Source organism: Callorhinus ursinus, unplaced genomic scaffold, assembly GCF_003265705.2.
Source record: "Callorhinus ursinus isolate GAN/ISIS: 27379988/994484 unplaced genomic scaffold, GSC_fseal_2.0 scaffold56, whole genome shotgun sequence".
NCBI lineage: Eukaryota > Metazoa > Chordata > Mammalia > Carnivora > Otariidae > Callorhinus > Callorhinus ursinus.
This window is the reverse complement of record NW_027397118.1, coordinates 8,781,501-8,852,211: the sequence shown is the minus strand read 5'-3', so window position 1 is coordinate 8,852,211 and position 70,711 is coordinate 8,781,501. Positions and strand designations below refer to the sequence as shown.

Sequence of the window (70,711 nt, the reverse complement as noted above, 5' to 3'; positions counted from 1 at the left end):
AGGAGTATGCTTTTCACTGGCTTTTGATTCTCTCTCCAGTTTTGCTCAAGATCTTTTATGCATGCTACTAAAGTGGCTGTAGGTGCTCTAGTCTCACAATTAGCAATTAGACCAGGCAGGAGCTTCTTTAATAATAGCTATTAAGTACTTCATGAACCAGAATGGCTATTCAAAGCCACTCTTTGTTCTCTGTAATAATTAGGACGTGAGCTCAGGGAGAGAAGGAGAATTGAGATGCAGCAACCCCCACCTCTATTCCTGTCATTGCTTTAGCATTCAGAACACAGAGTCTCTACCAATGAGTCTTTTAAAGCTTTTACATTTTTGGTGGGAGAACAGAAGAAGAGCAGTACGAAGCTCAGCAGATTTTTAAAATATAAAATTTCCAATTTCTCTCAGAAAACTGAAAATAGCTCTTGAGTTATAAATTAGAAGTCTTTGTTCTTTCTTGTTTTGCTTTGGGTTTTTTTTTTTCCCAAAAGCTTTGGAATTATCACAATGCTACAAATGTAGTCGTGTTTATTCTTTTTATTTTGTTATAAACTTTTACAAAGGAAGAGTTTGCAAACAACAATAACAAATATAAATTCAAAGAACTGTCCAGGCAAAGAAAAAGAGGATGAGAATCCTCATCTTTGGCCAGAAAGAAGACTTTTTTTTCCTCCTACATGGACAATAATGCACTGGGTCGGGGAGCACTCACTGCAGAAATCCACAGGCTCACAGTGGCTCAAGAGGCCTGTCCTTCTTTACGGCTGGATACCTCTGGACACTCCAAGCCAGGTACCAGCCTTTGCTGAGCCCTGAACTCAGCCCACTGGACTGCCCTGGACACAGAGGGGCCTCCAGAGATGTCCATTCCCATTCCTTGCTTTGCCACCTTTGCTTTTTCCTCTCATAATATTAAATACTATTTATGGGCATCTACTCTGTGCCTATGTTTTACATTAATTGTCCCTCTTCCTTCTCAAACGCTGCAAGGTGTGTCATGAATCTCATTGTACAGTTAAGTAAAGTGAAGCTCAGGGAGTGTATTAATCAGGAATCTTTCTTTTGCTGAAACAGCCCAAACTCAAAATGACTTAAGCAAAGAGTATTTATTAGTTCATGTAACCAAAAAAAGCCAAACATATGTTGGGCCTCAGACACAGCTGGATCTATGTGCTCATATGAGCCACCAGGGCCACGTTTCTCTCTCTGACCCTTGTTCCTATACTCTTTGCAAGCAGGCTCTTCCTCCTTGGTGTTAGGGAGATGGCTGAGGCAACCAAATATGCTCCATTTATTAAGTGTGGCAGCTATGGGAGTGCTTGGATCTCCCTTCTAAAAGAAGTTGCTGGGGCGCCTGGGGGGCTCAGTTAAGCAACTGCCTTCAGCTCGGGTCATGATCCTGGAGTCCCGGGATCGAGTCCCGCATCGGGCTCCCTGCTCAGGGGGAGTCTGCTTCTCCTTGTGACCCTCCCCCTACCCCATGCTCTCTCTCTCTCTCTCTCTCTCATTCTCTCTCTCGCAAATAAAATCTTAAAAAAAAAAAAAAAGTTGCTATTCAGCTGCAAGGAGCACCATTAGCTGACAGCCTCCAGTTGTACCACCTTCAGGACCCATGCCCCTCCTCATCAACTAGTAGCCCACAGCTGGACATGGCAAGGGGTACTAGGGCCTGGTCATTTCTGCCCGGTGCATGACTCCTCTCGTGGTATTTGCTCCAGAGCTCCCTTTGGATGGGCTGAGAATGTCAGATCTGATTGTGCCTTGAGGCTCCCCCTTTACCTTTCACATGCATTATCTTCTGCCTTAAACAAACCCATTGCACTTCAAAACCATCTCACCATCTTCCTCCTTATCTCCCTGGCTCCCATCCCCACATGAGGCAGATGTCCTTCCTTCACCAAGATCCCTTTGGATCCCTTTGAACTTTCAGTGTGCTCGTCTAACACTCAGCACCCACAGCTGTGCTGAGGCAGTGTTCTCAGAGCCTCAGGGTTAGCCCTTCACCCTTCCTGAACATTCAGAAGGTCCAGGGCCTAGGTTACCCCCATGCTTCCTCTCCTTGCCTCCCACCTGACTGGTGACTGGCAGGTCGAGAGTTTCAATGCTAAGGCTCTCTGCTTCTAGGCAGACCTCTGGAACATAACCTACCCTCCAGAGCTCCTCTGCAGCATCAGGCCAAAGCAGCCCTCTACAGGACTTTGCCTGGGATCACACCTTGCCTGGCTTTCTCACCTACACTACCCTCCTTCTCCCACTTCACTTCCCATCTGCCCTGGGAGTACTTCCTTAATAAATTACCCACACATGAATCCTCTTCTTAGCGTGCTTTCCAAGAACCCAACCAAGAACCAGCAGCTGGGACCACAGCACCTGTCACGTGGCCTCTTCCACAGAACAGCTCCTACTGGGTCCTCTCCCTATTTTTGTTCCATCAGGCCTATGGGTTGTAGCTGCTTCCTACTGCCATTGACTTTAGCATGCTTCCTCAGGTCTTGATTGCTTCCCGGGGCTCCTTACCACTCCTTTGTAAGTAGCCCTTTCATTAAACTCTCCCCAGTTACTGCTTTGGAGTGTGCTACCTGTTTCTTGCCAGAACCCTGAATCATTAATATGACCATTACGGTATTTATTTTTTTAGTTATCTCTCTATCTCTCATCTATCTGTCTAGTCTATCTGTAAAATTCATAGTACCCTAGAGGTTTGAAATGAGATGGAAGTTTAACATTGTGGAATGATTGCCCTTTTCCCCTAGCCAATCAATTAGGCTTTGGGACTGCATCTATAATAAGCTAAATTAGAGATAATATTGAAAATCTGATTTTGAAGTTCTTCCTGACGTAAAGACAGAGGTAATGACCTCCTCCTTCCAGCTGGCCCTCAAAAGCCTTCCAGCTGGAAATAACCAGTAAACAACTTGCAAAAGGTGACTTCGGGCACTAGATGGCAGCCGTGACCCACCACTGCTGTTGCTCACGGAGGCCATGGACCTTCCCAGCTTGCCTGGCTAAGCAAGTCCAGCAAAAACCAGTTTGCCTGCCGACACTCTCTCTTCAATCAAGGTTGTTACTCATTCCTTCCACACCGAGGCAGTTTGTGGTTTTCCAGCACCTTGGGTACCTGGGCCTCCCTGCCCTGCCGGAGCCTGAGAAAGTTTCTATTTGTTATGTCCCTTTACCAGCCCTCCCTCAGTGCCTCTGTTACTAGACACTCAAACCCCCATACAGACCCAAGGCTCTGGATCTCTGGGGATGAGGCTGTAGAATATAAAGGCTCAATACAGGAAATATGAGTGTGTTTAGGCTGCCTCTCCTGGCTGACCTCCACAATTGCTTAGGCTGGCCTCCCCCACCCACTTTGGCTTTATTATTATTATTTTTTTAAGATTTATTTATTTTTAAAGTGAGAGAGCATAAGAGCATCCTCTGGGGGGTAAGGGGCAGAGGGAGAGGAAGAGAATCTCAAGCAGATGCCACACTGAGCACGGACCCTGATGCAGGGCTCGATTCCACAACCCTGAGATCATGACCTGAGCCACAACCAAGCGTCAGATGCTCAACCAAGCGAGACTCCTAGGTGCCCCCACCCTTTGGCTTTAGCAAATGAGTAATATCAGTTAAAATCATTGTATTAATAAAGACACTTTTAGGGCACCTGGGTGGCTCAGTTGGTTAGGCAACTGCCTTCGGCTCAGGTCATGATCCTGGAGTCCCTGGATCGAGTCCCACATCGGGCTCCCTGCTCGGCGGGGAGTCTGCTTCTCCCTCTGACCCCCCCCCTCTCATGTGCTTTCTCTCTCTCTCATTCTCTCTTAAATAAATAAATAAAATTTTTTTAAAAAACACACTTTTAGTTGCAAGTGACCAAGGCCCTGTGAAAATGAGGTCAAGCCCATCTGGCTATGAGCCTTTTTACTTAAAAGATGGGAGAATTGTTTAGCCAATAGCTTTTAGAGCCATACATATGTGAATTTTATTTATTTATTTATTTATTTATTTATTTATTTAAGAAAGAGGGCATGAGAGGGGAAGAGGCAGAGGGAGAGGGAATCTCAGGCACACTGCCCCCCTGACACAAGGCTTGATCTCACGACCCTGAGATCATGACCTGAGCTGAAATCAAGAGTCAGACACTCAACTGTCTGAGCCACCAAGGCACCCCTATACATATGTGAATTTATTTTATTATTATTTTTTTAAAGATTTCATTTATTTATTTGACAGAGAGAGAGACAGCGAGAGAGGGAACACAAGCAGGGGGAATGGGAGAGGGAGAAGCAGGCTCTCCGTGGAACAGGGAGCCCGACGTGGGACTCGACCCCAGGACCCTGGGATCATGACCTGAGCCGAAGGCAGATGCTTAATGACTGAGCCACCCAAGCACCCTACATATGTGAATTTAGACACAATTACATCCACCTGAGTTTTAGGCATGGCTGGATCCAGGTGCTGAAAAAAAAATCAGGAATCTATTTGTCTCCATCTATCTTTTCCCCTTTCTTTTGAACACAAACTCCTAAGTGAAATAAATACTTGTCTTTCTTCATAGTTTTGCTGAGACTCCCAGACTTGACTTAGATCCATATTCATCCCTAGACTAATCACACCATCACTAGTCAAATGCCCATTACTAGAAAAAGGCATAGATCAGGATGGAAATGAGGAAGGCTTGGATTCCCAAGAAGAAAACTCAGGGCACTATTACCTGGAGAAGGACACAGGACAAGCCATGTCAACAGATGCCCATGATAACCAAGCAGGCTAATCCCCTTTCCCCTCTCCCCCACTCACTCACATATCCACTGACTCATTCAGTACACCTACAAGTCTCCTGCCAGAAAGCCCTTCCACCTTTCCCTCTACACTCCCACCCAGGCAAAAGTCCTGTTTATCCAACCTCTGTGTCCTCCTACCACACAGCCTCCTAACATCCTGTTGTTTTCCTTCATTCAAGATTGTATAGTGACATGCAATTATTAACCTAGTGTGTATCTTTCCACTAGATTATCATCTTTAAGGAAACAAGATTTTGGTGTCCCAAAAGCCTAGCACAGTATAGTGACTGGTACAGTAGGTACTCAGTAAATATGTGTTCATTCATTCACTTGATACTTACCTGTAAGACACTGGGGATAGTAAGTGCAGTCAGACATGGTCTCTGCCTGGCTTCTACACTAGTGAGGGAGACAGTTAAATCAGTGCTTACTATCGAACTGCGATACTTTCTCCAAGAATGGCGGACTCAAGGAACCCAAGGGGAGGAATATATAAATCAGAAAGATCCAGGAAAGTTTTCCTAAAAAGTTATGAGGTTGACATAACTTTAGAAAAATGAGAAAAATATAACATAGCCTGAAATTTTCCTTGGAGAACTGATGGCCTCAGTCTCATTTCATTAACTGCCTAGAATAGGGATAACTATATAAGAATTAGGCCTTTAGCCAAAACTATGCCTTTAATAATAAAAAAAAGAATGAAAGAAAGAAAAGGGGGCAGTGTCTAAAGCAGAATTTTTTTGGAAAAAAAAATGAAGTAGAATTTTTTGGACTTTTAAAAAACTAGCTTAAAAGGATAGGGAGAAGCTCTCTGATTACATCAGCAACTGGCAAGGCAATGGCCGCATAGTAGGCCCTCAGTAAATGTGTCAATACCTGGATGAAAGTCATTGGAATCAATATGTTCTGCTTAAAAGCAAGAGCAAAGCCAGCCAAAGATAATGGCCCATTAAGAATCCAAGCAGACTCCTAAAGGCACACAAAAGAGATAAAGGGCAAAAGAAATTACTTTAAAGCAGGAAGATTTATATAATGCTGTGTGTGTAGAATAAAAATGTGTCCAGCTTCACATGCCATTTGCTGCCAGGATCTGAGATTGTTACTAAGAAAAGGGTGGGAGGAGGCTGTTGGGGGGAATCAGATGCCAGGCCAAGACACAGGCACAGAAAATTCAACATTTGGGGTTTGAAAAGAGGGCCAGGAACACAAGCCTCTTTTGTTTTTCAGGCTTCTCTTAATTACCATGTTTGAGACCTGGGATTTATGAAAAAAGCACTATTCAAAAGGACAATTTACACTCTGTTATAGAGAAAGCTCAGTCACAGTCCCCAGTTTCCCCTCTGGTTACAACCTGAGTCATTTGTGGAATGGCTGTGTTAAGTGTGGAGGAGAGCTATAAATGGTTTATAAATCAGCGTGTTGCATCACAAACCAAAGTGGTTGCTGCTCCGGAGGCTGGCAGCAAAATCATGAATCAAAGTCTAAAGTTCTAGAACAATGTTTGTGAATCAAATCTCACAATGGGTTGTCCTTAATGGCATTCTACAGCTATGCCCTCATCCCCAGATCACCTCGGTGCAAACCACACCCGTCACGCACATGCATGGAACCTGGAAGCTCTTCTTTCCATTCTAAGATGGATGAGCTAATGAAAGGGATCACTTCCCATCACTTTATCTCATAGCCTTTGGTCAAAGGAACCCTACCCTTTATTCAATGCTTACTATGAGGAACACTTCCTCTACTTTGTCCTCAGGATCATTAAATCTGTCTCGATAATGGCAAAGACTTTAGATCTTATCCCATGCCAGTCTCTGTTCTAAGTGTTTCATGCGTGTATAATCAAATTTATGTCACAACAATCTTAGGGGGGATCTTGCTATCATCCCCCACTTTTCAGATGAGGAAGCTTTGGCCCAAAGAGGTTTGGTGACTTGCCTAAGGTCACATAGCCCTAAGGTCACATGGCCCTTAAATGGTTATGCCAATATTGCAACCAAGGTCATTAGGCTCCATAGTCAACACTCTCAACTATGATAATATGCTGCCTTGTAAGGGGGGGTGCCATCTAAGCCAGATGAAGATATCCCTTGTCACAGCCCCACTCTGTTAACCATGCCTGGTCCCAGCTACCCACCCCCCCCACACCGCCACTCACAAAGTTCTGAAGAACCTGCCAACCTCGACCAGGCATGAGCCAATCAGCACATCAGTGTTCCCCTGACCTTAGTTATTGGCTCAGGGCTGGGCCTGTGACTCAGTCAGAGCCAGTGAATCATGATGGGACTTTTCCTGGGGCTTATGGGAGAAGGTAGTCCTCTTCTTCTCTCCTGCTACTGGTGAGGGGAGGATGTGGAGAGAGGAGCTACTACAGCACTTTTACTGCTATAAAGGGAGGCCCCTAAGAGGGAGTCAACAAACAGAGAATATAGAACAAAGAGAAGAACTCCCCAGCACAAGACTACCAGGACATTGCCAAGAGTACATAGTGTTGGGCTCATGCCATGCAGTATAATGAGGGCCCCTGAAGTTGGGTAAGGCATATTGCCATGACCTGATTGGAGCCCTGAATCCAGCAACTCTTGAAGTGCCAAATACCTCCACACTGTTTGGTTCCATGAACCAGTGTATCCCTTTTAAAAGCCAATATGAGTAGGGTTTTTTGCAACTTGAATCATAATGTATTATAATCAAAACGATTTCAACAAACCTTGTGATAGCAGAGCCAAAAAGCCCACTAGTTACTGTAGTGAAACAGTAAGATTACTGATAAGATGAAACCATGACTCCAGGCCCTCACCAGGCTAAAGAACAGAGAAAGAGCCAAATTTCTTAAATTCTCAACCATTCTCAAGATTCACATTTTTGGGGGCACCTGGGTGGCTCATTTGGTTAAGTGACTGCCTTTGGCTCAGGTCATGATACTGGAGTCCTGGGATCGAGTCCCACATCGGGCTCCCTGCTCAGCAGGGAGTCTGCTTTCTTCCTCTGACCCTCTTCTCTCTCGTGCTCTCTATCTCTCATTCTCTCTCTCTCAAATAAAATAAAAAAATTTAAAAATTTAAAAAAATCTTTAAAAAAAAAAGATTCACATTTTTGTACAAATGGACAACAGCACAGATAATCCTCCCTAAATGGCTATTAGTGGATTCACTTTCATAATTACATTTAACTTTAGTTAATGTTAAAATGACTTTAAATGCTCCCAGCAGGGCAGAAGGTTGTGGATCAGAAGTCTGTTGAAGATGAGGCAAAGTCAGCCAGGCATCAAAAAATAGCCAGGGGATTTGGGTTGGTGAGGTGGTCAAAGAGGACTTTAGCCTTATGTATATGTTAATCTCTTATAAAGGAATGTATTTGTAAATCATTCATATAATTAAAAGTTAACTTTAAAGTAGGGTTAGGGCACCTAGGTGGCTCAGATGGTTAAGTGTCTGCCTTCGGCTCAGGTCATGGGATCCCAGGGTCCTGGCATCGCGTCCCGCATTGGGCTCCCTGCTTGGCGAGGAGCCTGCTTCTCCCTCTGCCTCTCTCTCTCTCTCTCTGTCTCTCATGAATAAATAAATAAAATCTTTTAAAAAAATAAAAAATAAAATAATAAATAAAATAGGGTTAAAAGGGCAAGTCATGTAATTGCATTATCATACTTTTTTTGGTAGTTTTATGGTTTTATTAACACAAATATGACATACACATATGCTCGCTGTCTATTCACTTTCCTCACTGTGCAACCTGGCATTGGGCTTGATGACTCTGATGGCCAGGTGGGCTGCTCTTTCCATAGTGGCTTTGAGGTTCTTGGAGGAGTCAATGTGAGCAATTTCTACACAGTAAGATTTGTTGCACTTCAAGCTCCTTGATATGTACTGGGAACTTCCAGAAGGCACTGGGCAGCATGTGCTTTGTTTTCTTGTTGCTCCCATAACTAATGTTGGGCATCAAGATCTGGTCCTTGATTCTTCTGTGTACCATATTGTCAATGCCTCTGGGTTTCTGCCAGTTGTGCTTAATTTTGACATAATGGGTCTGGCTGGTGCTGGATGAACTTCTTGGTCCTCTTTCGAATGATCTTGGGCTTTACCAGGATGGCCATGATGCCAAGTAGGAGATGGCCTCCACCTCCGCAGGCAATGCCAAGGAAGAGCTATCATGCTTCTTTTTTTAAATAGTGGAATCCCCCAAATGAAATGTTTTATAAAACACTATAGTGAACATCTGTTGTGTTTCCCTTCTTTGGTATAGAATTCAAAAATATGATAGCTTGCTTCCTGGGAACCACCTTCGCCTATTCACATTCAACTTTGGTTCAGACACATGGTCTTGATGAAAATATAATAAATTGATTCCTGAGCTCTCCTGGCTCTTTTTTCCTCCATGACAATTCTGGACAGAGACAGCAGTGGCATAGTTTTTTAATCTCCCTGAATCCTCACCCCATCCAAAAACAAACAAACAAACAAAAAAAAGCAGAATAACTAGGTGGTAAAACCAAAAACAACTATGGACAACATCAACAACAAGGTCAGTTGATAGGTATCCCCACAAAATTCAAAAATACAAGAGAGTGAGGACAACCAGCACCACCACTATGAGATCTACATTATATTCACATTTATACAGGAGAAAGCAGACGGAAGAAACAGCGCAACTGATGGGCCAGCAAAATTGTATTCACTGAAGGCACAGTGGGCTGATTTGAACAAAGCAGCTGAAGTGATAGACAGTTTGCCTGCTCCAATATTAGATGAGTACAAGGGGTCTCTGATAAGATCTGAAGAGGCTGGAGCAGTTTAAGCAACATGGATTCATAAATCTAATTAACCAAGTTTCCTTCCACAAAACTGATGCAAAGTATAAACTAGTATTTCAAAACTAGCTAAAAGATATCTCAAAAGATACAAGATATCAAAGATTAACATGAATTAGAACTAGAAAAATATTGCAATTAAGCGACAAACCTTAGGGAAAATTAAGAATAAATAATTTATTTCAGAAATAAAGCTAAGCCAGAAAAAAACAAGAGTGAATACATACTACAGATATTGTCTTTTGAGAAATAGAAGGTGAAAAAAGAAAGGCTTTTAAATTCAGAATAAAGAAAAGAATTTGAAAGAAAGTGATACATATTGAAGTCATGTAAATAAGATATAACATGCTATATTAGGAGTAACTGCAAATGAAAACAAAACCAATGAGACAACATGACATATACTAAAAATTATAATTCAAGAAAATTTTCCTAAATAAAGATTTGAAACAAGGTGCCTGGGTGGCTCAGTTGGTTAAGTGTGCAAGTCTTGATTTCTGCTCAGGTCATATCTCAGGGTCATGACATCAAGCCCCTCTAGGGCTCCATGCTGGGCACAGTGTTTGCTTAAGATTCTCTCTCTTCCTCTCCCTCTGCCCCTCCACTCCCTGTAAAAAAAAAAAAAAAAAAAAAAGATTTGAAACTACATTTTGAAAAGGCACACCTTAAAACTGAAAATATTGACCCAGAAAGACAAATACTAAGATATATTCTAAACTTTAAAGAAAAGACTAAAATTGGCCCTTTTTGTAACTAGGCCAAAAATCCAAGTGAATTATAATGGAAAAAAATTAGATTTTCATTAGACTTTCAACAGCAATTGTTTATGCTGGTAGAAAATAGAGTCACATATTTAAGATATCTAGGAAAGAAAATATGAGCCAAAGATTTTGTATCCAACTGAGTATAAAGGGCACAGAAACAAAGAACCTGCTACCGACATGCTGAAACTCAGGGAATCTTGCTCAGAATTGTGGTCACTTTGAAAAAGAGTTGATTGTGGGGTGCCTGGGTGGCTCAGTCGTTAAGGGTCAGCCTTTGGCTCAGGTCATGATCCCAGAGTCCTGGGACCGAGTTCCTCATCAGGCTCCCTGGTCAGCGGGGAGTTGGCTTCTCCCTCTGACCCTAGCCCCTCTTGTGCTCTCTCTCTCTCTCACACAAATAAATAAAATTAAAATAAAATAAAATAAAATAGACTGGGGCGCCTGGGTGGCTCAGTTGGTTAAGCGACTGCCTTCAGCTCAGGTCATGATCCTGGAGTCCCGGGATTGAGTCCCACATCAGGCTCCCTGCTTAGCAGGGAGACTGCTTCTCCCTCTGACCCTCGCCCCTCTCATGCTCTCTCTCTATCTCATTCTCTCTCTCAAATAAATAAATAAAATCTTTCAAAAATAAAAAATAAAAAATAAATAAAATAGACTGTTATGCTGTGCCTGGGTGACTGTCATTAGAGTGTGCAAGTCTTGATCTCAAGGTTGTGAGTTCAAGCCCCACATTGGGTGTAGAGATTATTTAAAATAGACTGTTTTAGGGGTGCCTGGGTGGCTCAGTCGTTAAGCGTCTGCCTTCGGCTCAGGTCATGATCCCAGAGTCCTGGGATCGAGCCCCGCATCGGGCTCCCTGCTCAGCGGAAAGCCTGCTTCTCTTTCTCCCACTCCCCCTGCTTGTGTACCCCCTCTCGCTGTATCTCTGTCAAATAAATAAAATCTTTTAATTAAAAAATAAATAAATAAAGACTGTTTTAACATTAGGTTGTTATATGTAATCCCCATGGAAACCACAAAGAAACTATCTCTAGAATATACACAAAAGTAAATAAGGAGGCAATCAAACCATGTCACTACAAAAATTGATGTAACACAAGGGAAGGCAGTAATAGTGGAAGTGAGGGACAAAAATAATCTGTAAGACAAACAGAAAACAGATAACAAAATGCCAATAGTAAGTCCTTTCTTATCAGTAATTACTATCATTGTAAATGGGCCAAATGCTCAGTCAAAAGTCATAGACTGACCTGAAACTAATATAACACTGTATGTTAATTATACTTGAATTAAAAAAAAAAACCCACATAGATTGGCAGAATGGCTTTAAAAAAAAAACAGGATTCAACAATATGCTATTGTGATATAATAAAGAACGTATTTGGTGCAACATCCATTCATGATAAAAACCCTCTGCAAAATAGGTCTAGAGGGAATATACCTCAACATAATAAAGGCCTTATCTGAAAAACCCACAGCCAGCATCCTACTCAATGGTGAAAAACTGAGAGCTTTTCCCCTAAGGTCAGAAACAAGACAAAGATGTCCACTCTCACCACTTTTATTCAACACAATACTAGAAATCCTAGCCACAGCATTAGGAAACATAAAGAAAAAAAAGACATCCAAATTGGTAAGGAAGAAGTAAAACCCTCACTATTTGCAGATGACATGATACTCTATACAGAAAATCCAAGACTCCACCAGAAAACTACTAGAACTGATAAATGAATTCAGTAAAGTTGAAGGATACAAAAATTAATACACAGAAATCTGTTGCATTCCTATACACTACTAATGAAGCAGCAGAAGGTGAAATTAAGAAAACAATCCCATTTACAAAAACAATAAAGTATCTAGGAATAAACTTAACCAACGAGTGAAAGACCTATACTCTGAAAATTATGAAACATTGATGAAAGAAATTCAAGATGATGCCAAGAAATGGAAAGATATTCCATGCTCATGGGTTGAAAGAACAAATATTGTTAAAATGTCTATACTACCCAAACCAATCTACACATGTAATGCAATCCTATCAAAATACCAATAGCATTTTTCACAGAACTAGAACAAACAATCCTAAAATATGTATAGAACCACAAAAGAGATCAAATAACCAAAGCAATCTTGAAAAAGAAAAACAAAACTGGAGGGGCGCCTGGGTGGCTCAGTCGTTAAGCGTCTGCCTTCAGCTCAGGTCATGATTTCAGGGTCCTGGGATCGAGCCCTGCTTCGGGCTCCCTGCTCAGCGGGAAGCCTGCTTCTCCCTCTCTTACTCCTGCTGCTTCTGTTCCCTGTCACGCTGTGTCTCTCTCTGTCAAATAAATAAATAAAATATAAAAAAAAAAAGAAAAACAAAACTGGAGGTATCATAATTCCAGATTTCAAGTTATATTACCAACTGGTAGTAATTAAAACAGTATGGTACTGGCATAAAAATAGACACATTAGATCAATGGAATAGAACAGAAAACCCAGGTGTTGAGAAAACTGGACAGCCATATGCAAAAGTATGAAACTGGACCACTTTCTCTCACCATACACAAAAATAAACTGAAAATATATTAAAGGCCTAAATGTGAGACCTGAAACCATAAAAACCCTAGAAGAGAGCACAGGCAGTAATTTCTCTGACATTGGCCATAGCAACATTTTTCTAGAATGTCTCCTGAGGCAAGGGAAATAAAAGCAAAAATAAACCAGTGGGACTAAATTAAAATAAAAAGCTTCTGCACAGCAAAGGAAACAATCAACAAAATCAAAAGGCAACATACAGAATGGGAGAACATATTTGCAAATAACATACCTGATAAAGGGTTATATCCAAAATATATAAAGAACTGATACAACTCAATACCCCCCAAAATAATCCAATTTAAAATGGGCAGAAGACATAAACAGAACATTTCTCCAAAGAAGATATATAGATAGGCAATTGACACATGAAAATATGCTCAACATCACACATCATCGGGGAAATGCAAACCATAACTACAATGACATCACCTCACACCTGTCAGAATGGCTAAAATCAAAAACGCAAGAAACAACATATTGGTGAAAATGTGGAGAAAAAAAGGAACCCCCTTGTTGGTGGGAATGTAAAGTAGTGCAGCCACTGGAAAACAGTATGAAAGCTCCTCAAAAAGCTAAAAATAGAACTACCCTACAATCCAACAATAGAACTGCTAGATATTTACCCAAAAAAATACAAAAACACTAATTCAAAGGGATACATGCACCCCTATGTTTATTTCTTCTTCTTTTTTTTTTTAAGATTTTATTTATTTGACAGAGACAGAGAGAGAGGGAACACAAGCAGGGGGAGTGGGAGAGGAAGAAGCAGGTTTCCTGCTAAGCAGGGAGCCCCATGTGGGGCTCGATCCCAGGACCCTGAGATCATGACCTGAGCCAAAGGCAGACGCTTAACAACTGAGCCACCCAGGGGCCCCAAGTTCTTCTAACTTTTTAAGAAAATATTTCTCACTGGCAATATCTACTTTATTTTTTTTTTAATTCTTATTTATTTGAGGGAGAGAGAGCAAGAGCAAGGAGGAGCAGCGGAGGGAGAGGGAGAAGGAGACTCCCCACTGAGCAGGGAGCCCGATGTGGGCTCGATCCCAGGACCCTAGGATCATGACCTAAGCTGAAGGCAGATGCCTAACGACTGAGCCACCCAGGTGCCCCTCACCCCTATGTTTATTGCACTATTATTTACAATAGCCAAACTGTGGAAGCAGCCCAAGTGTCCATTGAGAGATGAATGGATAAAGAAGATGTGGTATATATATATAATGGAATATTATTCAGCCATAAAAAATGAAATCTTGCCATTTACAATGACATGGATAGAGCTAGAGAGTATAATGCTAAATGAAATAAGCCAGTCAGAGAAAGACAAATACCACATGATTTCACTCATGTGTGGAATTTAAGAAACAAAACAAATGAGCAAAGAAAATAAAAGGAGAGATAAACCAGGGAACAGACTCTTAACTACAGAGAACAAACTGATGGTTACCAAAGGGGAGATGGGTGTGGGTGAAATAGGTTATGGGATTAAAGAGACACTTATGATGAAAAAAAGTGAAATAAAAGGATAAAACAAAACATATTTGATCTTTGTTCTCAGTTCTTGGCACAGAGCTTCAAAAACCCTTGGAATATCCTGAGTATTAGGAGTGTGTTTAGTTATTCATAACAAGTCCCTTTTAACCATATCCGAGTTTATACTAACAAGGTGGCTCAAGGTGAGCCCTTGATGGTTTCAAGGGAAGGGCTGGCCATGCCCTTGCTTAGAGGGCTGGAACTTTCAGCCCCACATGGCAAACTCCAGGGAACTGAATGAGTCTAGAGATTGAGTTCAATGGTCAATGATATAAGCAATCATGCCTACCTAATGAAGCCTTGATAAAAACAAGGAGGCTTGGAGAGATTATGGGTTGGTGAGCATACCAATATGCTGGGAGGATGCTCACCCAGAGAAGGCACGGAAACTTTGTGCCATTGCCTCCCATCCCCCATAGCTTGCCTTATGCATCTCTTCCGTTTAGCTGCTCCTGAGTTCTTTTTTTTTTTTAAGGTTTTATTTATTTATTTGAGAGAGAGAGAAAGAGAGATAGAAAGCACGAGAGGGAAGAGGGTCAGAGGGAGAAGCAGACTCCCTGCTGAGCAGGGAGCCCGATGTGGGACTCGATCCCAGGACTCCAGTATCATGACCTGAGCCGAAGGCAGTCGCTTAACCGACCGAGCCACCCAGGTGCCCCTGAGTTCTTTTTCTTTCTTTTTTTTGAGTTCTTTTTCTTTCTTTGTTTTTTTTTTTTTTAAGATTTTATTTATTTATTTATTTGACAGAGAGAGAACACACAAGCAGGGGGAGTGGGAGAGGGAGAAGCAGACTTCCCACGGAGCAGGGAGCCCGATGCTGGGCTCCATCCCAGGACCCTGGGATCATGACCTGAGCCGAAAGCAGATAACCGACTGAGCCACCCAGGCACCCCTGAGTTGTATTCTTTATAATGAAATTGTAATCATAAGGACAGTGCTTTCCTGAGTTCTGTGAGTCATTCTAGAGAATTACTGAGCCTGAGCGAGGTGTCATGGGACCCTTGAGTTTGTAGTTGTCTGGGCAGAAGTGCAGATAGCTTGGGGACTCTACCTGTGACTAGTGTCAAAGTGGGGGTGGTTTTGTGGGACTGAGCCTTTAACCTTTTAGGTCCTAAGTTCAAATTCAGCTCTGACACTTATTAGCTATGTGATCTTCACAAGTAGCCCATATCTCTGAACGTCAGTATTCCTATCTATGTAATGAAGATCACAGTGATAAGTATGTCATAGGGTTGTTCTGAGCTTGTATGAGACAACGCAGTAAAGTACTTAGCACAGTGTCTGGACACATTAAAAATGCTTAATAAATATCAGCTATAATTTTAAAAATATTTTTATTAATAAAGAAAGCTTTGTACCAGGCCACCCTGGTGCTAAACCCACATCACAGATAATGTTCTAGGTAAATATCTATGCCTATTTCCCCAGGCATAAAATAAGAAACACATTGGGGCGCCTGGGTGGCTGAGCTGGTTAAGCGTCTGCCTTCAGCTCAGGTCATGATCCCAGGGTCCTGGGATAGAGCTCCGCGTCGGGCTCCCTGCTCAGCGGGAAGCCTGCTTCTCCCTCTCCCACTCTCCCTGCTTGTGTTCCCTCTCTCGCTGTCTCTCTCCATCAAATAAATAAAATCTTAAAAAAAAAAAAAGAAGAGACACATTTCCTTTCTTAAAACACAGAGGGGTCTGAAGAATGAACAAGAACTAGAATTTAAAAGCCAAAAGAATAGGGACGCCTGGGTGGCTCAGTCGTTAAGCATCTGCCTCCAGCTCAGGTCATGATCCCAGGGTCCTGGGATCCAGTCCCACATTGGGCTCCCCGCTGAGTGGGGAGTCTGTTTCTCTCTCTGCCTGCCACTTCCCCTGCTTGTGCTCTCTCTCTGACAAATAAATAAAATATAAATAAATAAAAGCTAAAAGAATAAATGAGAGCTACAAAGCATAAGGCCTTGCATAAATATTTTTTCTCTTGAGTTCCTAGGTCCTGAAAATATTTTGCAAGCCTCTCTAGGTGAAAGATTCTTTTTTTTTTTTTAAAGATTTTATTTATTTATTTGAGAGAGAGAGAGTGAGAGACAGCACGAGAGGGAAGAGGGTCAGAGGGAGAAGCAGACTCCCCGCTGAGCAGGGAGCCCGATGTGGGACTCGATCCCGGGACTCCAGGATCATGACCTGAGCCGAAAGCAGTCGCTTAACCAACTGAGCCACCCAGGCGCCCTAGGTGAAAGATTCTGTGGCTTCATGAAGAAAATATCTGGGGAAAGGTAGAGAGGGAACCAGCTGGAAATATTGATTCGAGCCATTGCTTAATATTTTGTCTGCGCTTTAAGGCACTGAACGGCTAAAGTCACTGAATTTGCTGCTCAGGATTCTCTTTATGTTGGTCCCTTGGACTGTTTCTCAAATCTTTCCCAACTGTCTTTGACTAAAGAAGTAAAGTCAAAGAGTTCATATCCCTGCAGGATCAGGAAGCAAGCAATCAAGGAATGTGGAACAACAAACACACTCTGAATGAAAGAGGTTGTATTTGCTCCTGAAGCTTATACAATTGCTCTTTCTCATTCGCTCCTCTACCCTTTCCTCTGCTCATGCTCCAATACCTCCTGGATTTCCTTGAGTCGGTTGCTAAGACCACAACATGCTGCCTCTGCTTTGAAATGTTATCAGTGCAATACTGAACTCTAAAGACTGCTTTTGTGAAATGTGTTTATTCTGTCTCCATCTCTAAATTACACTTATGCTGAACATGTTAGTTGCCTTGTCTAGCTTGACTTTGTATCTTTACAAGTTTATCTTTAACCCACTTTGCTCCTCATTTTGAAAGCTTTACTGATATGTGTGTTCTGGCTATTAGCTCAACTCAACTAATATTTGCTTGTTAGGGAGGCAATAGTTTGACACAAATTGACTCAGAGCAGATGGGATCTCAACAAAATACCCCCGGGCGCCTGGGTGGCTCAGTCGTTAAGCGTCTGCCTTTGGCTCAGGTCATGATCTCAGGGTCCTGGAATCAAGTCCCACATCGGGATCCCTGCTCCGCGGGAGGCCTGCTTCTCCCTCTCCCACTCCCCCTGCTTGTGTTCCTGCTCTCGCTATCTCTGTCTCTGTCAAATAAATAAATAAAATCTTAAAAAAAAAAATACCCCCTAATTTTCTAAAATTTCAAGCCTTTGACTTAAAAAAAAAAATGAGGCCTTCCTTTCGAAAGGGAATCATTGAAGAGCAAGGATGGGTGCTGTCTGGTATGTGGCAGAGAGAGATGGAGAAGCCTGGCCAAACGCCTCCCAGAAACGCTCAGTAGCCATCTCTGAAACAGGCCATAAGCATTCTAAGATTTACATTGTTTCCCTTTTATAATTTTCTTGCAATATACAGGAAATCCTTGTGATTATTTTTTATTATGGTAAAATATACATAATAAACACTTTGCTATTTTGAGCATTTCTAAGTGTACAGTCAGTGGCATTGAGCACATTTACATTCTTCTTTTTTTTTTTTTAAGATTTTATTTATTTGACAGAGACACAGCAAGAGAGGAAACACAAGCAGGGAGAGTGGGAGAGGGAGAAACAGGCTTCCCAAGGAGCAGGGAGCCCGATGCGGGGCTCAATCCCAGGACCCTGGGATCATGACCTGAGCTGAAGGCAGACACTTAACAACTGAGCCACCTAGGCGCCCCACATTTACATTCTTCTGTAACCATCACCACCATCCATCTCCAGAACATTTTCATCATCTCAAACTGACACTCTGTACCCATTAAACAACTTCCCATTCCACCTTTCCCCCAGCCCTTGGTAATCTAATTTCTGTTTCTATAAATTTGCCTATTCTGGGTGCCCTTTATAGAAGCGGAATCACAATAATTGTTCTTTTGTGCCTGCGTAATGTGCCTCTGTCCTTTCTACTTAGCATAGAGCGTCTTTACGTTTCATTTATGTTGCAGCATGTGTCAGAATTTCCTTCCTTTTAAAGATCGAATAACATTCCATTACATTTTGTTTACCCAATCTTCTGTCAAGGGACAGTTGGATTGTTTCCACCTTTTGGCAATTGTGAATAATGCTTTTATGAACATAAGTGTACAAATAACTGTTCAAGTCCCTGCCTTCAGTTTCTTTGTGAATGCAGTTTACCCAGTAGGTGGAATTCTATGTTTGTGTTTTTAAAACTTATTTTTATTTTTATCATTATTTTTTAAAACACTGATAATACATTAAGCAAAAAAAAAATTAGTCACCAATAAACCCACCACTCAAGGTGGTAGAGTGTCACCATTAACAGTAGAGTGTTTATTCTTTCAGACTTTCTAATCTACCCTAATATCCACAGGGAAAAGAAACTTTAAAAATATCATTTTAGGGCACCTGGGTGGCTCAGTTGGTTAAGCGACTGCCTTCGGCTCAGGTCATGTGATCCTGGAGTTCCAGGATGAGTCCCGCATCAGGCTCCCTGCTCAGCAGGGAGTCTGCTTCTCCCTCTGACCCTCCTCCCTCTCATGCTCTCTGTCTCTCATTCTCTCCCTCTCAAATAAATAAATAAAATCTTTAAAAAAATAAAATAAAATAAAAATATCATTTTAGGGGCACCTGGCTGGCTCAGTCTGTAGAGCAGGCAATTCTTGATCTTGGGGTCGTGAATTCAAGTCCCATGTTGGGAGTAGAGTCTCCTGAAAGAAAGAAAGAAAGAAAGAAAGAAAGAAAGAAAGAAAGAAAGAAAGAACGAAAGAACGAAAGAAAGAAAAAAGAGGGGAGGGAGGGAAGAAGGAAGAAAGAGGGATCATTTTATTAGTCTTTCTAGCTCCAGGCCATCTTGGGCTGCTCTGGGTGGGGGCCATCCAACTCCAATGGCAGGAAGGTGGTGGCCACAAAGAAGATGAAAAAGTCACTGGAGTCATCAACTTTAGGCTCTAACTCATTAAGAAAAGTGAAAAGTACATGCTGGGGTACAAACAGACTGTGATGATCAGACATGGTAAAGCAAAACTGTTCATCCTCGCCAACAACTGCCTGGTCTTGAGGAAATCTGAAATACAATACTGCACATGTTGGCCAAAACTGGTGTCCATCACTAAAGTGGCAATAATACTGAATTGGGCACAACATGTGGGAAATATTACAGAGTATGCATTCTGGCTATCATCAACCCAGGTGACTCTAATATCATTAGAAGCATGCCAGAACAGACTGGTGAAAAGTAAATTGTGCAAAATCTTTCTTTCTTTCTTTCTTTTTTTTAAATTTTTTATTGTTATGTTAATCACCATATATTACATCATTAGTTTTTGGTGCAGTGTTCCATGATTCATTGTTTGTTCATAACACCCAGTGCTCCATGCAGAACGTGCCCTCCTCAATACCCATCACCAGGATAACCCATCCCCCTCCCCCCTCCCCTCTAGAACCCTCAGTTTGTTTTTCAGAGTCCATCATCTCTCATGGTTTGTCTCCCCCTCTGACATACTCCCCTTTTCTTCCTCTCCTGTTATCTTCTTCTTTTTCTTTTTTCTTAAAATATGTTGCGTTATTTGTTTCAGAAGTACAGATCTGTGATTCAACAGTCTTGCACAATTCACAGCGCTCACCGTAGCACATACCCTCCCCAATGTCTATCACCCAGCCACCCCATCCCTCCCACCCCCAACCACTCCAGTAACACTCAGTTTGTTTCCTGAGATTAAGAATTCCTCATATCAGTGAGGTCATGTGATACATGTCTTTCTCTGATTGACTTATTTCACTCAGCATAACACCCTCCAGTTTGTGCAAAATCTTTCTTTAATAAAACTGGCCTGAGCTTGTTTTAAAACTGTTAAATATATAAATATATATTTATAATTAAAATATATAAGTATATATATTTAAATATATAATTTTAATTCTCTCAGCAACCCTCTGAGGAAGACACTGTCTTCACCTCACTGACAGGTAAGGACACTGAGGCTCAGTGAGCAGAGTTTTGCAGCTGTGACTCAGGAAGTCAGTTGGGTTGGAAGGGGAGGCTGGAATGTCTTCAAGCTAGAGCCAGTAACCCAGAAATCAGGAAGAAATGCAGGTCGTTCTGCAGATGAGGAGGCTAAGGCCAAAGAAGAGGACAGCGCTGGCTCAAGGTCACACAACAGATAGTGACAGATTGGGAACCGGAATTCAGAACTCTCTGATCAGTGCTTTTCCCACTATGATACTGCCTAGCCTTGCATTGTACCTGTGGTTCTCAAAATTTGGTGCACACCAAAATCCTGATGATAGGAGGGGTGCTCAGCTGGCTCAGTCAGTTAAGAGCTGGACTCTTGATTTTGGCTCAGGGTCATGAGATTGTCCAGCTCTGAGCTGAGCACGGAGCCTGATTAAGATTCTCTCTCTTCCTCTGCCCCACCCCCGCTCATGCTTTCTCCAAAAAAAAAAAAAAAAATTTTTTTTTTTTAATTAAAATTCCCGATTATATGGCGCCTGGGTGGCTCAGTTGGTTAAGCGACTGCCTTCAGCTCAGGTCATGATCCTGGAGTCCCGGGATCGAGTCCCACATCAGGCTCCCTGCTTAGCAGGGAGTCTGCTTCTCCCTCTGACCCTCTTCCCTCTCGTGCTCTGTCTCTCATTCTCTCTCTCTCTCAAATAAATAAATAAATAAAATCTTTAAAAAAAAAATAAATAAAATTCCTGATTATAGGAAAATCCCTGGGCAAACCCACCCCTAGAGTTTCAGAACCAATAAGTCTGGAATTGGCACTTCAGGCAAACATTCAGGAGCTCCTTAGATAATACTTTAGAATCATTGTCCTGGGCCAAGACATTTGTTTATTGGGGGCATCAACTTTCACCCAGCTCCCCAAGTGTTCTTGGGAGCAAGAGATCAAGAGTTTCCTCTAGGGTGCCTGGGTGGCTCAGTTGGTTAAGTGACTGCCTTCGGCTCAGGTCATGATCCTGGAGTCCTGGGATTGAGTCCCACATCAGGCTCCCCCTTCTCTGTAGGGAGTCTGCTTCTCCCTCTGCCTCTGCCTGCCACTCCCCCTGCTTGTGCTCACTCTGTCTCTCTCTCTCTCTATGTCAAATAAATAAATAAAATCTTAAAAAAAAAAAAAAGAGTTTCCTCTAAGTCACCCAAGCACCCAGCTTGAGCACGATCTGACATTCTGGAAGGTCTTCCATCCCCCCTGTAGCCCCATAATGCCCATCTGTTTTTCTTGGAAGACCCTCTTACTTTCTGTTTCGCAGAGTGGAACATCCCTCACTGACTCCAAGAACTGGCCACTCTGCCTTGGTGGGGGCTACCTTTCCCGTACTTACTATGCACTGCCCTTCTGCTGGACTGCAACCACCTCCAGAGCACAGACCTTATAGAGTCTACTTCATTCATTCATTTATTCATTCAACAAAAATTTACTGAGAACTTCTGTGTGACAGGTGATATACTAGATTCTGGGGATGCAGAAGAACCTGGCCGTTTCTCATCATTCCCTAGTCCAGGCCAACACTGGACTTTGTTGGTGCCACAGTTCATCCTCCTGCACCCTCAACTGCCCCTCTCCAATCCATCCTCATGCCACAGAATTTTAAACATGAATATGATCATGTGACTCCCCTACCCTAAGCCCTCCAGAGGCTTCTAATTGTTCTTAGGATGAAAACTGAAATTCTCACATTTAGGACTTAGGCTGCCTGTTCTAAATCACTCACCTCTGACCCTTGTCTTCCAGCCCTGCTTCTCTCCCTCACTGTCTGCCCTGCAGTCACCCTAGCCTTCTTGGAGCTCCTTGGCGGTCCCTGGGTTGGGACATTTTATGCCTCTTCACTCACACTGAGGTGGAGTGTGAGGTGCAAGATGGATATTAGGGATCTACTTCTGTAAGAGGAAGTGGGAGGCAGCAAGATTGAGCAAAAAAAGAAAAACCGTGAAGCAGGCCTGCCAAAGCCTCAGCCAACCTCCTGGGGAAGCCTTGGAGCAAATACTGCTCCAGCACTTGCTGAGTCTTGCCCAGTCGCTGAGCCTAGGTTCTCCTGTTAGGGTGTGATGGCAACCTTAGGCCAGGCAGTTCTGTGCAAGTGAGGCAGACCCTGATGGCACTGGCAGGCGGAGGCTGGCTATGGACCACACCCCTTGGTTGAAGGCAAATTCTCCCCTGCCTTTTTTTTTCAGGCAAGGTTTCCCTTGATGAGTGAGGGCATATCCCTGTGTCTACCACACCCATCAGTACCGCTACCCCTTATCATCCTGCCAGGCTTCTCTGGGCAGTTCTTTTTTTTTTTTTTTTAAGATTTTATTTATTGGGCGCCTGGGTGGCTCAGTTGGTTAAGCGACTGCCTTCGGCTCAGGTCATGATCCTGGAGTCCCGGGATCGAGTCCCGCATCGGGCTCCCTGCTCAGCAGGGAGTCTGCTTCTCCCTCTGACCTTCCCCCCATCTCATGTGCTTTCTCTCTCATTCTCTCTGTCTCTCAAATAAATAAATAAAATCTTTAAAAAAAAAGATTTTATTTATTTATTTGATAGAGAGAGAGAGCAAGAGCAGGAACACAGGCTGGGGGAGTGGGAGAAGGAGAAGCAGGCTTCCTGCAGAGCAGGGAGCCCGATGCGGGGCTCGATCCCAGGACCCTGGAACCATGACCTGAGCCGAAGGCAGACGCTTAATGACTGAGCCACCCAGGCGCCCCTCTGGGCAGTTCTCATAGGCTACTTCCTCTGGGAAAACTTCAGTCAGACTTCTGGGCTATAAGTACTCATAACTGTCCTTTTTCTCCCCAGCAGTTATCACAGTTTGCAATCACACGCTTGTGTGTGTGCTTATCTAATGGGTGCCTGCCTTTCCTAAGAAATTGTATGTCTGTGTAGGCAAGGACCATCTGTGTGACTCACTATAGTCCTGGAACTCAGTTCAGCACCTGGCACACGGGAGGTGCTCAGTGAAAACTTGTTGAGGAATGACGACTAGTACCATGTCTTGCAAACAAATGACTCTCCCAACTGTGTGGGTCGTCAAGGACTTGTGTATTTGGAGCTCTCACCCAGCTCATAGGGAGGACTTTCATGACTGTTTCTTTCTTTTTTTTTTTTTAAGATTTTATTTATTTATTTGAGAGAGAGAGTGAGAGAGAGAGAGAGAGAGCCGAAGAGGGGTAGGGTCAGAGGGAGAAGCAGACTCCCCGCTCAGCAGGGAGCCCGATGTGGGACTCGATCCCGGGACTCCGGGATCATGACCCGAGCCGAAGGCAGTCGCTTAACCAACTGAGCCACCCAGGTGCCCCCTCATGACTGTTTCAATCAGGTTTTATCTTTAATATTTAGAAACCTGCTCCTGCCCCACCCCAATCTGGTGTAGGGGCAAAATTAAGGCAAAGTTCACTCTATTGCCACCATCATTATCACAACCACCACCCAAAAGCCTTTCTAGGGTTCAGTGCATTGCAATGGCAGTGCAAATTTCCAAACCCAGAGAGCTACACAAGCCTGGTCCCTGCATGTATGGACTGAAGCGCTGGGTTAGAAATCACAGTCCGTGCTCTGCATTTGACTGTGCCACCTGAATAAGTCACCTAATCTCTCTGAGCTTCATCTGCAAGATGGGGATAATGCCTGCCTTTTTCACTTCACTGATGTCTATCAGGTTCAAATGCAGTGATAAGTATGAAAGTACTCTATAAATTGTAAAGTGTGGTTCACAAGAAAGAAAGGGAGCTTTCTTCTCGTGCAGGCTGGCAAAGGACATGATTGGGACATTAATTTGTTTTCTACAATGATGACGTGTGAGCCCATGTCGATGGACTGTGTGCTAGGCATTGTTTTTCCCAGTTTTGCAAATGGATTTGTGCTCACCTTTCTATGCCCACCCACCCTCCCCGCTCCCCTGCCCTTTCTGATCTGGGGTGGAGACAACAGGAAGTACACCGACCCTTGGGTGAACAGTGAGGGACTGTGTTTACATCATATGCGGGTCAAGGTTAAATGTGTTTTAGAGGAAGACGAGTGTGTGGGTGTGTTTCTCCACAACTGGGCAGCGCAGGTGAGAACGTGATGTTGAAGGCAGTGGAATCCTTAGAGAAGCCAAGCTCCCTGGGGGGAATGTCTTACCTGGAGGCTGAATACCTGGCCACTGGGACAGAGGCCGGGAAGGAGGCAGTATCCGCGTAGGTGCTAGGGGTGGAACCATTGATCAGAAGTCCAAATAACTGTCCTTGGTGGGCAAGCCAGTTTGCTAACATAGGAATATTCAGAGAGATTTTCATTTCTGCTGCTCCCTCAATTCCCTTTTCCCCTTTATTGGTAATCAACTTATTTAATCCAAGTATATGGCATTCTCTTGACAAGGATGAGTAAGACTGACCCACAGCACTAGGTTCCAAACTCTTGGCTTTTTCAGAGTTACCTCACTGAACTATCTTCGCAGTCCCAAGAGGTCCCCCCATTTTACAGATGGGGAAACTAGGCTTACAAATGCTAAGTAACAGCCAAGAGGTAAGTGATTATATGTATCTATGTTCAAACCCAGATTTTCTAGTACCTTTTCCCCTACACTGCTGTGTTTACGTGTCCCTTGCCCCCTACTTCCATAAATCTAATATTGAGTGTGTGTGTTTGTTGGGGTGAGGGAGCTTTGGGGTCTTTTTCTGCAGGAAAACACCTAGACACAGAATTTCCAAGAGGGGAAGGGACCTTAGGGGTCATTTAATCCAATTTACTTTGCCAATAGAGAATCTGAGGCCCAGAGAGGGAAAGTGACTTCTCCCACATGACCTCTGGATTTTGGTGTCTCAGACCTGGTGTCTTCCATTCTGGCTCTTGCCCTGCACTCACTCTGGGGGTGCCAAGGTGCCTTTTCCTGGTAATACCTTTGCCAAAAAAAAAAAAAAAAAAAGCTACCCTATGCTGAGCATTCATTCTTCAACAAATATTTACTAGTTCCTACCTATCGGCCAGGAACGCTTACAGGTGCTATGAATAGAATGAATAGGAAAAACTGCCCTTCTGGAGCTTACATGGTGAATGCAGGAGGTAGACCATAAGCCGGTAAGAGGTATCTAAACAAGATAACTTCAGATACTTGCAAGAAAATAAAGAGGTAATGAAGGTAGGGAAGTGCTACAGATGAAGTCAGGAAAAGCCTGACCACCTGGTACATGCCTGGTGCTGGTCCTTTAATTCTCACAATCCTTAGAGGCTAGGGTCAGACCTCCGCTTTGCTGACAAGGAAACTGACGTTCAGAAGGGTAAGAAGTGGCAATCAAGTCCCGAACTCCTAAGCTCCACTTCCTACCAGCCCCCGTTGAGCTGCCACTGCCACCTTCGGGCCCTGGATGATGAAACCCGAGGCGAGGACTGCACCATCTCTCAGCCTGTCTCCTCGCAGGTGTTGGATAGTGCGGGGGGGGGGGGGGGGGGGCGTGAGGGGGTGGGATGCGGCTCCAAGGAGACACGGCAAATAGCTCTAAATTCGTAGAAGGCTGAAAGAACAGCCCCTGGCCCTGCCCCAGCCCAACTCTCCAGCCCCTCAGCGGGGACAAAGGAGCCCGCCCAGCCCCCGGCGAAGTCTGAAGACCGTTCCCGCCTCTGGCCCGGCCCCCTATCAGGCCAGCGCGGAGCACTATGGGACTTGTAGTTCAGCCAGCTCTCTACATCGGCTCTGGAAGAAGACTGGGGAACTACAAGGCCCAGGAGCCAGTGGGCAGGTCCGGGGCGGACCCGCCGGCTGTGGGTGTGCGAGCGCAGGGGGCCGGGCGGTGCGGGCGCTGGGCGCTGAAATGCGGCTGCGGGTGCCGAAGCCCCGGGCCAGTTTTAGGCGCGCGCGGTAGCTGGGCGCAGCGAGGGTTGGCCAGGCGGCGGCGACAGGCACGTTGCATGCGTGCATTGGGCGCAGCTTTTGCAGAAATTGCTTTGGCTCTGCAGTAGCGCGGTGGAGGGTCCGAGTCACCGGGGGATGGGCACCCGGCCCCGGAGCCAGGCTGGCACCGCTCGCTGAAAGGGCCCTTGGCTGGGCTTGGGGGTGGGGGCACTGGTGCCCGCCGTGGACTGTGCGCGACGTGTTTATTCTTTTTCTTGTAGTGTCAAGGTTTCCCTGGACGGGCGCGCGATGCAGCGGGCAGCGGCACTGGTCCGGCGGGGCTGCTGCCCCCGGACCCCGGGCCCGTGGGGCCGTAGTCAGAGCAGCGCAGCCGCCGAGGCCTCGGCAGTGCTCAAGGTGCGGCCCGAGCGGAGCCGGCGCGAGCGCATCCTTACGCTTGAGTCCATGAACCCGCAGGTGAAGGCTGTGGAGTATGCGGTGCGGGGACCCATCGTGCTCAAGGCCGTCGAGATCGAGCTCGAGCTGCAGCGGGTGAGCGCGGGCGCCGCGGCCCGCCGAGCGGGAGGGCCTAGGGAGGCTACCGTCGCCGAATCGCGCGGGGGTCGGGGGGAGGGAGAGCAGTAGCTATCCGCGGCTGGGGTCCACCCGCTGGGGCTTCCTCCCACCCGGGTGGCCAGCTTCTTCATTCAGCCAAGGTTGGCTAAAACAAGAATGCCCTCCTCCCATCCCTTCACCCACTGGTTCCCGGCACCTGGCACAAAGTAAGGCCCTCAGATACGGTTCACTTGTTGAACTGAATTCTTCAATTATAATTGAGCGACCGGTAGTGCCAGGCACTGCACGTTATGTGGCTGTCCTACCCGCGGTGGAACCAAGATCCATGGGGGGAGGGCTACAACCAGCAGGAAATAAATAAGAGAATTTCAGATAGTGAATAAGTGCTTTGAAGAAAGTAAAATGGAGGAATGGTGTAAGGCGGTGCTGGATGGGAGTGTTGGGAAGGATACCATGTTAGGTAGGGGAGGGAGGAAGGCTCTAAGACTTGGGTTTGTTCCCAAAGCTTTTTTCTTTCTGAGGCCTTTTGGGTCATTCTGCCAGTAGTGGTTCCATGACAAGAGTGGAGGTGTGGAGGAGGGTCCTGACAATTCCTGCCTTTAGGCCCCTCACTGAAACCTTGATTGGCCGCCACAGTTTGTTCTCTGGGGATGCACTCATCCCCAGTGGGTAGTCAAAATCTTGAGCCTTTGGGGCCTTGGTAGGAAAACTGTGGTGCTTTCTTTCTGGCTGGCTGGGATCTTGGCTTTAGTTTGTAGTTGCATGTAAAAGTGCCCGCATCCCCAGGAGTGATTTCTCTCTTCCTACAACCAGGGTGACTGGGTGTGTTTAAGAGCTACCTCTGTAAGACACCAGTTCTAACCTGAGTGGAATTGAGGAGGCCGAGTCAAGAGTGGCAATGTAAAAAAAAAGAAAAAAAAAAGGCAAATACTCCTAAGATTTGTAATATCTTTTTTTTTTTTTAAAGATTTTATTTGTTTATTAGAGAGTGAGCGAGAGAAGCAGCATGAGAGGGGAGAGGGTCAGAGGGAGAAGCAGGCTCCCAGCTGAGCTGGGAGCCCAATGTGGGACTCGATCCCAGGACTCCGGGACCATGACCTGAGCTGAAGGCAGTTGCTTAAACAACTGAGCCACCCAGGCGCCCAGATTTGTAATATCTGATGAAACAACTGCTTGCTTAAGATAGTTCTAGCCCAGAATGCGGGTGGGGGAGGGTTCCTTGATCTTGTTCTCAGAGGCTCTAGACTGGGTGACTCTGGGGCAAGTTGATCACTTAGTGTCCCTTGAACGCATGGGAGGAAGCAGTGGTGGGATGCCCAGTTCTCCAGGCTGAAAATAGTGAGCTGAACAAGTCAGAGTCCAGGGTCTCCCTCTGACTCCTTGCAGGGCTAAGTTTAAGGTTTGGCCCACAGAAGTCTGGCTCGGTTTCTGTGCTTCGCTGGCCTGAGGTGGGCCAGGCACCGAAAACATGAGTTTTGCCACTCTGCTCCTTGTGGCTCTCTGGCCGACTGGAGTTGCCTGTCCTTGAGACAATAGTCTCCCTGTTAAAACAAAGCTGAGATTAAATTGTTCTCGGCTTATCACTTTACAGCTAATTCCTCTGGTTTCAGAGCTGGTAAGGGCTCCAGGAATTGTCTCTATCTACCTTTTGCTAAATAGCGGCTTGGGTGTGGGCTCCATGAAGTATGAGGATGATTAGGACAGAAAGGTGTCCGTCTTTGTCTTCAGGAGGCTGACTGCCCTCCTGTTCTCTGGGTCTGAGCCTCTCCCCCACCAGTTCTTCAAGGACTGGTGGGATTTTTTAGCAGGCAGAGAAAAATGTGAGAGAATTCCACGTGGGAGCTGTGAGCAAAGATGGAAGGTTGGGAAGTTCTGGGCATTTGGGGCATGGATTGGTGCTATTTGAAGAGCACCATGGCAGGGGGATAGGGATGATAAATGAGACAGAAAAGGTGGGCTGGAGTCTTGGGTGCCGGGCTCAGGACTTTTCTGGTGCAGAGTGCGGGTTTTGGTGTGAAGTGGGGAACCATGAAGGTTTTCCAGCCCAGGGTATGGTTCCATGATTGAGGTGGACAAATTTCTTGGTCATTTAAGCTGGAAACACCCTGTGATTTCTGGGACAGACACCCCACATTCCCGTGGCTTACTCTGGAGTAAGTTGAGTTTTCTGTGCACCTGCTTTCTGGTGCTTTCATTCAAGCTCCTCCCTTCTCGTTTTATTCTCACTTTCCCCCGTCTAGGTGCTGGAGACATAGCTCAGCCAAGCCAGCATAGCCTCACTTAAACCTTTCATTTTGGGAGACAGCCTCTCTCTACTTTGCTAGCTTACACAGTGCCCCTTCTGAGAGAGCCATATTTTCCCAGTCATTTTTTTTTCTTTTTTTGGCTTGGCTGTGCACAGCGTCATTTTTTTTCTACCTTTGTTTTTTTTTTTTTTTTTTATAAAGATTTTATTTATTTATTTGACAGAGAGAGAGAGAGAGCACGAGAGCAGGAACACAAGTAGGGGGAGTGGAAGAGGGAGAAGCAGGCTTCCTGCCGAGCAGGGAGCCCGATATGGGACTCGATCCCAGGACCCTGGGATCATGACCTGAGCTGAAGGCAGACGCTTAACGACTGAGCCACCCAGGCACCCTCTACCTCTGTTTTGAAATGCAATGATCAAAACTGGACTGATGTTATAAAGGGTTTGATTGGGTAGAGATGGGATGGGTAAGGATTTGTAGGGTGACTTGGGGTGAATCTCATCCTCTCTGGACTTGGGTTTCCCTAGTCTATAAAAGGAGAGAGGTGGCTTGGTGGGCCTAGAGATTCCCCACCCCCCCCAACCCCTGCCCTGACTTTTGTACTGTCTTGTCCATCTGAAGGTGTCCTGGCCTTTGTGTTGCCTTTTGGTTCTGGTGTTTGACTTTGAGGTGGCTTGCTGGGTGAGCCCCATCCTTCCTTCTGTGATAGGAGTGGAAAATGCTCAGGAAAGCCTGAAGGAGGGAGGAGTAGTTGGCTAAGTGGGTGTGAACGGGTCCATTCTCCTCCCGTGCAGTCTGTGTGCTCTCAGGGAGGCCCTATTTCTCGCTGACAGCAGCTCCAAGCTCCAAGGGGGAGAAATGATTAGCTTTTCAGATCCTGGTGTTCACTGGGAGCAGCACTTAAAAATAAGCTGCAATTAGGAGTTTTGAAAAGATCTGTCAGTTCTTCCTCAACCTACTTCTTTTTTTCTTTATTGCAGGAGGGGAGGAAGTTGACACAAGTAGAGACACAGGAGTGGCTTTACTTCTATTTGTAAAGTACACACAGTTGGGGCAAAACATTCATAAATAGAGGGAAAAACTGATGATGACTGTTAACATCAGTTTGTACTGCATCTACACCAGTAAAAATGGAAGGTGCTAGATAGAACCTGGTTATAGTTAGCTGAGAACTAAGATCGGCAACCCTGGCTGTTCCAAGCACAGGTGGTGAAATCTCACTGGTCATTTTCTTTATAGAGTTTAGATGCTACTTTAAAATGAATTTGTAGTGTGGGCTTCTAATAGAAGAAACCCTCCACCACCCACCCCTGCCCAGGTCACCATGGACCTGCATCCTGGGCTTTGCTTTACGTGCTGTGGGCCTCAGAGAAGTCTCAGAGCACCTTGGCCTCAGTTTATGCCTCTGCAAAATGGGGCCAACTTATTTCTTCTAAAGACTAGTTTGTTTTTTTGTTAGTAATGATGCTTTGAAAACAGCTAGAAACCAGTTAGAACTCTTAAAGAGTCCTTTTCTCAAACTAATGAGAGTTGCTTGAGGAGAAGCGCCACGGGATGCCCTTTCCCTGCCTTCATGCTGAGCCTCTCTGGGTCTGGGAATGCATTCTGCAGGGTTGGCTCTGTCTTGCCTGGGCCTTAGCCTTGCCGTCATGAATTATCCTATTTGGAGCTCATCAGCTTTACTTCCTGCTTCTGCCCTGTGAGTCTCAGTTTCTACGGGTGACCCTCCCACAGACCCTCGGAGTTCAGGGTATTTCCCATCCCATGTGGACCTTGGTGGGACCTTGGGTACCCAGACCCAAGAAAAGAGATGCACAGTGTTACCAGACTTCTTGTCAGCAGGCCCTGAATTGGTTGAGCAGTGCAGTGGGCGGGCATGGGAAAGGAACCTCTAGAGCTCTGTTCCAGGATATAACTGCCCTACCAACCCCCCGCCACCACCACGTCACATGAAATGACAGGAGCCATCCCTTGCTCACGAAAGCCTTGAGCCTGTTAGAATCATCCTTGGGCCCTCAACCCTCCTAGTGATGTTGGACCTGTGAACTGGGAAGGACAATGATAGTCTTTTTCCTTCTCCTTGGTAACACCCTCAGAAATATGCCATCCTTGAACCTGAGGGCCTATTCCCTGATCCCTACTTAAGCTGAATGGTGTGGAAGGAGTTCCCCTGGGTAGGATCTTATCTCACTGCCCCAGAGGGAAGTAGCTCTGGGTGGAATGTATGCAAGTGGATTATCTAGATGTGCTCTAGGATACTGTGGGAGGAAACTGGGATGCTACCTGCTGACCTGACAGGCTCCTGGGGGCTGGGCTGAGGCAAGGTCACCATTGGGTGTGCCTACCAGGCCTGGATGAGTCACTCTGGGCAGGAGTCTGTCCCTGGCTCCTTGGTATTTCCCATCTCGTGTGGACCTTGAGTACCTAGAGATAGGAATCTGCCCAGAACAGTCTCCTCTATATGGGGGCCTGTGGCTGGGCAGGCTGGTCTGCTGCCCACAAGGGAGCAAGTCCTCCCCGCACCCCCAAGCTCATCCATCACAGCAAAATGTCAGGAGTCTGTGGGCACCCAGACTCAAGAAAGGAGATGCTCAGTGTTCCCAGGCTTCTTGTCAGCAGGCCTTGAATTTGGTTGAGCAGTGCAGGGGTCGGGCATGGGAAAGGAACATCCAGGGCTCTGTTCCAGGCATTTTCTCTCCCTGCATTGGGCTGGCTGAGGGCCCGCAGCTGTGTGTTGGTTCCTGGCCCTCGACTGTGACAGATTTTATCCCTCCCAAAGAATGGACTGTGCCCATACCATAGAAATTACCTGTATTCCGCTGGCCAGGCCTAGGGGGCTGTGGCAGTTCACAGGCTGACAGAGGGACCTGTGCGCGGAGCCCAGTCCGGGGCCAAGGGGTGGGTGGGTCCTGCCCCTTTGCACACTGTGGCCTGGCCCCTCCTCCACAACCCCCCTCCTGCCTCCTGCCCCTGGGGTGAGCCCTGGGGCCACATGCCTCACAGTCTGTCTCCAGGGCCCTGCTCTCACCCCTGTCCTAGCCCTGGAGCAGAGGGTGGTACCACCCATATGCCTTGGCCCTCAGGACACTTAAGCTGCTTTTCCCATGCACCCTGGGACCTCTTTTCATACTGACCAGCCCTGAAGAGCTCTGCAGAAGGGACACAGGGAATTAAAAGGCCTCTTCCCCCCATAAGCTTTTGGAGACTTATCAAGCCCTATTTATGAAGGTCCAGGGCCATTTCTGAGACACCCTCAGCCCGCTCTGTCCCCAACTCCATGCCTTCTTGCTCCAGAGCAGCCAGATATATGGGAGGGTCTTACGGGTGGCAGGGAAGGGTCAGGAAAACTGGTTTGCCGGCTACTTTCGGCCCTTAAGGTCACTGTGTTTTACTTAAGGTGTATATTACTGATTTTGAAAAGGGAAAGTTTTCTAAAGGTGCTTTTATTCCCACATTGTGGGAAATGGAGAAAAGACAAGGGTCAAAACCATAGAAAACAGGGAGGCAAGCCCTAAGAGACACTTAACTCTAGGAAACAAACTGAGGGTTGCTGGAGGGGAATGAGGTAACTGGGGGATGGGCATGAAGGAGGGCACTTGATGGAATGTGCACTGGGTGTTATATGCAACTGATGAATCACTAAATTCTACCCTTGAAACTAATAGTACACTATATGTTAACTAAACTGAATTTAAATAAAAAATTAAAAAAAAACATAGAATAGTATTTTTAAAACTTGAATTTAGCATGCCCTTGAGGAAAGGGCAGCTGGAGATGGGAAGCTGGCCAGGCCCTGTACCCAGGCCACCCCTCGGTCCCGCCACCTCCTTGCCCCAACAGCCTTCTTAACTCTACCCATGACCCTCTTGACCTTGTCCTTGGTCGGGCTTTGTAAGATGATGATGTGCGTTCCTAGTGTTTGTCTTGGGGAATCCTCCAGCCACCCTGGGAGGTCCTTGAACCTGCTGCTGATTGTTACTCTTCTGGTGGCAAATTATGGACTTATCAGGGAGCTCTGTGGAATCCCCACATTTCCAGATCCCCACAAACCTCCATCGAAAGTGCGTTTTCTCCACGGCAGCAGGGAGTCCCTTAGTCACTCCCCCACCCCCCAACACCCCCACTCCCCAGCGTTGAGGTTGGCAGGTGTCTTGAGTCCCTCTGGGACCTCCTCCCGGTGCTGAACACATTGCTCAGGCAGTGGCCACGAATTTGTTCTGCAGCCACTCTTTTTCCATCTCCGGTGACTTTTTTTTTTTTTTTTTAAGTGAAAATCAGCCCACATTCTTTATTCTGCAAAGCCAGGTTGCAAGGGAACAAGCCTAGAGGTCCCCACTGATGGGGGTCTTCTGGAGGGGCAGGGGGCCGTGGTGCCCCTGCCGTTTATTTAGGCTGTTGAGGCGTAACCGTGCTTGGGGGCGAGTTGTGGGAGCCTCTCCTTGAGGTTTGGGGGCCTCTGCTACTGACCCCTGCCTCCCACCACTTTTGCCACAAGGTCCTCTTTTTAGGCATCCCCCCCACGCCCCGGTTGACTGGTGACCATGGACCTGCAGCTGCTTCAGGGTGCTGTGGTAGCCCAGGAGAGCTCTTTAGCCTTCTCAGAAAGTGGGGGACGCTGAGCATAGTGGCTGAGAAGTCATCTTGGAGTCTGGCTTCAAATCCCTGTACTTGTATTTATCAATTATGTGATCTCTCTTAGCCTTTTGAAACCTCATTTTCCTCATTTGTAAAATGAAATTAATACTAGTTCTTCATGGGGTAGTGGTTAAGGTTAAATGGGGCAAGCCATGTCAAGGGCTTGACACTATGCCTGACACCTGGTAAGGCTCAAAATAGGAGTGTTTATTAATATCCTGTGGGGGCATTGCTTGGCCTCTGGAATCCAGGATCTGAGAGTCTCCAAGTAACTAACCACCTGTTGCCTTCTCTCTGCCCAGGGTATCAAAAAACCATTCACTGAGGTCATCCGTGCCAACATCGGGGACGCCCAGGCCATGGGCCAGCAGCCAATAACCTTCCTCCGACAGGTAAGCTGGCCCTCAGGAGCAGAGCCTGCCGGGAGAGCAGGAACTGGAGGCTGCTAGGGCCAGCCAGCTCCTCTCATCCCTGCTTCCTCCCCTGTCCAGCGCCCTCGGGACACAGCAGGCACCAGAACCTCACAGGGAGGTGCCATTAAAGTAGCAGCCCCCTCCAGTGCCTGACGTCGCCCAGGTCTCTCCCTCAGCCTCCTGCCCTTCCAAAGCTGTCTAGAATGCCTAGATTTATTGTGGGGTTACTCTTGTGTCCGAGGCTCCCAGGGATGCCCTTCCCTAGTCATGGTCTCTGATACCGAGTTTGGAGCTTGGGTCGATAAGCACATCAGAGGCAGCCTGAAGAGGTAGAGGCCCAGTGGGCTGGGAGGTGGTATGTGGGGGTGCGGGTACTTTGATCCCAGGTGAGACACCCCGAGTTTGAGTGTTGACTGCCACTTACCATCTGGGTGGCTTTGAGCAAGTACAGATCACCAGAGCCTGCCTTGGAGGACAGCTGGGGGCCCCAGAGCAACGCTGAGCATGAAGTGCCCACCCCTGGCCCAGCAGGAGAGTGTGGGGTTGGAGGCCACTGTCAGCTGCTCCTCTCCTGGCCGCCTCGCTGCTGTGACCCATCCTGCTCCGGGGGTCTGCAGGAGGCGGGTTTTATGCTCCAGCGTGAGCACCAGCCACAAGGATGCTGCATGGGCTGAAACTGGGGCATTGGTGGGCTGGAGGGGAAAAAACAGGGTGGGAAAATGCCATAGGGCCCCCTGAACAGAGGCTAGGACCAGCTGTGGCGAAAGCTGTTTTGCAGAGAATTGGAGCAAAATACGGCGCTTACGTGGTTAAGGTTCGCAGGCTTGGGCAAGCAGGGCAGCTGAGCACCAAAGGCCCCGGACCCTGCCCTACTCTCTGGGTGGAGGGGTGTGGGGACCTTACTTAGCTCAGGGAGTTCACACGGGGTCTGGGGGAAAGAACCAAGGCTGGCACTGACCTGAGGAACGTCCATTGGGCCTCCCCTCCCGTGGCCGCTGCTGCTGACCTCAGGCGCTCACCAGCTGCCTGGGCCCAGGATGGGGAAATGGATCAGACCAAACAGAGCAGCTTTGCCAGCGAGGCGGAGGCAGCAGGAGGCTGGAGGGCCCTGGCTATCCTAGAATCACGCAGCTCTGGAGGAAAGAGGCCAGAGCTGTTCCCCACACATGCCTGGGGCTCTGGGCAGGAATGTTGCCTCAGCCTTCCCTGGCTGGCTGACATGTTCCCAAATCCAATTCTGCCTCTGGCTGTGGCAAACCCAGCTTCTACCTGGTGCTGGCATCCTGCAGCCTTCACACTTGTTGCATCTTCACAAGTGCCTGTGGGAGGAGAGCAGAGGGTAGGCTGGGTCACTACCCATTGCACCAGTGAAGAAAAGCGAGGCTCCAAGAAGCCAGCTCCCACCTGAAGTCACCCAGCCGGTGTCAAGAGCCACGAGCCCTTATGTCCCCTCAGTGCTCTTGGCACAGTTCCTAAGCTACCAGCTTAGACTTGCCCTGTGAGCTGGGGTTTACCGGCACTTCTGCAAACATTTCCTTGCTTAATCCTCTTAATTTGTGAGGTTAGGGTGATTTTCTCTGTTACAGAGATGGGAAAGCTGACCGGGCTTTCAGTTCTGGCCAGGAAAGGAGATGATGGTGAGAAAAGGGGCAGGGGGTTGAGGGCATGCAGGAGGACACGCAGTCTGTGAGTTAGGGGTCTGTGCTTTCAGTTGGGGTTCACCTGCTTGCTCAGCCCTGGCCCCGGCTCAGGAGCCCCCTGGATCTTGTGGCCTTGGGTGTGTGAACTGCTGTCCTCTTTGGAAGAGTTGGGGCCAAGGACTGAGGGGCAGGCTCCTTCTGTTCCCTGCTCCTCTTCTGGCAGACCCCCTTTGGGTCCCAAGCCCAGGTCATGATGTAGTCCACCTTTCAGCATCTCTCCTGCTGCAAAGAGGCCAGCATGCTCCTCCCCATGCACCTCCAAGCTCCCCCAGGCTGGAGCCCTTGTACAGAGGCATGCACGTCCCAAAGTTGTCATCTTCACAGGGTCAATGCTTAGGGTCCTTGTGCCCGCCCCTCCTGGCGCTCTGGGGTGGGGGGTGCTGGGAGCCCAGCTTGCGCCTCTGTTCCCCCAGGTGATGGCACTCTGCACCTACCCAAACCTGTTGGACAGCCCCAGCTTCCCAGAAGATGCGAAGAAACGAGCCCGGCGGATCCTACAGGCTTGTGGCGGGAACAGCCTGGGTGAGGCCCCCCAACTAGCCAGGTCCCAGAGGGCATGAAGTGGGTTTCGAGGGCATGTGTTCTGAGCATGGGCCTGGGCCCTGGCCCCGAATGGAGAGTTATTCATGTGAGTGAGTGTGTGAATGTGTATGGCATGGTGACACACAGAGTAATGAAAAGTAGTCTTCCTCTTCCTGTCTGCCCTGTTCAGCTGCTGTTAGCTGGGCAGTGAGGTAAATGCCATCTTTTTGAGGACCAGGGCACTTGAGTTGCGAGAGCCTACATTGGCCTGGAGTTTGACTTTACACCTGGGAGCCAGCTTGAGTAACTGACCCTCTGTCAGAGCAGAGGGTTGGTTTGTTGTTTTTTTTTTTTTTAAAGATTTACTTATTTTAGAGAGAGAGCAGGAGGAGGGAGAGAATCCTCAAGCCAACTCCCTGCTAAGTGCAGAGCCTGATGAGGGGCTCGATCCCAGGACCCCGAGATCATGACCTGAGCTGAAATTAAGAGTCAGATGCTGGGGCGCCTGGGTAGCTCAGTTGTTAAGAGTCTGCCTTCGGCTCAGGTCATGATCCCGGGGTCCTGCGATCAAGCCCCGCATCGGGCTCGTTTCTCCGCGGGAAGCCTGCTTCTCCCTCTCCCACTCCCCCTGCTTGTGTTCCCTCTCTCGCTGTGTCTCTGTCAAATAAATAAAATCTTAAAAAAAAAAAAAATCAGAGGCTTACCTTGAGTCACCCAGGCGCCCCTCAGAGCAGAGGGTTTAACCCAGGGATGGGCCTCAGTGACGGGCCAGGTGAAGTGCGGTGCGAGGCTTTGTCCAGCCGTCTTGCCTGTCTGTCACCCCCACGGCAAGAAGTGGCAGGCAGTTCCTGGGGAAGGGGAGTGCTGTGAGATGCTTGTGAACCCCAGTTGGTGGCTTCCTTCCTTCTGACCGTGCTGTCCGCCCTCATCCCTTGTGTTCCCACCACCCCGGCCTTTGGCCTCTTTGCTGGAAGCCCACGCCCAGCCATCTGCCTCCTTATGGAGGGAGCACTCCATGGAGGGAGGCCCTGGAATTTGGCCCCCGTAGATGTGAAAATGATATTCTCTCTCCCTTTGCTGCTGAGATGTCTCTGGGCCTCTGGCTCTTTTCTCATCTCCTGTTCTTTGTTCTGTTTACTTTTGCCCCATTCCTTTGCCCCACGCCTACACAGGGGATCCAGCTTTCCTCACCCCAGGAAAAATAGTTGTCTTAGAGTTTTTTAGGACACGTGCCTGAATGTTCTGGAACGTGGGAGAGTGATTCTTGCGGCTTCTCAGCAGAGGATCAGCTACCTTTGGCCTCTCTGCTATCCCCCAGCCCCTCCCCTTCCTTTTTCTGCTGTTTCCCTTTAATGAGAGCCCTGTGCTTACTACCTTCCTTGCTGTGGTTGCTCCACCAGCCCTCTGTCCGAGTCTGGTCACTGTCCTTCAGGGTGTCCCTCTCAGGAAGGGGCCAGCTCCCCCTTGCTTTCCTGCCCGCCAGACTGGGGAAGGTGTGGGCCAGCACCTTGTGTGGCAAGGCCGAAACCACAAGCTGGCAGAGAACAACCTGACAGCCCAAACGCCCATGCTGCAGGCTCCTCTGTTCCTGCGCCCTCTGCCCAGCTCACAGGACAAACGCGCTTCTCAAAGACCCCGTGGCCATGGGCCTAAGATTCCTAGAAGCTGCAAGGAGAGGTGGGGGAGGGAGTATTGGCCTTCTGCATACCTGATGTGAATGTCTGGGGAAGTGGGAGGGGTTTTTTGTTCCCCGTAGGAAGTTTTCACCAAGTTTTTGCAACTCTTGTCAGCCAGGGCTGTGGGGAAGAGTTTGGGAGGCCACGTTCATGTGAGTCCCCTCTTGCGGTGTTGTAGCAAGAGGAAAGTTGGCCTGCGGGGTTTTGGGGACCTGCACTGAGTTCTCTCTGAGGACCCTATGAGGATAGATTAGGTGGGTACTCCCTGAGCCTCTCTCCTCCTTGAACTAGGAAGTACTCTACTCACCTCCTGGGCTTTTGAAGGAGGTTGACGTATGTGCTAAAGCCCCTTGTCAGGTGTGGAGAAGTGCTGTCCCTGGGGATCACCACCAGTCCCTGCCCATGGCAGGGGGTAGGGCAGTGTCATCCTGGGGGTGGTGCTCTGTTAACTAAGCCTACCAGCCCATAGAAGTAAGGGGAATGGAAAATGTCAGTATGCTCAGGGCGACCCCGACCCAGGTCGGGATTATTAAGTATGTAAACAAGGTCTTAGAGCTCATCTGGATGTGTTTTTTTTATCGCGCCCTTTAAAATTACTTTTTTTAAAAAAAGATTTATTTATTTATATGAGAAAGAGCATGCACAAGTAGGGGGAGGGGCAAGGGAGAGAGAGACTCTCATGCAGACTCCCTGCTGAGCGCAGAGCCTTCAGACTTGGGCCTCAGTTGAGATCATGACCTGAGCCAAAATCAGGAGTTGGATGCTCAACCAACTGAGCCACCCAGGTGCCCCTAAAATTATTTCTTACTGGAGTTTCCTTATTTTCTGTTTGATGAGTAATTCAGTTCTCAGGTTGTATCTTGGATCTTACATAAGATTAAGGTGGAATCTGGACATCCAGGGAGGTGCAGGTCCTTATGTAGCCCTCCCGGAGTGCTGCTCCAGGCTCTGAGGGACACTGGTGAACGAGGCAGCTGGAATTTCCATGCTCAAAAAGTTCACGGTCAGATTTGGGAGAAACAAACATTAAAAAGAACTCACACAAAAAATAATCTCTAGTTTTCATGAGTTCTTGGAGAAAAAGCAGAGAGCTATGGGGCTTTAAGTAACCAGGAATTCTAAGGTAGAGGAGGGGTTTAAGGAGCAAATATGATTCAAATTCAATTGGACGGTGAGTAATAGAGAACCTACAAATGCATGCCAAACAGAAGAAATGGTGTGTGCAAATGCCCTGAGGTTTGAGAACTGAGTGTGATCAAGTGAAGAGGTCTGGATGGGGTGGTATGTGATGGGGCTGGGAAGTTTGGCAGTGGTGATGATGCTGGTTTGTAGGCCATGGGAGGCAGGTTGCCATCAGTCTGAAGGCAGTGGGTCCTAAGCAGGGCTGTAGTGGGGTGGGGCCAGGCAGGAGGATAGGTTGCTCTAGCAGAGATGCACAGAAGAAATAGGTAATGGCCCCTGCTCTCAAGGAACTTATAGTTAACATGGGGAGGCAGGGGCACCTGGGTGGCTCAGTTGGTTAAGCGACTGCCTTCGGCTCAGGTCATGATCGTGGAGTCCCGGGATCGAGTCCCACATTGGGCTCCTTGCTCAGCAGGGGGTCTGCTTCTCCCTCTGACCCTCTTCCCTCTTGTGCTCTCTCTCTCTCATTCTCTCCCTCTCAAATAAATAAAATATTAAAAAAAAAACATGAGGAGGCAGGCTTCATGTGTATACAATAAATAACTGGAGAAATTGCATGTCATGGGAGAGGCTGGGCGTGGGGCAGTAGCTTTATGACAGCCCCCCTAGAGAGAGATGATTTGAACTTTGAAAGACCAGTGTGGTTTGGAGCATAACAGAAAAGCTGAAGGAAAGGGTGGAAAGTCAGTGGCCTGCAGGGGCGGGGAGCTTGCCAAGGGGTGAAGACCTGGGAACTCAGGAAGTGGCTGAGCTAGAGGCAGGAGAAAGGGGAGGCTTGGCTGGTGTGGGAATGGACAGGCCCCATGGAGTGGAGGGGCAGGCATTGAGAGAAGGCACAGGGAAAGGTTTCTGAGATTGGGAGCTCAGAAATAATCAGGTCAGTCACTCCATAGAGGAAGGATTCTCTAATACCAGCATTTGTACCTCCCCACTGTTACAATTTATAAAATATTTCAAATGCATTAGAATACCCCAAGTAATGTAACAAAAGACCTGGAACCCACCACCTGGATTTGATACATGTTCATGTTTGCCACTGGAACCTTAAGAGAACTGGCCTAGGCTCCCCTTGCTTCCCTCCCCATCCTATGGCTGGCCAGAGGGGAAAGGTGAGTCCAGTGATGCACAGACACTGAGGCAGAGCCTGGCTGGCCACTTGAGTAGAGCCTCACGCGAAGTGCCTCCAGGGTGCAGGACCTGGACTGACTGATACGCACTGACGCCCAGAGAAGCCCCATCCTGCCTCCTGGTGGTGGGTTTGCAGTAGTCTTAGAAGGAATAGGCTGTTTCTCTTTAAATGTGGTCTAAAAATCAAACGGTGTAAAAGGACATAGAGTGAAAAGTCCGCCTCCCACTTCTGAGCCCCAGCCTCCCCTTCACTTCTCCAGGGAATTCAATTCACCAGTTTGGGACTCCTACCAGATTCTGTGCATGTCCAAGTACCTATTCTCAAATTCTTTATAAGAAACAGTGGCCTGACGTTAAAAAACTTCTGTTCTTTATTGAGGCATTAACAAACCTATGATAAAATGAACAAATATTAATGTACAGCTCGAATAGTTTTTGCACATGCACACACCTGCGTAACCCTCACCCGGATCAAGACATGGAACATTTCCAGGGCTGCAGAAGGCTCTTGCCATTCCTCTGTGGTACCATGTGTAGGCAGTGGTGATAAAGACATAGCAAGCCTAGCAGTAGTGATTTATACGTTGTAGAATGTGTACGAATCCCAGGAGGGTGGATAAACGAGGTATGGGCACATTTGCCTGATTGGAAGCCAGGGCCTGGAATAATGCTTGACATCTAACTTCTCTGTGAATATTGAAAGCATGAATGGATTGGTGGGTGGATGGGCAGGTGGACGGATGGAGAGATAGCAGATGAGTGGACGGATGGATGAGCGGGTGGGTGGATGAAGCCCGGATAGGTGGTTAAGCAGCTTGCCACGATTCCACAGCCTAGAGTAGTGGGAGTTGGGTCCTGTCTAAGAACTCCCTCACACACCCCCCCCCACCCCAGGTAATTCTGTGGCTGTCACCAACCCCATAGAGCCAGTCATCCTGCCTCCAGTCACTTGTCTTTCTTGCTGTCTTACAGGGTCTTACAGCGCTAGCCAGGGCGTCAATTGCATCCGTGAAGATGTGGCTGCCTACATCACCAGGAGAGACGGCGGCGTGCCTGCAGACCCCGACAACATTTATCTGACCACAGGAGCCAGTGACGGCATTTCTGTACGTGGGAGGGTGGCTTGTTAGGCAGTGCTTACCCACATGAAGAATAGCCTTGCACATTAGGGCCAAGGATGTGAGCCTGCCAGCAGGGAGACAGGCCTGCTAGGAGGGGCTGGCTCTCTGCGGGTCCCCGCTATCTCCCGCAGCCTTGGTTTCCCCCCAGAGTGCACACCTGTGGGTCCAGCTGGAGAGGAGTCATGGGCACTCGAGGCTGCCTGTCTTTCTCCTGGCATTGGCCTTTCTCTCACTTAGTTCATACTGGTGTTCCTCCTCTGCCAGGTGCTGTACCAGGTGCTGGGGAGACTGTGGGAACCAAACAAGCCTGGCCCCTGCTTACACCCTAGTGCTGGACCAGACAAGCATTAATATCACATAAATAAATGTCCTACCACTAGCACTCAGTTTCTCTTCTGGGTGAAGAGGACAAAGTGCCGTGGGAGGAGCAGCGGGGGTGGGGGTGGTTGTGGGGAGCAGAAAGGTTTCCTCGCAAAGGATGGCTGAGCAGAGATCTGGAGGATATGTAGGCATGAACAGGGGAGTTAGCGGACAGAGTGTGTTCTGAACAGAAGGTCAACATGTGAGAGGCTGTGAGCCAGAAAGCGGCTGTGTGTTTGCAGAAGGAGAGTCAGAGTGAATGAGCACATGTAGCAAGGGCCAGTTTCCAGCAGTGGGCTAGGGAGGCAACTGGGGCCTGAGTCCTACGGGGCCTTAGTGGCCATGCTGAGGATTTAGGTCATTGTCCTAAGAACAATGTCCACTGAAGGATTTGAAGGTGGGGGGAGTGACAGACGGATCAGGGATTTATGTTAAGATTTAACTTTGGCGGGGAAGGGGCATAATGGATGTGAGCAAGTGTTTAGGAGATGAGGAAAGAGGTGGCTTGGGCTGGAGGTCAGCTGTGGACGGGGTGAAGCGGGGCTGGTATCAAAGTGTGCTTAGCAGAAGGGCTCTGAAGTCCTGGGTCTGAGGGACCTGTGCTCATCCATTCCCATGGAGCATGCTCCTTCCTGTGTCTAATCAGTGCTGGGGACTTCAATTCATTCATTTTCCCTCCTCAGGGAGTGTGTGCTGACTCTTCCTTTAATGGGGTTATCTTCGTCTTATGACCTCCAAGGCTCTTGTTTCTAATGTTTGTTGAGTGCTTTAATCCTTTCCCAAAGCCTTTCAGATGCATTCAGCTCTTACTGGAGCCCATGACGAAACAGGCCCAGTAACCTTAAACCTTAACCTTTGGGATTCTAGTGTTGGGGCTCAGGTCTCCAACCATCGAATCTTCCACTGTGTTCTGCTGTCAAGGCCTCTCTTCATTCCCAGAGAAGCCCACATACAGGCCGAGGTCCTAGAGCAGCAGAGGGAGGTGTCCTCAAGATTTAGTGAAAAGAATCAGGTTGGGGCGCCTGGGTGGCTCAGTTGGTTAAGCGACTGCCTTCAGCTCAGGTCATGATCCTGGAGTCCCGGGATCGAGTCCCACATCGGGCTCCCTGCTCAGCAGAGAGTCTGCTTCTGCCTCTGACCCTTCCCCCTTTCATGTGCTCTCTCTCTCATTCTCTCTCAAATAAATAAAATCTTTAAAAAAAAAAAAAAAAAGAATCAAGTTGTTGAGCTTCTGAATCCAGGGGCATTCTTGCAGCAAGGAACTAAGCCTGTGTGTAAGGTGGGAACTCCTCCAGAACAGGGTTTGCAATCAGTTATTGCCCCCCCCCCCCTCCCCCCCCCCCCCCCCAGTGTCCTCACTGGGTTCGTGTGGCCTGGTTTCTCAGGAGTCCTGCAAACCTTCAGCCGCACAGCGGTGGAAACAACCGGGTTCAAGCGCCACCTGGTGGTGGAAGTTGGGTATTTTATCCTGATTCGACAACCCCTTCCTTGTTCAAGGGTCTGCCCAGCTGTGGGCACCAGTAATTACTAAGAAGACAAATTCCTGTCCCTCCTCCCCGCCAGGACATACAGAATGAGCTTAAGGGCCAAGACAGGGCCAGTTTGTGGATTACTGCTTTAAAAGGCCTCTTTAAAAAGTATAAGCATGGAGTCCTTTAACTACTGTGCTAAGAACTTCAAGGCATTTCATTTTGCTTACTCCTCACAGCAGACCTCGTCTTAAAGACGGGGACAGTGAGGAACGCCTGGGTGGCTCAGTCAGTTAAGCAGCTGCCTTCGGCCCAGGTCATGACCCCAGGGTCCTGGGATTCGAGTCCCACATTGGGCTCCTCGCTCAGCAGGGAGCCTGCTTCTCCCTCTCTTTCCCTCTGCTTGTGCTCTCTCTGTCAAATAAAATCTTTTTTCTTAAAGATTTTATTTATTTATTTGAGAGAGAGAGAGCACATGAGAGTGGGGAGGGTCAGAGGGAGAAGCAGACTCCCTGCTGAGCAGGGGGCCCGATGCAGGACTCGATCCTGGGAACTCCAGGGTCATGACCTGACCCAAAGGCAGTCGTTTAACCAACTGAGCCACCCAGGCGCCCTCTGTCAAATAAAATCTTAAAAAAAAAAAAAAAAAAAAAGGGGACAGTGAGACTCAGGGAAGTCAAGCAGCTCACAGGGGGCTGCACTGAAGGCGGGCAGTGGGGTGGCTGGTAAAAGGCTGGGGTTGGGGCCTCCTGGGGAGTCTGCCTGGCAGCCCCCAAAGGGTGGAGATTTTCGGTGTCCCTGGAAGCCGTGACTTCTCTGTTGCAGACAATCCTGAAGATCCTGGTGTCTGGGGGTGGCAAGTCCCGGACCGGCGTGATGATCCCCATCCCACAGTACCCCCTCTACTCGGCTGTCATCTCTGAGCTCGATGCCATCCAGGTGAACTATTACCTAGATGAGGAGAACTGCTGGGCCCTAAATGTGAACGAGCTCCGGCGGGCCGTGCAGGAGGCCAAAGACCACTGTGACCCCAAGGTGCTGTGTATCATCAATCCCGGGAACCCCACAGGTCTGTGCTTCACTTTTTTTTTTTTAAGATTTTATTTATTTATTTGACAAAAAGAGACACAGTGAGAGAGGGAACACAAGCAGGGGGAGTGGGAGAGGGAGAAGCAGGCTTCCCGCGGAGCAGGGAGCCCGATGCGGGGCTCGATCCCAGGACCCTCGGATCATGGCCTGAGCTGAAGGCAGACGCCCAACGACTGAGCCACCCGGGTGCCCCTGTGCTTCACTTCTTCGCCAGTTTCTTGGGCGGTGGGGGCAGGGCAGCTGGTGTGTACTACACGTCTGGACACTAAAGAGTTAAATAATGCGACATTCTCTTTGCTCCCAGTCTCCCAATCCAATGCCAGATTTGCTAACATAAAGCCATAAAATCTGCCACCAGCCAGGCCAGCTTAGGTGAACAAATGCAGGCTTTTTTTTTCTTGGACAGGGTTGTATTATTATTAAAACCAGTTTTTTTTTTCACGTTCTTGCATTCGCAAAGAATCTCCTTGAGGTTATTTACACACAACCTGCCACCATGAATCATAGGCCTCATTTTACCTTTACTCCGAGTTGTTTTGCTGAACCAGTTATCAGAATGCTGGTGTGTGCATTTTTTCCTTTGACACAGCGTTACTTGTGTACTTTGAGACCTGAGGAGGAAATGCCTTGTTAAAAACAACAGCAAACAAACTAAAAAACCCTGTTTTCCAGAAGTTGAAAAGCACTATTTTTACATATTTTTCTTATAAAAAAATGCACAGCCTTCCCTGTTTTGATCTTTCTGGGCCACTGGCTTCATTTGCCCCCAGTGCTATTTGGATGCCGAGAACAAGGGCTCCTCTCTCCTCCTTTGTTGAGATAAATGGGTCAGGGCCAAAATGAGTTGGAGTTGATTGTGGAATCTGCTTCTTTGGAACATCAAATGATGCTTCAATCAGCTGAAAGCAGCACTTGAATTCCTGAGTGCAGAAATGGGTGCGGCGGCTGTAACACTCATTTATGTACATCAGCTCCCTGGAGGTAGGGATGCAGAGTCTAACCAGAGCGAAGTAGGAAAATGACTACAGCTGGGTTCTCAAACCCGGTTGCACATTAGAATCACAAAGGGAGCTTTTAAAAAGGCTAAAGACAGGGCTGCATGCCAGAATCTCTGGGGATCGGGCCCAGGCATCAATATTCCCTGCCCTGAGGATGAGAACCACCACCCTAGGACATTGGTTCTCCGGCTTTACTTGTTAAAAAACAAACTGCTGGACCCCACTCCAAGGTAATCTGATGTAATTAGGTTGGGGGCGGCGCGGCTTGAGAATTTGTTTTTCTAATGAGCTCCCAGGTGATGTTGATGCTCCTGGTCCCAGCTTGGAGTAGTAGCAGGTGCTATATCTTGGGAAATACTCTGTATGCCTAGTTTCTGTTAGAGGGCCGGTAACTTCTTAGCCAGACATTTACGTATATCTTTTCACCTGGCTGTCTGGGAAGAAATATTCGCATCAAAGACTTGACTATTTTAGGTAAAGGGATCATGTGAGTGTATATTAATATGAGTAATTTTTAAAGAGTAACTGTATGAGTGGCAGAAGCTGGTTTTGCTTTCTGGGGTCTGAATGTGTGAAGTATCAGTCAGCTCTTGGAAGATGGGGGATGGAAAATAGAAACCTACCTGTGATGGCCATGTATCTTGTCTGGACCACACACTGTGACCACTTTGGCTGAAAGGTGTCAAGATGGATTGGGATAATAAGCCAGGACTCTCTGAGTTTTAAGACAAACCCAGCTAAAGGCTGAAGAGGTTGAGTCCTAGAACTGTAAAGTCCAGGGGTAAAGCAGCACACCTGAGTCAGCATCATTGTCCTAGGAACCTTGATCCCTTTCCCAGGTCCTGGTTGGAGTCCTCAGGAAGGCTTTGTCCTTGGCGTGACCTTCAGCAGCTCCAGCCATGGCCTCCCCACTGAGCAACCTCAGCAGAGAGCCTCGCCCATACTTTTAACAAAAATTCCAGGCCAGACTCTCTTTGGCCCAAGTTGGGTCACCTGCCCATCCCTGAACCAGTCAAATCAAGATTCCGGTCAGGTGTGTGTCCCCTGCCCCTGCTGGAGCTCAAAAAGAGGCAATTCTCCGTAGAACAGCTGGGCTCTGTTACTCGAAGAAGGGAAGGACCCTGAGCAGGCTCAAGTGACAGATTTTCTCATTCGGTTGTGGGAAATTTCCTCTGGCCCAGCCTGTGGTGAGAGGCCTGGAAGACCCCTCTCCAGCCTTCTGTGTCGAAGTCATCCCTTCTGTGAGGTGGTCTCATGTCTCCCCCTGCTGGGCACAGCTGTGCCCTGGTCCCTTTGACACCACCCACCGCATGTGTCTATCCATTCGCAGGCTCTGAGGCATATTCTGAGTGACTTGCAGGCACTGGAGAGAAACAAGCTCTGTCCTTGTCTTCAGGTTTGCGCTGCATACCTCAGTGGAATTATTTGCATATAGTGGGTCCACTCCCTCTGCTGAGCGGCAGGCTTTCTGAGGCCCTGGTCCTGACTTAGTTCCTCTTTGCACTCCTCTTGGCATTATGTGCACATGGTTTTGATATTCTTGCTGCTCAGATCTTTGACTGCATTCTAACAGGATAGTTAGTGGGATCAGAGGCAAGCCCAGTAGGGTTTGCAGGCAGGCTCAGCCTCCTGGGTAGCCACAACCTGTCAGTCTGTGGGAAAGTGGCTGGTTCCTTGTAGAATCGAGGACTGCCAACCTTCCAGAATCCCAGAACCCTGAGCTTCAAAGGAAGCCTGGTTTGGCGCTTTCTTGGCAAGAGAAAAGTTGGACCTTCAGTAAAGGAATTGGTTCATTGCTTAGATAGTTCAAGGCTGAGATTCTGGTTGAATCATACAGTGCTTTTGTGAGACATAGCTAATTTTTTTCCAGACATAACATGTGTATATATGTATAAATATAACATATTTCCATAACACACTCTATGTATACATTATTTATTTATACATGACCCTTAGGGATCACCCTCCCTAGTTGCTGTCTCTGATAGGGTGTATTAACCTCTAGGGACCCTCAAGTGTTGGCCCCATCTGTCTGACTCATTTAAGCCATGTACATGGAGGGAGAAGTGTCTCACACTCAACTTTCTTGTTACTCTTATGAGAGGGGTGTATGTTTGTCCTTGTCTTCAGGTTTGCGCTGCATCAAGATACATATGTATACATAAATAATGTGCATAGATAGACACACATACACACGTAGTTATAGGTAATACCCGTAGATACACATACATGCACAGTAAAGAAGCAGCCTTTTTTAAGCAGTCAGCAAGCCTGACTGTAGTGGTGTTTCCTGGAGGGTATGGGAGCACCCCTGGCACTGCCCAGAGTAGGGATCAGGAAACACGGGAGAAAGTTTCCATTTCCACCTTGTAGCATTTGGTCCTTCCCTACCTCAAACCCATTGTATTTCCTGTGAACTGGAAGAGTACTGTTTTGCCCTTTGTACTCATTTCTGTAACTTGGGGGGTGGTGGTTTCCACTGCTCGTGTTGAGTCAAGTCCTCAAAGGGAGGGACCTTGAAAGGGAGGACTGCAGCCCGCTCCCGGTCATCAGCAGCGATGCATAGTTCCCACATGGCGGCTGACAGGAGACACCAGAGCAGGTGCACAGGCTTGTTAATTTAGTGCTTACTTGGCAAATATTTGCCAAGCACCTGCTGAGTACTGCCTTTAAGGATAGCCGATGAGCCATACAGATCTTGTGTGTGCCTCTCTGGGACATTGTGGGACCTCTCCATCAGCCAGTGTGATTCTCACCGTTGGCTGCTGTTGGTGTGTGGTAAGGGGTGGGGGGGCGCAGAGCTGATTGATTTAACCCCTTCAGTTTTATTTTCCTGCTCTTGAGGACACTGTCCTCTAGCCCAGACAAACATATCCCTCCACACACACACACACACACACACCCCTCTCATAAGAGTAACAAGAAAGCTGAGTGTGAGACACTTCTCCCTCCATGTACATGGCTTAAATGAGTCAGACAGATGGGGCCAACACTTGAGGGTCCCTAGAGGTTGACTACACCCTATCAGGCACAGCAACTAGGGAGGGTGATCCCTAAGGGTCATGCGGGAACATATAGAAGCCCTGAGTGATTCTGGGTGGGGTTCTTACTTAGGGACAATTTAAACAGCATTACAAGCTGCATTCTGGTTTTGTTGGGGATTTTTTTAGGTCAGGTACAAAGCAGAAAGTGCATAGAAGATGTGATTCACTTTGCCTGGGAAGAGAAGCTTTTTCTCCTGGCTGATGAGGTAAGAGTTGCTCAGCTCTCTCCTCCATGGGGAGTGAAGCTGAGCTTTCTCTTCTAGGGGGAGGGAGCCAGATTTGACTCTTCTGTAGCCAGAGAGAACTTTCGAGGTGTTGGGGGAGTGATTCTAACCAAGGATGAGGATGTTACAACCTATGAAACTGTGACCTAAATCATTCCTATATTGGTTTGGATTCTTGGCTTTAAATTTCAGGAAGTTAAACCATTTTAAACTTAAAAGAAAAATTAAAGGATGGTAGGGGTAACGGGTGTGGGGCTAAGTCCAGGGACCCAAACCCTATCTCTCAGATTCTCTGTCCTTCCATGTTGAGCTCACACACAGCCCTGCTGTCTTCCAGCCTAGAAAGAGCATTTCTTCCTGGTGATTCCTACAAAAGTCTCAGAATTGAGCCTCATTGGTGCAGCTTGGGGGTCACATGCCCATTGCTGAACCAATCACTGTGGCCAGTGGTTGCAATATGCAAATTGAGAAGGCCCCAGGCAAGGGGTGAGCTCTGTCCCCTGAGAGCGGGGGGGGGGGGGGGGGGGGGGGGGGGGGGGGGGCAGTGTTCCTTGAGGGCACGCTGAGGGACTCATTCCCGGGAAGGGAGAGTGGGCTCTGGGTGGGCATAATGCTGTGTTCCTGTGCCTCCTTGTGCTTCTGTGTCTACCAGCCTGTGGGGAGGAGGGTAGGGAAATCTTAATTAATTTCACGATTGCCGCTTCTTGAAACCCCAGTTCTGGAGCCAAGGGTGCTCGTTCTTTTCCTGCTTTGTAAGGAAGAAACTCAAGGCCTGTCAAATTCTCTTTCCACTTCTTCATTTCTTCTGATTTCTGGTCAGTGGTAGCTTCTAGCACGTTGGTTTCATTTCTTTGCTCACTAGCACCCCCCACACCGCCTGAACCCTACACTCACATGTGCTCGCACACACACACACACACACACAGCTTACCCACCACATTGTTGCCATGATTAACAGATGGGTCTAAAAATATATTTTTAATTCCAGTGTAGTTAACATACAGGGTTCTATTAGTATCAGGTGTTAACAGTCTTCATTTTTGGAAGGAGAGAAGGGGCAGCAGAGTGACCTGGTGTGTAGACCTCCTCCCCTTCAGGTCTGGGAAGAGGAGAGGGTGGGGGAGGAAGAGAGGGAGGGCTGTGCATAGCTTGTTGAAGGTGGAGCTGGGCTGACCCTCCCATGGCCCCACAGTGTCCCCGAGAGCCTCCGTTTCCCTGATCCCTAACGTGAGTGTGGGAAGTTCATCCCCAAGGGCAGAGTGGGGTGCTTGTCTGCTGAGTGTAGACTGTGTGCACAGGAAAGAACAGAGCATATGTGGGCGCCGCTCATGGGTGCAGTCTGTGGAAGGCTGGCAGTGAGATGAACAGAGAAACAGAATGGTTCCTAATGGGGTAGGTGGCGTAAAGGGCCAAGAGAGCAACACATTTAGCTCTTCAAGTAGGGGGGTCAGAGGACAGCTAAATGGACTGCTTTCATTATTAGTCTTATGGAAGGAAGTAAACATTCAGGGTGAAAACTTGCCTGGGCGGGGAGGAGTCCTTAACGTCCTCACTGGTCAGATGAGGTAGAAAGGTCCAGAGATGGGGTGGAGGTGAGTGTGGGTGAATGGGAGAAATCAAGTGGGCATCCAGCCCAAAGTCCTTCCTCCTTACTTGTTCAGGAAGGTTCTTTGGTCTGGCTCCTTCCTGGAAGTAGCATCAGAGGTTGGGCTTCATAGCACACAGCCTGACTGCAGGCTGAGCCTGAGCACCCATGCCCTCCCTCGGCAGCAGCCTGCATGAGCTCAGGCCTCTTGGGGAATGTGGGTGACTGTGCTTGTCCTGTCCTCTCCCCCAGGTGTACCAGGACAACGTGTACTCTCCAGACTGCAAGTTCCACTCCTTTAAGAAGGTACTTTACGAGATGGGGCCCGAGTACTCCAGCAACGTGGAGCTTGCATCCTTCCACTCTACCTCCAAGGGCTACATGGGCGAGTACGTTGGCCTCCACCTCCCTCCCACTGCCTCGGGGCCTGCCCCATACCAGTGCTCTTCCACCCCGCCCCACAGTCACCCTGCTGGACGGAGAAGGCTGCCCTTACCTACGGCCTCTGCTGATCCAAGAAGCAGGAGACAGGCCATATCCCCTGCCCGGGGGCCCTGTGGTGTGAGGACAGCCCTCGTGCAGAGGCTCATAAAATAAGGTCCTGCTTGAAAGAAATCTGACCACGGTAAACAATGCAAATGAAAGCCGGACCTACAACAGCTTCTAACACTAGTGTTTTCTGCCCGCTCTATCACTGTGGTTCTGACACTGAAATCTGAGGGGCCAGGGAAGGCAGGTTGAGTGGACAAATGCCATCAGAGCAGGGGACCAAGCTGTATGTGCACCTCACCCTAGCACTGGGGTCAGGGAGTCTGCTTCAATCCTGTATTTGTTTGTTCAGCTAATACTTACGGATGACCTACTGTGAGTCCTGTACTGATCTTGGCACTGAGGGTACAGCGGAGAGCAAACCACAGCCATCCCTGCCCTAACAGCTAGCTTCTAGTGAAGAGAGAGAGTTAGTAGACAAATGAATAAAATCATGTGTCAGGTGGACAAAAATAGAGAAGAAATGGGAATGCCAGGTGGTGGGGGCAGGGTCACTGAGGAGGACGGAGGGAGCTAGGCAGGTATCTGAGGGAGAAGCATTCTAAGAGAGGGAATAGCATGTGCAAAAGCCCTGAGGCATGCCTAGAATGTTCAGGGAAACAGGGCTGGAAACGAGTGCGTGAGGGGGGAAAGTGGCAGATGTTGAGACCAAAGAAGTCATAGGAGGCCAGATCACCTGGGCTACTTAGGTTAGTTTTCACTTTTTTTTTTTTTTTTTTTAAAGATTTTATGTATTTATTTGACAGAGACACAACGGGAGAGGGATCACAAGCAGGGAGAGTGAGAGAGGGAAAAGTAGGCTTCCTGCAGAGCAGAGAGCCCGATGGGCTCGATCCTCGGACCCTGGGATCATGACCTGAGCCGAAGGCAGACGCTTAACGACTGAGCCACCCAGGCGCCCCGGTTAGTTTTTACTTTTACTCAGAGCAGGATGGGAGCCATTGGAGGATTAGAGCAGGGGTGTGAACTCACCCGACTTATGTTTTACTAACTGCTGTCTGGTTGCTGTATGGTAGGGGCAGGAACAGAGACTTAAGACAAGAGGCTGTACAGCCAGGCGGGTACTGTGGGCCAGGATAGAGATGTGGAGGAGACCCTGGATCCTGATATATTTGAAGGTGGAGTGGACAGGAGTTGCTTGATGGAAAAGGTGATTGTGAGAGAGGAGTCAAGTTTCATTCGCAAGTTTTTTATTCAAACAACAGGAAGGATGGAGTTGCCATCAGTGGATGAAGAAGGCTGTGGATAAAGCAGGTTTGGGGAAAAGATTGGGAGTTGTTTTTTTGATGTGTTGAATTTGCAGATGCCCATTGGATGTCCAGATAGACATGGTTGTGTGAGTTCCCAGCTCAGGGCTGAGAGCCAGCTGATTTAAGTTTGGGAGATGCAGTGAACGAGTTGTTAGATCTCTGAGCCGGGACATACCATAGGCAGTGAGTGTAGGTAGACAAGAAGTCTAAGGACTGGTCTAGGCCCTCACTGCTCAGAAGCTGTGGGAGAAGAGGGGGAAACTGCAAAAGAGGCTTAGAAGGAAAGACTAGGGCATTCATCCCCCCAACACTGGTGGGGGGGTCTTTCATGCGCCAGGTGTTAGGATGGGGGAAGGGTCTCCCTTGTTGAGCTGGAGGCTGATGGAACTGTGAAGCTTGGAGAAACATTTTGGTCAGGTGGAGGGAGCTGTGCCTTTGGGATGACTGCCCAGCTGGCTTGATTTAATGTGGGCAGGGGTTAATTTATGCTGGTCTTTCTGGTCTATGGTCCTAGTAGTGCTTTATCTTTGCTAGACTCATGTGCTATGTAGCTCTTTTCCTAAATAAGTCTGTTCTCTATTAACTCATTTTTCAAGCTCAAGTGTTTTTATCACATACCTAGCCATCTCTGCGTTGTGTTCTTTATTCTTTTAATAGTCTCCTGGATGTTGGAATCCTGAGTTATGCCCCACAGTCCTCAGATCCTGCTGACCTGAGATCAGACTGCTCTTCTCAATTTGATTTTCTGCTCAACAGCAGAGGATTAAGCAGAAAGTTCTTTTAGCCCCTGTTAGGGGAAACCCTTCTGAGATACCAGAATTTATCTTCTTGCCTTGGAAGATCCAGCTGAGAGATGAGATGTGGGAACTTGCCTTTGCTGGTTCAGTTCTGCAGGCTGATACCAGTGGCATTTTACTGAGTGTCTCATTGTGTCAGGTGCTCTGAGGTTGAGGGTGTGGAGTATACAGAGGAAGGTAAGACTAGATTCCTGCCTCAGGGAGTCTGCATTTCTGTAGTCATTAGTCCCAACGTTATCAATCACAGCCCAGAGGAGGAGGCACAGTTCCAGGAAGTGTGACTGCTAGAGCTGATTCAGTTCTGGAAGGTTTTTTTTTTTTTTTTAACTCATTGCATATCTCAGCTTACTTTCATGTGACTTGACTCTGTATCAGTCAGGATCCTTGTGGTGATAACTAATGGAAACTCGACTTGAACCGACCTACACCAAAGAGGCTTTTTAAATTAATATGGGTGAAAAGTCCGGGAAGATGTTGATGCGACTCTGTCTCTGATTTCTAGCTTGGTCTCATTGTCTTGCTCAGCTCTGCTCTCCTTTGGGTTGACTTTGTTTTCAGGCAACAGGAGTTTTGGCAGAAGTCCTCCGGCTGTGCTCATGGCCCCAGGGAATCTGTATCCAGCCCTGGAGCCTGTGCAGGCCTGAGTCATGGGCCCTTTTGGAACAGGGGCCTGTGTATTAGCTGGGCCTCAGGCTAAGCTGCTTTAACAAAGAGGCCCCTAAATACAGTGGCTGAAACAAGGTGCCCGTGACCTAACAGCCCAAAGGCGGGGGAGGTCAGGACAGGCTGACCTCGAGGTCACTTGCGGACTCGGGCTCTGCCTTGTCCACACGAGGCGTCCATTTCCAGCACTGAGCCTGCTGCTCCGGTGTCTCCATTTCTCAGGAAATGGGAAAAGAGAAAGGAGAGAGAGCATGCTTTTTCCTTGTAAGGAAGTGACGTGGACTTTGCCCACGTCACTGCGTTCACATCCCATTGGGATGAACTCGGCCACACCTGGCCACTCCGTGTTGGGCGTGGGGATGCTTACAGAACATCCTGGCTGACCCGATGGCACATAGTTGAGGCCTCTCTGTGACCAGTGGGTCTTTGTCCCTTCAACCCTGCAGGTGTGGCTACAGAGGAGGCTACATGGAGGTGATCAACCTGCACCCCGAGATCAAAGGCCAGCTGGTGAAGCTGCTGTCCGTGCGACTGTGCCCGCCAGTGTCCGGGCAGGCTGCCATGGACATTGTCGTGAACCCCCCAGTACCTGGAGAGGAATCCTTCGAGCAGTTCCACAGGGTGAGTCACTGTGTCCTGTGGTCCCTCACGTCACTGCCGCCGCAGGGTCACGAGCATTCACGCTGGGCTTGGGGTCACCGTGGCCGGCCTCTCTCCAGATGGCCTCCTGGGGGTGCTCACGGCTCCTCTTGGCCGGAACCACCCCATGAGGGTAAGTGTGAAGATGCGGCTGGGCTGTGTTCTCAGGTGGAAGATTCCTCCCTCTTCCTCACCCGTGAGCCCCACGGGTGGGTGGGCACCCCAAGGGAAGGGCCACGCATCTTGAGAACACCTGGGGGGCTTCTGTTACTAAACCGAAAAGGAGGAAGGGATGGGCATGGCACTGACCGGCCGTCCTTGTAGCACGAAGTGATCGTCCCTTTCAGCTGCAAGGGACAAAAACCCAACTTTAACCAGTTTAAACAAAAATGTATGGGTCACGTAACCAAAAAGTCAGGCCCCTGCTGTTCGAGGCTCACATTATTTTAAATTGTGGTAAAATACAGAGGATGTAAAATTTACCATTTTAACCATTTTTAACTGAACAATTTAGTACATCAAATCCATTCACACTGTTGTGCAGCCATCACCACCATCGATCTCTAGAACCTTTTCCTCATCCCAAACTGAAACTCTGTCCCCATTAAACACTAAGTCCCTGTTTCCCTGTGCCCCCAGCCCCTACTAACCTCTCTTCTACTTTCTGTCTCTATGAATAGGACTGTTCTAGGTACTTCATCTACGTGGAACCATACATATTTGTCTTTGTGTGACTGGTTTATGTCACTCAGCATAATGCCCCCAAGGTACACCTGAGTCATAGCATGTGGTAGGATTTGCCTCCTTTTAAAGGCTGAATGATAGTTCCTTGTACGTGTGGACCACGTTTCATTCACCCTCAGGCCATAGCTTTCATCCCCGTTCAGCAGAAGTCCTGGAAATGTTCACCTCTGAGCTGGTCACTGATTTGCTTTGCCTGGATCACATGCGCTATGCACACCACACGGATTGAGAGTGGCCTCCCCCCAAATGAAGAGTTTGGGCCAGCTCCTAGATGCATGTTCTAGAGCATTCCAACCAGGGCTGGGTCCATTCAGACTTCTGGGCTGGGACGGGGGTTTTCTCATGTTCAGGAAGGACCTCCTGTACAAGAATAGAAGCCATGAGACAAGCTATGCAGGACCTACCTGTCACCCAGAACTCCCTGTACTTGTGTGCCCCAGGGCCGTGGGCAGCCTTCTGGGCTGAGCACCCAGGGAAGACGTTCCTGGAGAGGGATGTGTTTCACCCACCCCCCTGGTTTGCTGTGTTCGTGCACACACGAGCTCACTTTTCACCAGGCTGCTCCGTTGCTCCCACATTGAAGGGACAGTTTCCAGTGGCTGGAGCTGTTCCGTGATGCCCAGAGATATGCTGACTCCTGTGTTTTCTGTGTCTCCTCAGGAGAAAGAGTCTGTCCTGGGTAATCTGGCCAAAAAGGCTAAGCTGACAGAAGACCTGTTTAACCAAGTCCCTGGAATTCATTGCAACCCCTTGCAGGGCGCTATGTACGCCTTTCCTCGGATCTTCATACCCAGCAAGGCCGTGGAAGCAGCTCAGGTCTGGGGTGCTGGGCGGGGGCGCACTGGGTTCACTTGGAATTGCTGGGTTGGCGGCTGTTTCTTGTCTTGGGGAGCAAAAGTGCTGGCTCTGGGGGCTTGGAATTTCGTGGACCCTTCAGCCAGATGGTGCTTACAGCAGAAAGATGGTGAGCTCTCGGAAGCCCAACCCTGCAGCATGCTGTGGTGAAGGGGCAGAGGTGAGGTCAGCCCTGGGCGAGCAGTGCCAATCTGGGCTCTGAACGCCAGTGTTCAGAAGGCAGGTGCCCCATGCATGACGTGATGCATTTAAAACTGAAGAGGCCACGACGGCATCTACTCTGCGCAGTGACTGTCCTAGAGCAGCCCTTGTCCCAGCTAGTGTGTGGATGCGAAATCACCCCGAGGTCTTGTTAAAATGCTGCTTGCCGCTGCAGGAAGTCACAGAGGGCCCAGGATTCTGTGTGTGCAATGCTTCCAGGCCCTGCCCCAGACCCTACTTTGAGGATCAAGGGCCAGAGCGGTATTTCTGAAAGTGTTGTCCTCATGCCCCCCAAACCTCTGTTAAACATTCAGAACCTGGGCCCTCCCCCACTCAGACCTGTTGAGGCAGAATCCCTGGTGCTGGAGGCTGAGCACCCATTCAGCGGGTACCGCAGGTTGTACGAACCGAGGTGTGAGAAGCACCGTGAACCGGAGCCCCCAGGAAGCTGTTCTCTGAAAGCCCGCCTGGGCACAGCCCTCAGGGCCTCATTGCCAGAGGGTTATGCACTTGGCATACAAGATGCCTATGGCGCTGCTGCCTGGGTGTGGGTCACAAAGGACGGAGCCTGGTCCTGGGCGAGACCAAAGTACCGCAGCCCATGGCCATCCTGAAGTAGCCCTCAGGTTCCTTGCTCCCTGCACCCGCTTCGGCCGCGTCCGCTGTCCTGCCTCAGTCCTTGCAGGGAGGGGAGAAGGGCCCCACTGTGGGAAAGAACCTGCCGCTCCAGCGGTTACTTGCTTTCGAGTTTTTGGTGGTGTGTGTGTTTTTTTTTTTTTTTTTTTAAGATTTTATTTATTTATTTAATTGACAGAGAGAGAGAGAGACAGCGAGAGAGGGAACACAAGCAGGGGGAGGGTCAGAGGGAGAAGCAGGCTTCCCGCAGAGCAGGGAGCCCGATGCGGGGCTCGATCCCAGGACCCTGAGATCATGACCTGATCTGAAGGCAGTCGCTTAACCAACTGAGCCACCCAGGCGCCCCTTTGGTGGTGTGTTTGTACAAAGCCATAAACGAAGCCTAAGTTCTGCTGTGCTCCCACAGGCCCATAAAATGGCCCCGGACATGTTCTACTGCATGAAGCTCCTCGAGGAGACCGGCATCTGCGTCGTACCGGGCAGTGGCTTCGGGCAGAGGGAAGGCACCTACCACTTCAGGTACCTCTGTCTGTCTGCAGCATGGGGCTGGTCCCAGCTTGGTCTTGGAAAACTTGGGGCTTCTTATTGCAGAGCACGGGCTGGCTCCAGAGACTGAGATGTGTGCAGCCCAACCCCCCTGCAGCAGACCATCCCCCCGTCCTGCTGCAGAGCCGCGCAGAGACCTGGGTCCAGGGATTCAGGAACACTATGCGTGGGCCCCAAGGTCATCTCCTTGACCACTCTTGTCTCCCTCTCCACTGCCTCCGTCTATTGCATACCATCTGAAATGTTCCGGTGGGGTTTTCTTTTTTTTATTTCCCTGTCCTTTCCCAATCCCATGCAGTAGCAAACAGCGTCCAGGTGCTCAGGAGCTCATCCAGAAGTCTGCAGAGATGATGCATCCGAAACATGGAAGCAGTTTGCTTTCTGGGACGCATTGCACAGCGTGTGCTGACCCTGCTGGGATGGCAGCCCGGGTTGCTGAGCGAGCGGGAGCAGCTCAGCCGGGGTTTACCCACCAAGGCCAGTTCTGTTCAGTACAGCACCTTCTCCACGCACAGTGCTCTCAGATGTCTTCTGCAGCAGATGCTAAAAAAAGAAATGTCATGAGCTTAGTTAGCACCTGGAGCCAAGTCCTGACTCAGGTCATACCCTGGATGGACAATCGTGTGTGTGTGTGTGTGTGTGTGTGTGTGTGTGTGTGTGTGTGTGTGTGTGTTCAGCCTCTCCACCCTAGTTAGGTTCATCTTGGCAAGTCATGGCTCATTCAAGAAACGGTTACATCGAGAGGGCTGCCTTTTGGGTGGGGAAGCATACTGGCAATATTAGAGGAAGGAGTGAGTTACCATGGCAATTGGGGAGCGCCTTTGGAGGGAGAGTTGTGACTGGAGGTTCTCACTCAAGAGATTTTTATTTATTTATTTATTTTAAAGATTTTATTTATTTATTTGACAGACACAGGAGAGAGGGAACACAGGCAGGGGGAGTGGGAGAGGGAGAAGCAGGCTTCCCACAAAGCAAGGAGCCCTATGCAGGCCTCGATCCCAGGACCCTGGGATCATGACCTGAGCTGAAGGCAGACGCTTAATGACTGAGCCACCCAGGCGCCCCTCTTAAGAGATTTTTTTAAAAGTCCCACCTAGCAGGAGGAACGGCTCACTCTGTATCTGCAGGAAATACCAAGTCATGCTCTAGAGAAAGTTGTATGCACTGGTCAGAATGTGGTGCAGGCCTTCTTCCGTAACAGGCGGACCTGTCAGTGAGCTTAATGCTGCCACCATTTTTCTGCTTTTGGTCCCATGTATTACTTGGGTAAAAAGTAAATGTATGGATTGGGGTGGGGGTGGTTCAGCGAGTTCCAGGTTCTGCCCTGGGGCTGGTGCTTTCGCACCCTCCCCCCCCCCCACTGCTTGCCCACAGCTCCTCATCTCCACAACACAGGTGAAGGAAAGAGCTCCTGCTTTCCTTCCTCTCCGTTTTTCCAGAGCGACTTGTGTCCAGGCTGACGCTGTCCTCTTTCCTGACAGAATGACCATCCTCCCTCCAGTGGAGAAGCTGAAGACGGTTCTACAGAAGGTGAAGGACTTTCACATAAAATTCCTGGAGAAGTACGCATGAGGACTGCTCAGACCCAAAGGGAGACCTGCTTGTCAGGCCTTCCTCCTGATGCCCACCCACACCAGACTGAACTTGCCTTCCCCAGCGACTCTGCCTCAGGCCTCACAAAGGTCACTGGTCGCTTTTGTTGTCATTTTGCCCCAAGAGACTTCTTTCTTTGTGCCTTGATGTTGGGAGCACTTCTCTTCTGAGCAATGTGATTGGGGATATCTCAGAAGTCCTGTTTTTTTTTTGAAGCAACCAAAGTAGAGGGGACTTGCTCCGCACATGTGGCCAGCGTTCTCTGAATCCGTTGTTGTTGCTTTTGGTAAGGTCATTTGGGGTTTAAAACAACCAGGGTATGTTGGGCAAGAGATGTTTCAGATCTGAAGAAGTAAGAAGGTGTTGGGAAATGTATGACAGTCGTGGCGAGCGAGGACTGGAAATCCCACACTCACCACCATGATCTGTGAAATAAAACCCTTAGCGGTGTGCAAATCTAGTTCTTCAAACAGGAGAGCCTGGAAGTCCGCTGGAGGCTCAGAAAGGGCCCACCATTCTGGCCTGCAGGCAGATGGCCTGTCTCTCAGACAAGAATGGTGCAGGCGGGGTGGGACTGGATGCCAGGCTAGGTTGTGACAGGTACTGGGCTCCACGGCCAAGGTCAGCAGGTCCTGCAGGGGAAGAGTGGGTGTGAACCAGGTCTCCGCGTGGGAGCACACAGCAGGTAGTGAGGACTCTGCACATAGAGCAGTAGGTAGTGAGGGCTTTGGGGGTGAAGGTTCTGTTAAGCATGCTTAGGCTGGGACCCCCGTCTGAGAGGACACCCTGGACTTCGGGGACGCAGAGTACAGCCCAGCAATATCCCTATCCTGTGGAGGGATTCTGCCTGCTGACGTGTGAATCCATCCTGCTGTCAGCCAACAACCGGTCTCGACCAAGGGCTCCATTGAGTCTTTACATACATTGCCCCCTGTTGGTGACAGCAGGGATAAGGAAACACTGAAGATGTCCAGATGAGGGAGGGGCATCCTCAAGGACTTGACCACAGTCAAGCCCTCACCACCAGCCCCCTCCTGTAGTGTCTTGTTGTTTCAAACTGAATTCAGCCCATTTCCTAGCTCATAATTGGTCAAAGTGCCTGGTAGCTTGGCTGCTGTGGACGAATACATGTAATTGGATTCCAAGTTTATCAAAGTATCTTAATGCCAAGTGTTTTTCACCTCCACGTTTGCTTCTGGCTTCCCCCCCAGACTCTGCAGACTGTCCTGGGATATCAGTCCTCTATCCAGCCAGGGGAGTATCTCCACCAAGCCTGCCACTTTACTGGCATTAGCAAACCTGGGTGGGGGCCTGACCCACACCCAAAATGTGGGTGCTCTGCGAAGAGCAGGCTTCTCTGAGAACCCCTTCACTGAGAGCCCCCTCCTACCAGTGGCCTTCCTCAGGAGGCAGTGGGGGAAGCCAAGGCCAGCTGAGGAGCCTGGGAACCCAGCGAGTCCCAAATTGGAATCGAAAGAGCTAGAGAGACAAATACAAAGAGGCGTGAGCTTTGAAGGCAGCCTCCTATGCTGTAATTTCTGTGTTGGGCCCCTGCAGGGGAAGGCGATAGGAGACTACGGACTGTCCCTACTTCCTAGCATTACAGCCCCTGTGCAGAAAGTAGCTACAATCTCAAGTAACAAACGGAACGTTCAGGAACTTTTCCTTAAAAATTGAGAAAATTGCACTTGTGCTTGTTGGATGGTACATAAAACAGAATGTGTCCTGGAGTTGTGAGGTTTCTGGTGGAGAGGTTACATAGTAGAAGCTAGTCTATTTTTTATATTTTTGTAACAATTGCTTTTTTCATGGGGGGACAAGGGGGCTACTATTTGTAGTCTTAACAAGTCCAGTAGTTTTTTATGAATCTCTTCAGATTATAAATAACACCTAAAAACTTTGCAACGTTTACAAGACTTTTTAAAAGACACTGTATGCACTTGGTTTGCTTTTAAAGTAAATAAATAAAAACATAAGAAGGTCAGCTGACTTAGGAGGTTAACTTCATTCAGGGGGGGAATACTGAACATGATAGATTTGATTTTTTACAGTACCTCCAAAGGAAGTCATTTTGGTAGTCATTTAAATCTACACCTGCAAAGTTTTTTGTTGTTCATCTAGATCCACACATGGGGGATGCTGGACTGTACCTTGGGTGGCCCATCACCCCAAACCCCGAGGCCCGGCTGGTTGTTGTCCCTGTGTTGGGTGGTTTTGCAGGAAGAGCTGACAGGCCTGCCTGTCCCTGTCTCCAATTTAGATTCTCATAGGCATCTCCTGATAAAGGTACTTAATGATAGCTCTGCTGGAAATTTCTATTCAATAAAATACATGTTCAAAATGGTGACTGTGTTTAATTTTCCTTATAGTTTACATCTACTCAAGCAGGTATCAGTCTAAACTCAAGCAGATGTCACTAATTGTACATCTTCATTCTTTTTTTTTTTTTTTAGATTTTATTTATTTATCAGAGGCAGCAAGCACAAGCAGGGGGAACGGCAGGCAGAGGGAGAAGCAGGCTCCCCATGTGTCAAGGAGCCCGATGTGGGACTCGATCCCAGGACCCTGGGATCATGACCTGAGCTGAAGGCAGACACTTAACCGACTGAGCCACCCAGGCATCCCTACATCTTCATTCTTTGTAACTTAGGTTCCTAGCACTAGAATAACCTTTTCCCCCAGTACTCGCCGACTTCAGTCACGATTTCTCAGTTCCATTTTCTTGTAGGTGTCAACCCCCTGGACCCTGAGTGGCTTTCTGTTGCGTGAGGTGGGAAAACATGGATTCTTTAAATGGGATGTTGTTAAAATGAATGCAGACCTTTGCTGTCTGGTGGAAGAAGAACGATGCACCGCAAGGCCAGTGGGAAAAGCGGGAGTCATCGTTATGAGGGATTTCATTCCTTTTCCTCAGCCTCTCCCAGATCTGCATCATTTTTGATGTGTGGTTTTGAAATTCAAAACTTTTTCACCCTAAACTAAAATTCTTCTGTCTTTATTAAAGAAGAATTGGGAAATGGAGAAGGAAAAAAAAAAAGGTAGGATTCTTTCAGTTGGAAGAAATGGAAGGCTGAAGTAGGAAAGAAGAATTTATTGAAGTCCTGGAGGGAAGCTGGCTTAGGTTCTCTTGTTCACTCTGTTAAATGCAAAGCCTGTCTTGTCCAGCTCCACATTGAAAAATGCCAAGGAAGGGGCGCCTGGGTGGCTCGGTTGGGCGACTGCCTTCAGCTCGGGTCGTGATCCTGGAGTCCCGGGATCGAGTCCTGCATAGGGCTCCCTGCTCGGCGGGGAGTCTGCTTCTCCCTCTGACCTTCCCCCCTCTCATGTACTCTCTCTCATTCTCTCTCTCAAATAAATAAATAAAAAATCTTAAAAAAAAAAAATGCCAAGGAAGGATCTTGGCTACATGTGCCCTTCCTTGAATCTGTCTCTGTGGCCCTGGGGGCTTCAGCTGGCCCTGTGCTTGCTGGAGGAGGTAGAAAAGAGGCTTAGAATCACCAGCCTCATCAGAGCCATTGGAAGAGAAGCTGCTCTGTAGGATAGCGGCACCTCATTTACTACAGGTAGCTCTTTAGAAAGGCGCTGGGGGAGGGAAGTGTGTGTTTAGGGTGGGCTGCTTAAAGGTCCTTTACTGGTTGATAACCAAGGGGACTAGAGGTGTTCTCTGCATCTTCCCTCTTCATTCATACACATTGGGAATGTATACATCTTGTCTGCAGACTAAACTTGGTGTAGTCTATTACACAGAATTTGTTAAATAGTTAGGGATTAGACTATTACTCTGTATTATTTTTGGTATTGATTTGCTGTAACACACCTAGAAAGCCTTCAGCAAATGTTTGATAAGTACCCATGAGCTACGGACTTCTAGGGAATGGGGAGTCAAAAGTTAGTAAGATGTGGTCACTGTCCTTAAAAAGTCATAGATAGAATGGCCACCAAACAGTTCAGTACTCAAATTCTATCCACCCAGTGTGCTGGGCTTAAAAGAAGCATGAGGGTCAGGCACGGGAGAAGGGGATGATGCTATTCTCTACCAATTTAAGGAACATGTATTTGCCCGCCTCTCCTCAATGCCTTCTGAGAAATGCCAGATATCTTTGACCTTCATCCTGCCCCCAAGCCAGGAGACACCCCTCTCCCCAAGAAAAAAGAAGATGGAACTTACTGCCAGGTACCCATCCAGTCTTCCTTAAGAGGCACAGGTCAGCTGAAGTTTCCTATTGAGATTTCATTCTCTCGCTTAAACCAAAAAATTTAAAAACCAAAAAAGTACTGACATTTTTTTGTCTCCTCCCCAATTTCATCTGCCTTTGCTCTGAATGGAAATACTGGGACCATCCCCTTGAAGTCTTTTTAAAGATACTAAATTTTGAAGATCTTAAAGATCTTAAAGATATTTAAACATCCACAATCCTAGTGATACTGACAAATTCAGACCACAAAAGTATATGTTACACAAAAGTGTAAAACTCAAAAATATTCTGATTATCAAAGTAAACATGTTAGTGTGGAAAAGCCAGAAAATGAAGAAAAGTCCAGAAAATTTGAAATCCCCTAACCAGAGTTAATCAAGCCTCATGTTCTGGGAGATTTCCTGACTATCCTTTTCCTGAGAATATTTTTAGCATGGTTGAGATGTGTATGTGTGTGTTGTTTGGATCATAACTTTTTTCCCCCTTCAGCGTCACAACATATTAATAAAAGTGCCTGATGAGCAGTTTTGATGGTTACCTCATCTATTCTATGGATGATCCCATCATTTAGTTAGCTGCCTCTTAAGCATTTAGGTTGTACACAATTCTTGGTTTTTATTATTTATTTTTAAAAGATTTTATTTATTTACTTGAGAGAGAGAATGAGCTAGAGCACGAGAGGGGGGAGGGTCAGAGGGAGAAGCAGACTCCCTGCCGAGCAGGGAGCCCAATGCAGGACTTGATTCCTGGACTCTAGGATCATGAACTGAGCCGAAGGCAGTCGCTTAACCAACTGAGCCACCCAGGCACCCAACAGTTCTTGGTTTTTTAAAAATAATGCCGCATAGGGCACCTGGGTGGCTCAGTTGGTTAAGCGACTGCCTCCGGCTCAGGTCATGATCCTGGAGTCCCGGGATCGAGTCCCACATCGGGCTCCCTGCTCGGCAGGGAGTCTGCTTCTCCCTCTGACCCTCTTCCCTCTCGTGCTCTCTATCTCTCATTCTCTCTCTCTCAAATAAATAAAATCTTTAAAAAATATAATGCTGCATAACTAGTATCCATAAGTGTTTGCCATAAGTTTCAAGGACCTCACCCCCTGGTAGAGTCCAGACTGGGGCAGACTATGGTGGACACCTTGGCTCTAGCTCTTACCAGTTGTGGGATCACTGAGCCCCTGTTAGCATCTGTAAAATGGTGGTAATAATACCCACTCATGGAGCAATAGGATGAATTGTGAGCACTAAATGGGGAAAAAATTGTGTGTGTGAGAGAGAGAGAGTGTGTGTGTGTGTGTGTGTGTGTGTGTGTGTGTGTGAATGATTTAGCATAGTTCCTGGCAAGTAGCCTCTTACTGAGTGCTTCCCATGATTACCTCCAGTTTAGAGCAGTGCTGATAGGATACATGTTTGATAATATTGAAACTGAATGGGAAAATATGCCCTTGATATGCCAGATACAATATGAAAATGACATTTAGAAGCAGTGAGGACCATTTGCCAAAACTTCTGAACATTCTGTTAGGCAGAGTACACTGGTTAGTTATTTTTCTTGTCAGTGGTAATTTTTTTTTTTAGTCACAGTTTCTAAAATAAAAATGCCCTGAGTCCAGTTACACTAGAGTCTTTATGAGATAGGTCCAATTTAAAAATCACCTTTGGGGCGCCTGGGTGGCTCAGTTGGTTGGACGACTGCCTTTGGCTCGGGTCATGATCCTGGAGTCCTGGGATTGGGTCCCACATCGGGCTCCCTGATCCATGGGGGGTCTGCTTCTCCCTCTGACCCTCCCCCTTCTCATGCTCTCTCTCTCTCATTCTCTCTCTCAAATAAATAAATAAAATCTTTAAAAATAAAAAAAAATAAAAATCACCTTTGACAACTCTAGAGTAACTGGACATTTGTTTTTGGTGCAGGCCCATCTTAACTGGCACCAGTTGGGAACTGAGGTTACTGGACTCGTTGGTATTTACATGGGACTGTGCCCTCCCCCACAGGACTTCTGTGGGTCTCTATCCCTTTATCGTTAAGGTAAGCTGCTGTTTGCCATCGCTGACTTTAAACTTTAAAACAGGATGCCCGCAATCTTTTGGGTCAGCATCATGGGATACACCTTGGGTACCAAAACCCCTCTCAAGGAGTTAGAGTATATAAGTTAGGATTCTTTTGGTTCCACATGACAGAAGAACAAACCTGAGAAGTTAAGAACGGGGTAAATCAAACCTACATTTCTCGGCCTCCCTTGCTCCTATATGTGGCCATAAATTCCATAAAAAGTGGCCATAAATGTAATAGGACATAAATAGTGTCATGTGGAAGCTAGGAAACTTCCCCTAGCAGAAGGCTACCTCCCCTTTGTCCCTTTACTTCCTGTCCTTTCCTGTAGCTACTTGGAATGTAGCTGCAATGGGTGGCATCTGAGCCTTGACAACAAGGACAACATGTCTGTGCATAATACATGCTGTGTGAGATTTAGCTATTATTGTTGCTGATGTTTTACTGCACCCTAATCTGAGGACACGATCTTTTGGGCTTTCCGAAACATTTGCCTAGATCGCTTGATTGTCTCATCATGTTTTACTAGGGCAGCTTAAGTGTTGGCAGCATTCATGGATATGTTAAAGTGTCTTGTCATTCATGCTGGGTACAGTGCTCAGTGATGGGGACGTAGTAGTGAATAAGACATAGACCCATGATTCATAAGGTTAACAATGACCCATGCTGGTAAGAGTGGGGATAACTTCGTAGTGGTGTGAATTTGTACAACCTTTTGGAAGGACAATTTGACACTGTTGACATTAAGTATGTACATGCCTACTTTAAAATTACAGGAACAAAGACAGTATTTTTTTTAAAGATTTTATTTATTTATTTGAGAATGAGAGAATGAGAGACAGAGAGCACGAGAGGGAAGAGGGTCAGAGGGAGAAGCAGACTCCCCGCTGAGCAGGGAGCCCGATGTGGGACTCGATCCCGGGACTCCAGGATCATGGCCTGAGCCGAAGGCAGTCGCTTAACAAACTGAGCCACCCAGGCGCCCCGAACAAAGACAGTATTGCATTACTGAAAGGACAGACAAAAGAACAGAATAGAGTCCAGAAATAGATGCATACACTTATCACTGCAGCATAAAAAAGACCACACATACACACACATAGGGACCTATAGATCTTTGATACACTTGTATTGACAGCATACTACTTGATACAAAGTATCAAGGGGAAAGAAAATTCTCTTCAACAAATGGTGCCACAGCAAAATTTGAGATGGATCCCAGACTAAAATGTGAGCTAAAACTATAAATCTTCTAGAAGAAAATGTAAGAATATCTTTGCCACTTTGAGTAGGTAAATATTTCTTAGGACAAAAATGCACAGATCATAAAAGGAAAAAATTGATAAATTGAACCACATCAAAATTAAGAACTTCTGCTTTTTAAAAGAACACCATTAAGAAATGAAAAGACAAGCCACAGAGAGAGCAAAGACATTCTCAGAACATAAATCTCACAAAGAACTTGTATCAAGAGCATGTAAAGAACTTCAGTAACAAGACAAACAACCCAATTAAAAAACAGAGGAAAAGGCTTGAACAGACACTTCATAAAAGGAGATATACAAAGGGCCAATGAGTACATGGAAAAAACGCTCAACAGCATTGGTACTTGAAAGGAATGCAAATTAAAAGTACTAAAATACCACTGGAATGACTAAAATGAAGAAGATTGACGCTATCAAACGTCAAGGAGGTGAGACAATCCCAATCTGGATAGTGGGAATGAAAAACAATCCCATCACTTTGGAAAACTGGTAGCTTCCTACAAGGTTAAACATACATCTACTCTATGACCCAGCAATTCCACTCCTAGCTAGGAATTTACCCAAGAGAAACAAAAACACTTGTCCTTGAAAGCCTTGTGTAAGGAGGCTTTGTTTGGGATTCCCTTCCCTGCACTGTGACCTAAAACCTCTCGCTAGGCAGAAAGCTGGGGCACCCCACAGCTCACTTCATTCATTCCCCATCTCTCAGGGAACACTATTTCGTGCTGCCTATTGTTTAATGTCTGCAAGCTATTTTTTCATGTGGGGTTTTCCTCCAGTTTTTTTAGTTGTTTAAGGTAATAGGGTAAATCCAGTCCCTGTTACGCCCTCATAACCTGGAAGAAAGTTCTACTCCATGTCTTCATAGGGCCTTGAGTTACACTGGTGTATATGTGTCTAAAACATACAGAACTGTCCACTTACGACTTGTATGTATTTCACTGTATGTAAATTATAACTCAACAGGCTTAATTGGGGCAGGGGGAATATATATGTCCCTTGATCTAAAAATTCCACCTGTGGGAATTTATCCTAGCACATTTTCTCACAAGTAAAAGATCTATGTACAGGGATGTTCTAGGCAGCATTGTTGGCCATAGCAAAAGGTGTGGGAAGCCCTAAGTTTCCATTAATAAGGAATTGGTGTATCTCTTCAAAGGATTATAGGAATACCATGTAACAGTTAATCCAGATGAGTATATCTTTATCTACCGACATGAAAAATCATTCAAGTGGTGCCTGAGTGGCTCAGTCGTTAAGGATCTGCCTTCGGCTCAGGTCATGATCCCAGATTCCTGGGATCGAGCCCCGCATCGGGCTCCCTGCTCGGCGGGAAGCCTGCTTCTCCCTCTTCCACTCCCCCTGCTTGTGTTCCCTCTCTTACTGTGTCTCTCTCTGTCAAAAAAATAAATAAAATCTTTAAAAAAAAAAAAAAGAAAAGAAAAATCATTCAAGATACACTATTAACTGGAAGTAGCAATTGTAATTGCCTTATATAGTATAGTGATGGACAGTATTGTCTAATCAGACTCACCCTGTCTATATTCTTCCCTGGGAATATTCTTCCCTCCCCCAAGTAAGGGAGCTGCCTTACTCTTAGGTAAGTCTGCAAACCCCTGGGGCGCCTGGGTGGCTCAGTTGGTTAAGCGACTGCCTTCGGCTCAGGTCATGATCCTGGAGTCCCAGGATTGAGTCCCACATCAGGCTCCCTGCTCAGCGGGGGGGGGGGGGTCTGCTTCTCCCTCTGACGCTCTTCCCTCTCGTGCTCTCTCTCTCAAATAAATAAATAAATAAATAAATAAATAGAATCTTTATTTAAAAAAAAGTCTGCAAACCCCTGGTCTTTGGATAAATAAATAAATAAATAAATCTTTATATAATAAATAAAATCTTTTTATAAATAAATAAATAAAATCTTTATTTAAAAAAAAAGTCTGCAAACCCCTGGTCTTTGGATGGGTCAGGAAGTCCATTCTCTAACTTGAAACACAGAGTCTAATTCTCCAAAAACTATAATTATTAAAACAAACAAACCCAAAAACAAAACCATGAAACTTGAGCCCCAAAGACAACATAGATCTTGTTTCATGGAGGAAAAGTGGTCTTCATCAGAACTGATGTTCCCAGAGAATCGGAGTCCATGGCCCAAGGGCTCAGCTACATCTCGGCACTTCTGATTTCTTGTATTTTAAGGGCCAAAAATCCTCCCTTTTGCCCAAGTAAGCTGGAGTTAAGTTTCTTTTTTTTTTCTTAAAGATTTTATGTATTTATTTGACAGAGAGAGAGAGCACAGGTAGGCAGAGCGGCAGGAAGAGGGAGAGGGAGAAGCAGACTCCCCGCTGAGCAGGGAGCCCGATGTGGAGCTCGATCCCAAGACCCTGGGATCATGACCTGAGCTGAAGGCAGACGCTTAACACTGAGCCACCCAGGTGCCCCTGGAGTTAAGTTTCTATTGCTTGCAGACAAACCACATCTTCGTATATACAGAGGGGAAAAGGAGTTACCTAGATATGGATTGTAGATACTCAAACTACTCAGCTTGATTTTTAGCAAAGAGAACCGGCGGGAGGAAAGGGTGTGACCACAGCCATCCACAACTGTAGCCAGTTCTGTCAGAGTGGGAACCCAAGCTGGAACTGGTATCAGCTGTTTAAAGGTAGATCGTGGGGGGCGCCTGAGTGGCTCAGATGGTTAAGCGTCTGCCTTTGGCTCAGGTCATGATCCCGGGGTCCTGGGATCGAGTCCTGCATCGGGCTCCCTGCTCAGTGGGGAGCCTGCTTCTCCCTCTGCCTCTCTCTCTCTCTCTCTCTCTCTCTCTGACTCTCATGAATATATATATAAAACATTTAAAAAATAAATAAATAAAGGTAGGTCGTGGGGCGTCTGGGTGGCTTAGTCGTTAAGCGTCTGCTTTCGGCTCAGGTCATGATCCCAGGGTTCTGGGATCGAGTCCAGCATTGGGCTCCCTGCTCCGCTGGAAGCCTGCTTCTCCATCTCCCACTCCCCCTGCTTGTGTTCCCTCTCTCGCTGTGTCTCTCTGTCAAATAAATAAAATCTTTAAAAAAAAAAAGAAGAGAAAATCTCTCATGAAAATGTGAATATAATCTGGGTATTTCAGAATGCAAAGGGTTTGGTGTTCATTTTGTTAGGTGTGATAATGGCATTGTAAACACATAAGAAATGTCCCTTTTATTTTTTTTAATTTATTACTTTTTTCAAGATTTTATTTATTTGAGAGATAGTGGGGGGAGGGGCAGAGGGCGAGAGACAAGCAGACTCCCAGCTGAGCAGGGAGCCTGATGCGGGCTCAACGTGGGGCTGGATCCCAGGACCCCGAGATCATGACCTGAGCCAAAGTCAGATGCTTAACCGACTGAGCCACCCAGGTGCCCTGAAAGGTCCTTTTTAAAGGTGCGTGTTGAAGTATGTAGGGATAAAATCCAGTGATATCTGATATTTGCTTTAAAATACTTCAGAAGAAAGGTCAGTTTTTAAAAAAAGAATAGGTGAAGCAAGGACAGCCAAATGTTGATGAATGAACTGGGACGATGGATGCAGAGCAGTTCATGAGATAATTCTATCTGGTGTATATTTTCATAATAAAAACGTTTTGAAACATACAGAAATGTGAAACACAAAGAAAGTCATTATTTTCAACTTTGTGTACCTCCTATCAGAACAACTATGCAGGCATATATTTTTAAAACAGTACCATATTGAATGCATTTTCTATTATATAATTAACATCATGTCATAAAGCATTCTTTAAAACATTGTGCTTTAACAAGTGTATACGATGCACTGAATGGATGTAACAAAATTTAATGGGGCATTTTCAGGTAATTTCCAATTTCTCATAATCATAAATGATCTTTCAGGGGACATTCTTGTATTGAATCTTGTTGCACAGCCATCATTTCTCTAAGATAAAGGACTCAACAGGGATTTCCAGGTGAAAAAAATGTTTAAGCACCAGGGGGAGCTGGTCACCTGTAGGATCCCCACAAGCAGTGGTTTTTTTTTGGTTTTTTGTTTTTTTTTTTAAAGCAAACCTTCACCCTCAAACTTAGCAGCTGAGCCCATCTCCAACTTCCTATTTCAGCTTTGAAAGATGAAAGTGTCAAGGGGCGCCTGGGTGGCTCAGCCCGTTAAGCGTTCGGCTCAGGTCATGATCCCACGGTCCTGGGATCGAGCCCCCATGTCCAGCTCTCTGCCCAGTGGAGAGCCTGCTTCTCCCTCTCCCTCTGCCCCTCCCCCTGCTTGTGCTTGTCCTCTCTCTCTCTCTGTCAAACAAATAAATAAAATCTTAAAAAAAAAAAGTGTCAAGCAGCTGGTCATACAGCTCCTGAACAATGCCTGGTACCCAGTAACTCTTAACAGAGGCCCTGGACATATGCCAATTATATGATTATATCAATTGGGAGATCCTGCGTATTGAGGGGGTGAGAGGAGGTGGTGGGTGGGGAGATGACCAGAATCTAGTGCAATGTGAACTTGTTTCCTTCCTTATTACTCATTGGTTTCAGCCTTCAGATAATTCTTTCTGGTACATTCCTGTACATTCTCATAAGCC

General features: G+C 47.5%; 1 protein-coding gene and 1 pseudogene across 4 annotated transcripts; both read left to right on the top strand.

Annotated features, from left to right (window-relative positions):
• The first annotated feature begins 17,668 nt into the window (after positions 1–17,668).
• On the top strand, positions 17,669–19,640 carry LOC141371099 (large ribosomal subunit protein eL30 pseudogene; annotated as a pseudogene).
• A 6,498-nt stretch (positions 19,641–26,138) lies between these two features.
• Positions 26,139–60,612, top strand: GPT2 (glutamic--pyruvic transaminase 2). Of its 4 annotated transcripts, none has more exons than XM_073884350.1 (13): positions 26,139–26,255; positions 26,469–26,739; positions 33,947–34,036; positions 36,171–36,279; positions 41,238–41,371; positions 44,041–44,284; positions 48,473–48,552; positions 50,408–50,544; positions 53,861–54,035; positions 55,458–55,613; positions 56,896–57,008; positions 57,337–57,512; positions 58,517–60,612. In XM_073884350.1, the coding sequence occupies exons 2-13, from the start codon at positions 26,497–26,499 to the stop codon at positions 58,519–58,521; spliced, it is 1,662 nt and encodes a 553-aa protein (XP_073740451.1). In that variant the 5' UTR covers positions 26,139–26,255; positions 26,469–26,496; the 3' UTR covers positions 58,522–60,612. The 4 variants fall into 4 exon arrangements, with proteins under 4 accessions (XP_073740451.1, XP_073740449.1, XP_025708224.1 ...); XM_073884348.1 differs by having other exon boundaries at positions 57,334–57,512; XM_025852439.2 differs by lacking the exon at positions 57,337–57,512.
• Positions 60,613–70,711: the final 10,099 nt, after the last annotated feature.

What these genes read in the sequence shown, in the direction of transcription:
- GPT2 (XM_073884348.1), top strand. Translation starts at nt 26,497, where the DNA reads ATGCAGCGGGCAGCGGCACTGGTCCGGCGGGGCTGCTGCCCCCGGACC. An exon ending in GAGCCAGTGACGGCATTTCT is followed by an intron (nt 41,372 to 44,040) that starts GTACGTGGGAGG and finishes TCTCTGTTGCAG; the next exon opens with ACAATCCTGAAGATCCTGGT. An exon ending in CAATCCCGGGAACCCCACAG is followed by an intron (nt 44,285 to 48,472) that starts GTCTGTGCTTCA and finishes GGATTTTTTTAG; the next exon opens with GTCAGGTACAAAGCAGAAAG.